We start from the raw sequence: 63,439 nt of genomic DNA on the forward strand, positions 1-63,439 counted from the left end.
AGATAGATAGATAGATAGATAGATAGATAGATAGATAGATAGATAGATAGATAGATAGATAGATAGATAGATAGATAGATAGATAGATATTTCAAATATATTTCTGGTTAAATCATCATCAATAAGTACAGTATAAATGGTGATCCTCTCAAAACTGATGGAATTAAGAACACAGACAAGTACTGACAGATTTTGAACCACCATCCGGAAAGCAACTGATTGGCAGCAGCTTCATTTTTCAGCATGAATATGATCTCAAACTCACTGCCAAAGCAGTAAAAGCATACCTGGATAGAAGAACATGCAATGGCCTCTCCAGACCCTGGACCTCAACAATATTGAAGCAGTGTGGGATCATCCTGACAGACTGCTGAACGAAAGGCAACCAGTTTACAAAAAACAGCTTTGGTTGGAAGCACTTGTTCTTGAACACAAGTTAGAGATTGCAAAAAAGCTTTCCTAAGAGATTTCAGGCTGTGTTGAAGAATAAAGGTCGCCAATTTGAACTGAACTGAGTTGCACAAACAAAATTTTCTGTTTTCTTGGCAAAATAAAGAAATGGAGGGTGGCTTAATACCTTTGCACACTATTTTATTTCTGTTAGTTTATTTTCATCATTGTTTTTCCTTAATCTAGTATAAGCTGTTCCAAAGAATATTAAAACAAATTTGTCATGCTGCAATACCAGTAGAGTAAACCACATATGTTACTCAGCTTTATTTAAATCAAATCGAAAAGTGACATCAACAATGGAATCAAAATAGCTAAATTCTTATCAAATCTCGTTCCTAACGGTGTCTCTTAAAAATAGCTTTTAATTTCCGTTAAATTGTTTTCTCAATTACATTTCAAAGGAAATGTTCTAATCTGGAAGGAGTATGACTTTCTCCCAGAGATACATCCTTCTTAGCTCCATATTTGAAGGAGGAAAAACTTGTTCCAAATCGCGTCTCCATTCGGGGTAACAGGCAGGGGGCGCTAAAGACTATCTCAGCTGTCACAAGAGACAAGAGTCACAACAGGTACAGGTCACTAACACAGAGAGCCAGACAGCCATTCATGCTCATATTCACACCTACGCCCAATTTAGAATCACTAACCTAACGTAGATGTCTCTGGAATGTGGGAGGAAGTCAGACTATTCAGAGAGAACACACGCGGGAAAAATGCAAACTCAACAATCAAACCTCTTCTTATTCTGATGTTCTTAACCGCTGCCTCACTGAGCTGCCTGTGTTTATGACCATTTATTTTTAAAACTACAGGGCTTTAAAGTATAATGGTTCAAATTAAAATATACCCCCAACAGTTTTATTGGTTTTAGTAGCCCTGGCTCATGTATTTGGTTGTTAGGAGGGTGATAAGTTCTGTTTCATCAAGCTGTTGCCTGGAAAGGAGCAGCGGCAAAGGTAAATTCATTAAAAATGTATTTGTCAATGAACAAATGGACTCCTTGAGTCCTTGAGTCCATTTGTTCATGCTTTACTAAGAAAACCTGCATTTTTGCTGAATATGAATTAAATCCTTGTACGAGATAGAGCTGCAAATTGATATCTTGCACAGTTTATATCGTGGCTTGTAGTAAACACTGTTTTGTCATTTTAGTTTTATGGGACTTCCTTTAAAGTTGGTCACAGGAGAGAAAAATATTTGCTGTGTGTGTTGAATGGATTGGAGGGTGCTTTACCTTAACTGATCCTGACCTAAATGCTGTTTTTTTTTTTTTCTTTAGCACAATCAGACCAAATCGCTGCCCTCAAGCCAGCAAAAAGCCCTTGCTGTTCATAACTTTCTTTCTGCTTGTATTTATTTTCCCTTAGTGTGCTGATCAGCAATACTTGCTTTCCCATTCATCCAGCTCAGTGGCAGTACAATCTTCTTTGGCTTTTGAACATATCTGCTGAAACAGTTGGAAGCTAAATGTTTTTCTCAAGTACACATTAAATGGTAGTTTCAAAGCAATAATTTTTGACTACTAGAGGGAAGAAAATACAACGAGGGCTGGGGATTCCTTTTATGAACTTTTTTATTCATGGAAAATGCATCAAATTACTGCCTGATAATATTTACTGGCTACATCAAACAGAAACAGAGCAACATGGACATCCCACAGGAGTCCGCTTTCTGTCTAACTTTCAAATATACTTCAAGTCTTTAAAAGCGTTTTAGCCCTAGTTTGGTCTACTGACTGCTGGGAGTGCTGAGAAAGCTATCTAAGTCCCCTGGGCTTGCAGGAGCTGTGACTTTTATCACAACACCCTCATTTACTGCAGCACCATTTCATTCTGGACAGATACTGCACAATGAGCAAGCTGGCTGGGAGTGGTTGTTCACATTCTTATATGGGAATCTAAATATAAACATCAGAATCAATAAGCTGAAAGCTAGAAGCTACAGCTGCAGAATGGACAGTGGCATCAGACACCTTTAACCTAAAGTGTCTAATTTATGAGTAATTAAGTAACTATCTTCTGGAAGAGGATGCTAAAGGGGTTAAATTCTAAATTTTGATTAATTAGCATGCTCAACTCTTGCACTTCTATAACCTCTGAGTCACTGATAAACACTCAGAGTTAACATAGCATGTCCATGTGTGTCTACAGCAGGTATTTATTCTCAACACACAGCCCATATGGCTACTAATTATAGTTTGGCACAAAAGAGTTCAGCGAGTCCACATTGGAGTCAGGCATGGATACCTTGCCACTGACCTTTCTGTAGATCTGAGAGGCATCAGCTGTGAATAGCACTAACAATACCCTCTGTGACATCACCTCTGTGATGTCGAGCACATTTTACAGATCATGGAGCAGGACTGTTGAGCTGAGATCACAGCTACTGAGAAAGGCTAAACTCATGCCTGATATAACTTCCTGTGGTCTTTTAGCCACGCCTGCTCCTTTTATGAACAATTAGAGATGTTTTATAAAGGTTTTTCATTGCTTCACCAAATTAAACCCATTAAATCTGCTCTCTCTCTCTCTCTCTCTCTCCTGCCTTGCACTGTGGTTGCTGTGTGTTGTTATTATTGTGGGACTGCTTTTCTCTCAAACTCCACCACCTGAAGGTGGGGGGAGATGCCACTGCCATGTTGACCATATGGCCGGCTTATTATGCACTGGCAAAGCATCTTAATGAGAGTCCACAAACTGACAGACACATTCTTTTGAGCTCACACTGCACGTACATATGGACAAAATGCACATGGACACACACAAATAGACGGACACATTAACATTCAAGTACATGGCTCCATAGCTGCACACATACAGGAAAAAAAAGCACACGAAGATGAAAGTGGCATGGAGAAACTATTGACCCACACAAACATCCATGGATAGAATCCATTTCTTTGCATACACACATGAAACTGAAAATCATTCAAGCATAAGCACAGGATAAACTCAAAGCCCTGTACTGACACCCAGTGGTAACAGTCAAACAGGGTTTCACATGAGCCCAGCAAGAAGAAAGAAGCTCCGTGTTGTTACGTGTTGCTAAAAATGGTGGACTTTAAACCATGTTCAGCCCAGAGATTAAAAACGTTTCCACTAATGTTGAACCCCAAACCATAAATCTGGACTTAGATCAAATTAGAAAATAATAACAGTGTAATTCAACATTCGAAAGTGTGATGCCTACTGAGCTTTAGGTGAAAACAACATAAGCATTATCAGTATTTTTGGCATTCACTGAGTCAATTACAAGTAAAGTAGTTTATTAATTATGAAGTATTAGAGCAGCTCTCACAAAAATACTGGCAACATGTGAGTTAGGTGTATTTAAAAGCTAGATACAACCACAATCATGACATTACCCACTGTTTTGTTTATGGCGCCACTTTCTACAGTAGCAACTGTAGCATTTCCACACTAGCCTCTTGCTATTCCTTCCTTCTGCTGTCCTGTGCCTTCGGTGGTGAGAGCAGCACCTAATTCTTGAAGCACATATCTGTAATATTTTTTCCTTGCTTTGTGGTATATCTGACTATTTGCTGTTGAAGTTGAAACCGCTTTTTGAGTTTCATCGTGTTCTTTTATTCACTTTGTCCGTAGTTTGAGTTGGAATGTTCTGTACTGTTTTCATCTGTGCACCTCAGGAAAAATAGTTCTCGCTGCAGTAACAGTCAACGGGGATTTAACCTTAAAATAATAAAAAAAATAGTAATAAACAGAAACACGGAGGCACCAACAGCTGCAGTTCCTCAAACAGCCACTTGTAGCTTGATCCACATCCAGCTCAGTTCGCAGATGCTCTCATTTTAAACGCAGGATACTGATAAGTAAATTGATAAGTAAATTTATATAGCTGATTCCTATTTCATAATTCCCATAGGGTAGTGACTTTTTTTAGATAACTCAGCTCTTTGGATTTTGAAGTTTTAGCCATCACTCACCTCAATAAACGTAGTCACTTAACTGGACACCTACACCTATTTCTGCTATTGGTGCCTTTTTGAGGCATTTTTATTGTGAGACAAAAAAGCATGCCCTGACTGATGATAAGGCCTGCTTTGACAGACAACCAGTCCAAAAAGTCTGTATTTATTGAGTGAAATTCTGATTTTTTATTTTTATTTTCATGCAGTTACATAGGACCCATTAGCAGGTTCTAATTATGAAAATTTCACACTCCAAAGCAAAGTGATTACATTTCAAAGTAGTTGTAGACATCTTTCATATACAGCCTTGGTGGTAGCAACATATGACTTTACTTTTTTTTTTTTTACTGGCAGATTTTCTGTCAGGTCATTTAAAAAATAGTAGATTGGCAACGATGGGATGAACCAACATAAATTATGTACATGATCTCTGCTTTCAGTAAAAGGATTGACAGCAGACCAAATATTCAGGTTTACCTCTAATAAGTACACAAAACTCATTCCAAAAATACTATAGCCGACATCTTGGAGTCATATCCCAGTGATGACATTTAGCTGTACTGAGAGGAATTACTTGTTCATCTCATGTAGATGAGACCCTCTAACATATTAGTAGTGCCCCTCTGTGAAGCATTGTTATCACCCAGGGTTAACTTTGGTCATTATCAGTGTAACAGTTACTTAAGGCACAAAGGGTGTGTACACAAACAGTGATCCAAAAGCAGCTGTACAAGAAGTATAAGCAGGCTAGAGTCCACATTTGTGCATACCACTTGAACCTTGTACCACTTTACCGCCCCTCATAAAGAAGTGGATAGATAACCAGAAATTTCTGATCAGTGACAAGCTTTGAGCCCTTTCCATCACCCGCACAAGCAGGAACAAATTCCTAGTTTGTTTAGCTTACTCATGATGAGTGATTACAGCAACCTTTGGTCGTGGTTAAATATCGTCTCCTGTGAAATCCACACAAACTTCCTGGTTTCCATAGCTTTCATAAACTATGATCATCAGAGCACATACATGCGGGGGTTGTGCCTTACTGTCTATATGGGTGTCACTTTCATAAACTGTGATAAGGCACAAAATAAATCAGATGTACAAAGGACAAACTCCCTGACAGACCAACGGAGCGAGGCAGCTGGGTCAGGCCAATTATTAGCATAGGCATTTCTAAATTGAATTTTACACCTGTGTGGAGTCTTGATTTGGCATTTCACATCATTTTATTGATGTTTTACTTCATTTTAAAACAGTAGCTGGTGTTTGATTTTGTATTTTATTTTTTATTTTGGGTTGACACTGAAGGCAGACTTTTTCAAGAGCTTCAGCAGGGTGGATAGTTGGACACTTAAGAAAAGATTTAATCATAGGGCAGTTATCAAGGTAAAGAATCTCTATGTTTTACATTTAAATATGTGTCGATTAAGTCAATGCCGATATTGTTTAAAGATTTTTTTTGTCTATGTCCTGAACATGGTTTAATTTAAAATGCGTGCTATAAAGCCAGTTTTTTAAACTATCTTTAAACGATCTATTTTAGGTTCCTGGTTGATGCAGTGGAGTAAACAAGAAGAATGGAGGATCTGAGAGAAAGAGGAAAGAAAAGAGAAGGAAGGCACAGGTAAAAAATCTTCAAGAGTGTGTGTTGCATCATAAAGGTTATGTGGTTTCATTTCTGCTTTAACTAATGGCACAGATGTGAAACTGAGCATAATATGTGACATGAGAGGAATTTAAATATGGAAATCACATTTATATGAGTGACAGGCCACGAGTCCACCAACCATGCTTTGATCTTAATTAACCTGCTTGATCAAATACATACAATGGAGGAAGAAAGCGGTCTTGCAGACACTTTCTTTCTAGGCAGTAGAAATCCATCTTCTCCTCTGGGTCTTTTATGCTTTGTGACCCATGCGGTGTTTAATAAAACTGGCTGTGTGCTGTGGAAGCATGATAACTTGCGGTGGGAGGAAAAAAAGAAGGAAAATATGAATAAAAAAAGAAACAATTTCACCTGATTAAATCAAAAGTAACATCTGTATTGATAGGGTGACATAAAAACAAGAACACAAATATTTTAGAAACATCTCAAAAACGTGTTTAAAATGAAAGATTGTATTGTTATTTATTAAGCCATAAAAACAAAATTCATGTTGTATTACCAAATAGCTCGCTGGACTTCTCTGAGAAGTCGGAAATTAATTCAGTATAACATTTAACCACTAAAACTAATTTTCTATTCAGGAATGGAAGGAAATGACTGTAATTTGGCCTTTTAATCAAAAAAATAATAATGTGCTTTAAAAATATCATTTTGATTGCAGAGCTTGAAGATAGTGGTGAATTAACCTTTACAGAAACATTAAAAATGTGTTTAGTAATTAGCAGTACTGTTAATTTAGGATATCTGTGGCATCTGTGGTCTAATAAATTTCTTTAGCGCTGTATCTTTGCATTTTCTCCTTCCCTTATTATCGAAATTTCGGAATCGTGTGTAACGTAAGCTTTTTGGTTTTAGTCTATGCTCACTGTAAAAACATTGCCTCTGATTTATTTCTACCACAGGAACTTACTGAAGTCAGACAGTTAGTGAATTTGTTTCCTAAATCAGGGTCAGCACATGTTATTCTTTAACTGACCAAGCTGCAGCAGGAACGTGTTTCATGTCATCACGGCGGCTTTAAAGTTGTTTCCTATTTGCTGCGCTGAGAATGAGACAGAAATACATTCAACACCACATGCCGCTTTGAACCAGGCAGCTATTCAATTTCCTGTCCCTGGATGCGCTATCCAGTTTTATTAACCTCTTCATCATTGTTAGGAGGTTAATTGTTGGTGAGATATGTGTTGGTAATGGATATTACATATATATATATATTATTTTTCACCATAAAGTATTGTGTTACCAGGTTTCCATTTGATATAATTCACAGCCAAGAAAACAGTTAATTTGTTCTGTGCACTGCTGTGCTTCGCTTTATTGCTGTAGCTGATATCATCTCTACTGTTACTGCCTGCTGTTAGGGCCTCCATTTCAAATGTTAAATACACGCTGAAGTTGTAATTAAATTCTCCATGTAGGTATATCTGACACAAAAATTATGACACTGTCTCTGAGTTTAGCTTTTTTACACCACCCTTGTTGTGATTATGAAGTTATAAAGAAAAATAAAACAATATTTTATCAGCAACTTTTGATTTGAAAGCCTCTAAACTTCCACTAAACTAAACTAAAGCTAGGAGTGGTGTCTATAAAGTTTTTAAATATTAACTACTTTTATATAAATCATTGCAGTTAATTGTTTCCCAATTTATTAAATGTTACGCAACTTTAGAGAGTAATATAACTTGACTAGAAGGTCACAGCAAAGTGAGCCAGTGCACCAGTTTCCAAACTCCTAACATATGGCAGCCAAACTGTGTGACAGTTTTAATTTTTTATGGGAAAAAAAAACCTTACTGAAATAAAAGATTTTTGAGCTTTAATGGGCCATGTAATCGAGTGCACTCTTAAACAGGGGTACGCCTTATGACAGTTATGACATTATGATGTGATGGAGCCAAGTTGAATCTGGGTGATTACAGTCTGCAGATAATCATACAGTGTGATAAGTAAATATTCTAATCTGAAGTTTGTTGTCATAGTGAGTCATTCTTGTAAAAACTTTTTGAGTCTGGGGAACTGAAGTCCTTTCCTGATTTTGCTGGTCTTTTCAGCACAAATTGCTCTTCATATAAATCTACCTCACTGACTGGATTACCAAGGCTTCGAGCTGCGTCTTTCCACTGTTACCATCTTGGTGTTTTTGGGGGTGTTTTTGTTTTTGACTAATAACCTGTGATCGACAAAGCTTTGGATAATGCTCCTTTTTTTATAGGGTTAGGGATAATTTATAAAAAGAACTTGAATCAAGTTCCTCCATAAACTCATAAGGAAATGATTTACTGACGTCACAGAGCAAAGGAGCTGAGAGCTATTTTTTTAAATACCTCTCCAGAAAGCTTTTTCGAATAGTTTTCACCATAGGGGGCCGCGGTGGCGTATCCTAGTGAGCTTTGGGTAGAAACATCTGAAAAGTTAAATTTCTTCCATCAATATCGTGTCTAATGAAGACTCACTAGTTTCATAAATACACAAAAAAATAAGTAGCTTGTCTGCTCGTCACTTGCCATTGGGGGAGAAGCTAAAGACAGCAGACTTTTGTTTTCTCGCTGCTTTTAAAAAGTTAGATTATCCAGTATATCGATATCAGATTTTTTTTACTTCCTAAAAACTGCCACTGTCATTTATCCTAAAAATCCAATAGTTATCTAGCGTCACATAATAATAATAATAATGATATAATAATAATAATAATAATAATAATAATAACAGCAATAGTGTAATATCATTAGTCCTTATATAACAACCTTCTACCAGCATCAATCCATTTTGTACTACACCTTGACTTAACAGTATTTCAGTTGCTATGGCAAAGCCAGAGATCACAGTGTAGCATAATCTCAAGGTAAAAAACCCACACCCTGATAATTATTCTGCACTCTGTATTAATCATCGGGGTGGCAGAGATGGTGACGTTTAATGTGCCAGGAAACACAGATATCGAGTGTAATTATGGCCAAAGGGTTGCTTGAGAATCTTTTAGCTTAGATGCCTGTTTGCGTGCCAGTCACATTCTAATCTGGAAGCACCAAAACCATACACTGTGCCTTTCATGCTAAAAGCTTTTGCTATATTTCACACTGACAAGTGACAATCACTGACAAAAATAAACACAGACCCCCCAAAAATGGGTAAAAAGAGAGAGAGATGCAGCGCACTGTTGAAAGAATACTGTTCAATAAAAACTGTACTCTGACCTTTGCGATGAACTGAGGGCTTTGGCACATTTGTAGATAACAGAGGATTCTTCATTTTGTGCTGTAACCAACACACAACAGACCATGATCACAATCAGCAATAGTTTGAGGTATAAAATGTAAAACTCTTCACTTAATTCCTTGTTACAGGCTCATCCATTGACTATGCACCCATGGTTTATCACATATTCATTTAAAAACGTCCCTGCAGTCAATTTGCACCTAATAAATGTAGTCATGACCATACAAATGTTAAAGTATCATGATAAGAAACAGTGCTGTGAAAACCTCGGCCCCCTTCCTGTTTTTCAGGAATCAGGAAGATAATTAAATACAATACAATACAACTTTATTTGTATGGCACATTTAAAAGACCAGCGGTACACCAAAGTGCTTTACAATAAAAACAGGAAAATTAAGACATTAAATAAAAGACTATTAACAAAGTACCACATATGTCATCAGGTTAAGGGCACTAATTATACAGCAATAGAAGGGAATATAAGAACAAAGTACTAAGAACAGATATAGCTAAAAGATAAAGTACATAAATAAGAAATTGAACCAAATATAAAATAGGGACACTAACTAGATGGAAAAGCTATGTTGAATAAATGAGTTTTTAAACGGGATTTAAAAGATAAAACGGAGTCTGACGCACAGAAAGCGATAGGAAGGTTGTGCCACAGATTCGGTGCAACCAGGGCAAAAGCACGGTCACCCCTAGATTTAAGCCTAGAGCTAGGCTGAGCCAGGAGTAATTGGGCTGAAGACCTGAGGGCGAGCCCAGGGACATATAGACTAAGAAGATCAACAAGATAACGAGGGGCTAAATTATTTATAATTTTAAAGTTGAGCAACAATATTAGTTAAAGTAATTAACTGTGATTAACCACATTTTTGGGAAACCTGAGTTCAGTTTGATTAGCCCTGCCAGGCAGCCTTGATTACTGACAGACCTGTGGAATCAAGAAGTCACATAAACAGAACCTGTGTGACAAAGTCTCTGACATCTATCGGTCTGGCAAGAGTTACAAAGCCATGGATTCCCATGAACCACAATAACAGTTATTATTCACAAAAGGAGAAAATTTGGAACAAGAGTGGCCACCAAAATTGCTTCAAGAGCACATGGACAACTCATGAATCCAGTACAACATTTAAAACAACAAACAGGCTCAGGGAGGGGCGGCCATCTGCTGCAACCGGATAGGGTGACCGAAGGAAGACAGGATAAAAGACATGCTGTGGAAGAGAGACAGGGATTAATAACAAGTATGATTCAATGCAGAGAGGTCTATTAACACATGTTGAGTGAGAAAGGTGACTGAAAAGGAAAAAGTTATCATGGGAATCCCCCAGCAGCCTACACTTATTGCAGCAAAACTAAGGGAGGATTCAGGATCACCTGATCCAGCCCTAATGGGTGAATCCTGCTCTCTACCAGAACTTTCTGACATAGAGTGTCTGGCCCTCAGTTTATGCCATGAAGCTCAAGTTCACTTGGGTTATGCAACAGGGCAAAGATCAGAAACCACACTACCAAGTCCATCACTGAGTAGCCCAAAGAAGGTCTTGGTGTGCCCTAGTCAAAATATGAACCTAAATCCTACTTAGATTTTTTGGCATGAATTTAAAAAGGCCATTAATGTTTTAAAAATGTAGGCTGAATTAATACAATTCGGCAGAGACAAATAGGACAAAATACCTCCATAGCAACGAAAGACTCAGTGCCAGTTGTTGCAAATGCTTGATTGCAGCACTTGCTGCCAACTGTTGCGTAACCAGTTGTTAGGTTTAGTGGACAATTACTTTTCTCAGATAGGGCTAAGTTGGTTTGGAGAACTTTTTCCCTTAATAAATGAAATGATAACCAGTGTTGGGTAAGTTACTTTAAAATAGTAACTCAGTTACATTACTAGTTACTTCTCTCAAAAGTAACTCAGTTACTTCAAGTTACTCGTTACTTTCAAAGTAACTAGTTACTAGGGAAAGTAACTTTGGTTTTACTCAGAATTCTCTTGTTAATGTGTTCTTCCATAACTTTGCCAGTCTTCTAGCTTGCTTACTTGCCACAGTGCACTGTGCCACCTACCAATAGAAAGGAAAAGATAATGTGCACATTTCCACGAGAGAAATCCCACGCCTGGACCGTCATTGACTGCTGCCATGATTCTAGCCTACGTCACAGAGTCATGTGCGCCTTTTACATCCAACACAAAAACTGCAGTCGTGGTGCTTTCGATTGTACTCAGAACTCAGAAATTCTGCCTTCTGAATAGGAAGATGTAGGTAACACCAGACTGCAGATGAGCTGCATACAGGGCTGGACTGGGACAGAAAATTGGCCCGGGCATTTTGACTAGAGACCGGCCCACCATTATAGGAAAAATCATAAAGCCTTTGAATGAAAATAAACACTGTTGTGACAGTGATGTTCACTGTTCTGATGGTATATATGCATCAATCTATCAATCGTTTGTTGTAAGATTCAGATAATTATTTTTTAAAAGCTAGACATTTTAAATGAGAATAAGAAAGAAAAGTATTTCTTTGTGCCCCCCTCTCCCTGTTAATGCCCTACCTGGCCCCCTGGCAACACTTTGCTAGATCCGCCCCTGCACAGTTACCAGCTGTCAGCTACATAAAAAAGGATCCTGGTGTTATTTGTCTCTCAGAAACAGTTCATAACTTCCCTTCAACTCATTCATGTCACCTAAAAGGTAAACCTGTTTCTCCATCACCTGTTCAGCTCTGATGATTCAGTAAGGACATCTCCTGGTTTCATCTTCATGTTTCCCTCTCACCAGATAACCAAACCATATCATGACCAGCAGCTTTTGACAGCTGTGGCTCCAGCAAACATCAGCTGATACTAGAAATTAATATTAAATAAATTCTAACAACAGCTGATCAAGCTTAAACGTGCTGCTGTTGTTTAGCGCGACATCCGCTGGTTTCCTCTTTCGGCGCAAAGTGAGCGATAAACAAACAAGAGAGCCGATCAGCTGATCATTGATCAGTTTCATGATTGAAGTAGAAACGGGAGAGGGAGGGGGGAGAATGAAGAAGAAGAGGCAGCTGTGCAGCAAAGACACAGAATAACTCCAGCTTTGTGCCTTTTTCATTGTAGCTGAATTACGGGACAAACTGTTCCTTTTCACCTCAATAAGAAACGCGTAATATTTTCTCTGAATACCAGACGGGACGGTTGGCAACTCTAATAACTTATGAACAAAATAAAGTTCAACATCATTAACATCATAGCACCACCCAGCTGTATAGAAACTCCGTCATGCTAGCTAGCACGCAGTACGGAAAAAGTCAGCATAACGAAAATAAACTCCACCTAAACTTGGTTCATATCTGACCCAGAGAGACTGCAGGTCATAACTTCTTACCTGAAGTTCAGTTCACACTGGACCGGCGGCCGCCTCGGGTCTTTTCCTTCATCCACCTGCTGCCTCCACCACTTGCTAATGTTACTGAATCTGTGGAAGCTCCGCGATAGCCACCACACAGAAGTAACGAGTAACGAGCCTATCTAAATCCCAGTAACGAGTAACGCGTTCCTGATTTTGGCATAATAACTAGTTACCGTGCTCGTTACCACAATAATAACGTAGTTACTGTAACGCGTTACTTAATAACGCGTTAGTCCCAACACTGATGATAACTAGGGCTGTTTGATATACCGATATATATCGGATGACGATATAAAAACATCTATTTTAAGCTATCGTTTGTTTCGTGGTGTCGTTACAGCAATATTTTTTCATCGTTTTGATGGCCACTGTAGTGGCTATATTATTTTCCATGAGTTCTCGCTTTCTCTTATATTTAATATAACCACACTACTGATGGTCAAGCGCCTGTTTTTACGTGTTGTCGATAGCAACAACGACGATAAAACCATCGCGTGGCTCCGCTGTCCGCTTATTTGTTTTCTACATAAACCTTTCACAATAAAGCTCAAGATCCTGTTGAGACTTTTCAAAATAAACTGAATCACGTGAAAGAGTGTGCAGAGAGTTTACGGATGAGAAGAAAAAAAAGAGCCGTCAGGTGCTAAAAAATAAATCTTACACTTCAACTTTCAAAGAAAATGGTGGCCATTACAACTTATGTCTAAAAATGTATAGTTTCATGCATTGGTTAAAACACTCGAATCCAGGTAAAGGACGCCCGGCTGGAAAAAGTTCACGCATGTCGAATTGCCCAAGATTCACAGAATTTACTGAAAATATTACATTTTTGTGATTTATATCGTTGTCAGGACAATAAATGTCTTATATCGGGATATGAGATTTTTGTCATATCACACAGCCCTAATGATAATTGATAAATAAACGAAATCATCGTTTAAAAACAGCATTTTTTATTTACTAGGGTTGTCTTTGTCTATGTTTTTTTTATGACGATCTGAAACTTTTGAGGATAAAGAAAATATGCACACACAAAAGACAAAAAAAAAATCAGGAAGGGCACTGCGCATATACCTGTAGTTTAATATCAGTAAACTGAGACAGCTCAGTGTTTTCTCTTTCACATAGATGAAACTAAAAGATATTTCTACTCTATTATTAATTCTCTGTCATCCTTCAACTGACTTTAATAGATTATTAGGTAACCATTGTTTTAGTACATTATTAAACAGTCGTTCTAGTTTTCTGTTTTTATAGTCAAACAATATCTATTTTCCAGGGATACATGGGATCCATTCCAGCTGAACCCCGCAGGAGCTGAGAAGGAACAAAAGAGAAGATGTTTCCAGCTGGCTCAACATCTAGTGGCTGTTTTGGTGGGGTTAGCTGTCTTGACCACTGCTGTTGTTGCAAAGGTAGGACCATTTGTGAGTTTATCTTTTTCTCTCTGTGAAGTTATTCATCTGGTTACCACTGAGGCTGAAGTCCAAGCTCTGGCTAAAAAATAGCTGACTTTGGACACAGCAAAATTGCCTCCAACTCCTCAGATTCTAGTATTTTCTTTCAAAGACAGACACTTAAAAATCTGCATCTATGGCTTTGTTGTTGTTTTAGTGTTTTTTGTTTTTTTCTTGAAAGTGCTTTGGATTATTTTGATTAATTTGATCACCACTGAACAGTAGTATTGCTTTCTTAAACTCTGAGTCTGTACTGTGTTCCATATATGGAAAATAAGACCACCATGTACTGTATTAGAGTCTGGCTGATATATTATATTAGAAATTTCCCAATTCATGTTGCATAGTTTATCCATCAGAGCGCACTCTGCAAATCAATTTATGTTTTGTATGTCTAAAAAAACTCTTTCAGGCATTTCAGCAAAGAACGCATCGTGTGAAAAGTACAAATCATGTGACAACAAGCTTATCTGTCTCTGCCTGCCTGATCATAAAGTAACACGAAGAAGATTCATGCTATTTATGAGAGGACAGAGTTTACAGTAATGAATGCCTTTGTACCCAGCACTCTCCTTACTGGGATTCCCCATCTAGTTCCTATTCCTGGAAATAGAATTTTCTTAACACACAATGATCATATATCCTTTCAGGGCTCCCTGCTGGTGTTGTCAACATTGTCCAGTCCAATGTCCCGGCGCACCCCAAAGGAAAAACAGTTCTACATGCTGATGATGATGTTCTGCCTAGTCTTCCCCAACGTCCTGGTCTTTTTGAAATCGCTGTGGCGATGTTCCTTCAAGAGCTTTGTACCACCCAAAATGAAGATCATGGCATTTGTATGTTTTTCTACATATTTTTAGTTTATGTACCTATAACTAGACAGCAGAAAAATGTAAAATTTCAAATCGTTACAGACAAACTTAGTAATAATGTTTTTTTTGTTAATCTTTGGCACAAAGTAGGTCCCATTTGGAGCAGTTAATTAATCATGAGTTTATCTTCTAATAGTATTTTCAACAAAATGCTATAAAGAGAATTTTGTCTTATTCTTATTTATGTTGTTCTTGTTTGTGTATTTATTGCCATTTCTTTAAGAATTATACAGACGATAACAGAAAGGTTTATTTAGGTCAAAAGACAGAAAAGAAAAAAAAGTAAAATGTACATTTGATGGTAATGATACAAATTAATGGTTAATATAAAGTATTTTTAATGGCTTCTATTTCCATGTCCAAAACCAATAGAAACACTGCATAAGTGAGGACATCTTTCTGGTTTTGTGTCTTTTCCAGATTTGCCTCATTGAGGTCCTGGTCTCTCTCGGTACTTCAGTCCTCGTGCTGGTGGTTATGCCTCAGTTTGACGTCCTGACTAATCTCTTCATCAGTGGAGGAGTCTGCATTGTGTCTGCAATTATGCAGATAATATTCAGACTACAGCGAGATAACTGGAAAATTGTGTTCCCAATCTGCTCCCTCATACTCACCTCTATTGGTAACTCCTTTTAAATTAGCTTCTATGTGCAAGCTTGTTTCCCTGGCTTTCTTTTTAGCTTTGTCCCCTGAACATTCATAGATTCAGTGTGGTGAAAACACAAAAAACCGAGAGCCGCTCTACAAAAATTAAATATAATATAATCCTTAACTACATGTTATGATAATTAGCTCACAGCAGGTATAGTAGGAGGTTTAACAGCCATGTTGGCAAACCTTACCTGCTCACAAATTAGGGGTAGGGAGTGAATGAAGCAGAAAGCAGTAAAGTCGACAGTTATTTTCTTAGTTCTGTACGTCACTCATTTTTCTCTGTTTCTCCCAATTGTTTGAACACTTCTCAATCAAGGTTTGTGTTTTCAGGCTTTGACTGAACTGATCTGCTACTAATTGTCTGTCAGCTCTTTTAAACTATCGTTCCATTGTTGTCTTGTTTATCCAATTCTGACACAGTAATTCTGTCGCCTTCATTACAACAACTGCCTCATATAAATGATGTAAAACGTCTTAACTGCCAAAACAACAACTCTTAAACCAACAACAGTCAAGTTTTGATGCTTAAGATTCAAATCTAGCACCAAGCTTGCAAGCTCCAAGTTCCATGATTGATTTAAAAAATATGTATGGTGTATAAAAAATGTATAAATATTGGCAAACTTATATTAAACTTTGCCAAAGTTTCAAGTATTCGGAAAAAAGAGAGAGAAGGTACCTCAGAATGAGATAAATAGGGATTATTTTGTAATGCAGAGTCCAAGAATAATATTATGGAGCTGAAAATGTGAGTGATAGGTGTGTTTTTAGGACATTTGGATAGACAGTGGATACCGCGTATTCCATATACACTGTATCTACTGATATAAGAGAAAGTTTAGATATGCATTTATTAACTGACTAACTTGACCAACAGGTTACTGCATGCTGGGAATTGACTACTATGTCCGTGTAACGTCATATGTGGACAGACAGGGTTCTGACTGCTATATCTACGTGGCACTTGGAATTTTCTCTTCCCTCCTTGTCTCGTTGTGCTGGTGGGAAAATTCACTACAAGCAACCAACCGCATGCAGGTACGCTGTTTTTCTATAGTGGAGCTTCAGCTAGCTTGCATTCTTCCAAGTCTGTATGTTTATGATAAGGAAACTTTTCTTTTTTTTTACACGATCACTGAGGATCTTTTTTCCTCTCTTACCCCACAGGATACGTTGTCACAACTGGATGGTTTCAGAGACTTTGTGTTTGTCATCAGCAGCATTCTGAGGATATTAGTGATAGGTAATTATTTGCCATCAATGTCTGTATTGACGCAATGAATGGAGAGGAGAGAAAAAAAAACGTGCTGGCAAAATTACACCCACTCTGCAATGGACGCGTGATGAAAAATCTAATTTCCCACATTCGCACTGGAGAACAAACAGATTTCTGTGATGTCAGGGGTGCAGATGGATTGCAGAGGATGTTCTCCAGCTGTGATGAATTCTTCAGTTGTTGTTTTCAGTATTAGTAAATCTAGGTTTTCTATTCTGCACAATAAACCACTATTAATATGTTTTCTTTTATTTTTATTTATTTAAAATCCAATGTATTTCTTAACTTATAAAATTATTATTGCAAATGTTCTGATACATGGGCTGATTTTTATAAAGTGTTTTTTCTACTGTAACTAAGCACTGCAAGCTTCTGACCCAGTTACACCCAAATCAGGGGTCAGGGTTCAGTATCTTGCCTACGGATAGTTAAACGCAAGCTTCCGATTGGTAGATGACCCAATCGACAGAACAGTACAGATTTATGTTATCTGTACCGTATCTCTGTACACGTTGCAGATTAAATTGTTTCTTCTATCACTGCAGGAATTTAAAACGTTACCACTCTTATTATTTACAGTATTTTTTTAAATCAATGTATTTCTATACCATAACAATATTTACTTGACCACAAACAAAGAACAGTCATAAAAAATAGTTTCATTGTGAACTAAATAATTTGAGTGAAAGAGGGGTGCATTTTTAAATGTGGCATGTAAAATTGTTTTTGTCTTTTCTAGGGGCCGTATACCTGATCTACCACAAGCTAATTGCGAAAACCATCATGTGGGACAATTTTATCCTGCGTGACGGAGAACTCCTGAAAACAGGACTAGTGTTGTTTTTCTTACAAGTAAGTAGAAGGAAGAGAGCATGCAACATGTATTAAAATTACTGTAGGAAGACTAGATGCCATAAATGTAGAATCTGATTTATCACTGCATGTAGCAGACAAAACTGTGTCTGATGGTGATTTAGCAAAAAGCACTTTTTCCCCATTATTGCATTTGATCATTTTCTTTTTATGGCTCTCAGCAGGTTTAGTCTAGATTAATTACTTAATAAGACAAAACTTACTTAAACCAATCAAATCTCATTCACACAGACTCTTTAGCAGCCGCAGGTTTAATCCGTCAGGGGTCTCTGTATCCACTACTTACTTGCCCGAGGCATGATAATGATCACATGTTCCAATTATGATCTGAGTTTTGAAGTGTAAAGCACTTTTTTGCACTTCTTTCTTACTTTTCCACAAAGAATTGGTTCAGAAACATATTTTAATGGTGGTAGGATGGTCTAACGTGTAAATTAAGTACATTACAATCTTAATTTTGTCCTTATGACTGTAAATTAGGCTTAACAAATATTGCCCTCATCTTCTGTCTCAGGCCTTCTGCTCAGCAGCCTGCCACTGGTTTGGAGTGGTGGCCTGTAAGATTCATTCTGTCAGGATGAGTTTTGCCCTTCCTCTATGTTGCACTGGACCTGCAATGCTACTGCTGGGAATAGTGCTGTTTTTTACACTGGGATGGAAACTGGATAATGGGACAAAAGCAGAAAGCATCATAGGTGAGTTTTTCCTTTTTCTTTATTCTTTTTTTTAGGTCAAGACAAATTGAACTACCTTCATAAAAAATTCACTTGCAATAAGTTTTGCATTCAGTTTTGAATTGTTTAATGAGTAGCTTCAGCACAGGGGAGTTTCCACTTAAGTAGCTCAATATTTTCATCATGAAAATACACTTTGAAAAAATACACCATGACTCCTCTGATGCACTGTATCATTTATATGTATAAATTGTTATAATTATAAATAAATTAGTTATTTAAACTACATGTAATAAAGCTAAAAAAAAAAAAAATGTTTGTTTTATTGCAGAATTTTGTGACAAGTTGCTCTATCTGAACTCCAAAAACACGTCTGCGGTCTTACTCGAGCTTACTAAGAGCATGTGTCGGACTTCACTAAACAGGTGTGTTTGTATGCTGAGAAATGTGTTAATGAAACGTAGCATGTGAGTTTTTCAAGTCACTAATTCTTCTTACACTTCAAGCAGCCTGGTCATTTATAATTTTTTTTTAATGCGAATAAAATGGAAGTATTTATTGTCCAACCTCATCTGCCATGTCCTATAGCAATATATTAAGTACAGTATCTTCTGTATTTCTTATCTTTGCACACTTCACTCAAAATATTTATTTACCATTTGATTGACAGCCACTACTTTCAATGGCCTTTTGCCATGCTGGCACTGGAGGGAGTGTGCATGTGGTCAGGCCTCGTCACATGTACCTACTACGTATGGAAGATCAAGGTATCAGAAAAAAACACAGCGCATATGCACACACTTTCACTCAATTGGCTATGAGAAGATGTATGCTTTAAATGAATTCAGTCATTTCTTTATTTGGAAGCTTTAGTTAAACTCCCAGAAAAGTTTAAGATCTGATTTTTTTTTAAATGACATACACTTAAATAGCTTTGTGGTTCACCTTCCATTAGGTCCAGCGTATAGAAAGAACATCTCAGCTCTTTGTTCGTCGATTGTATGAATCTGCTTTCATTGACCTGTCTCTGCTACTCAACACCAAGATGAAGGTTCCAAAAGCCAAAACCCAAGAAAGGTCAGTGTGATCTGAGAATAGCTTCCCTGTTGAACATTATTTCAGTGTGGTCATAAATTAACCTAAAAAAAACAAAAAACAATCATAATGGGTGATAACTTTTCAAATGCAGTAGAGGCACAGACATTTCTTCAACAGGAAATGCAGTATGCAATTATGCAGTGAATAATTTATTTGAAGTATAGGTAGAAAAAAATGCATTTGAAGTTGAGTTCATGCAAACTGTGTCGCTAGCAGAGCACGTCTCAGTGTAAAGACATACACACAGACATGACCCAAAAACAATTGATGTTCATCTACGACCTCAACAAAATTGGAAACTCGCTTATTTGCATCCCCAAATTCACTGCAGCTGCACATGTGGCACATTTTATGAAGCCATTTCCACAATGGGTGTGTAACATTAATGAGCCTCCATAGCAGATGCTTCTAAGATGTGCGTGTTCACAGCATGAAATGTTTAAAAATTCTGCTACAACTTCTCCTCTCCTTAACAGCCATGATGAAATGCAGAAGTGTGTGATCTATCTGTGCGCCACCATGTGGCATGAGACCTACGACGAGATGCTGAAGATTCTCACCTCCATGTTCAGGTTAGAGCCAGTACCTCTGAAGACATCAGGGGCCAGACAAATAAATAAGTGTAGGCACAAAAACATGCATGTGCATACCCCAGTCACTATGATGAGAATTTCTTATCACATTTCTCATCATTATATAATTTTTTTTATCTGCACATACAGACATAAAGTAGATCAGGCTGCATACAAATCCACAGTGCCTGAGATTTAACAACAAGCATGCTTAAGCACGGCTTTATAATTCTGATGAAAATAACGAGTTTGAGTTTAAAGCATCTAGCCCCAGGTGTACTAGTATCACATACACAGCGTGGGTTTAATTTCTCTTTTACCTATCTTTAAAGAGCAATATAACAGCGTATTAAAAGATGGGTTTGATTTACCTCCACCTGCTTAATTTCGCACCAGGCAGGTGTCAGTACACAGGTGAAATTTTTAAACAGAGAGGCATTTAGAGCCTCTCAGTCTGAGGTAAAGTGGTTCTTAAAAATGTAAATAAAAGGTCAAATTCATTAGCTTATGACCTAATATATTCAAAGGCCTAAAATGCCAAGTGTTTGGGCTGCTTAACATTTAAAAAATGCATTTTCCTGTCATTCTTGTTATTTCCTGCTGTGCACTGACTGTTCACACTTAAAAATAAGACCTAAATGAAAAGGCTTTTGCTGTGTTATACAGTCATCTGTTATTGTTTCAGGCTGGACCGTTATCGAGGGGATCCAAAGGAAGATCACAAGGACTGTTTTGACTTTGAGTGTCACATTTTAATGGACGATGCCTTCATGACTGACGATGACACAAACAAGAGGCTGGTTAATAGTTATGTTAATGACTTGATCCATGTTGTCATTGAAGTTTACAGGTGAGATTACCCCACAGTTAAATATATGTGTATACATCTGCATGTCTCTCTTTATCCATCTTTCAAACTGATCACCTACACATCCTTCCGTTCAGGGTCTTCACCAACAAAGAGCCTGACGATGTGTCGATCATTGAGACTCCCTACGGTGGCAGGTTGATGTTTGTTCTGCCAGAAGGGAACATGCTCTATGTTCACCTAAAAGACAAACTACTCATCAGGAACAAAAAAAGATGGTCCCAGGTACAGATTAGCTGTGAAAGTTTCTATCTCTATATCCCTATTTATGTGTATGTGATTGTGAAATACACTAAAAACCAAGTTCTCTCACTCAAACATGCAGACTTGTTTTCTTTTTTCATGTATTGGAATTGTATGAGCTTGAATGGACCCATCATGTGTACGGTCTGATTCTACTATTCTATAACCTCACACAGTGGGACGGGTTCTTCAACACTCATTATTATTACTCAAATGTGTCAAAAATATATGTTTTACTCAAAAAACTATTTACTATTGAATATGGGATAGAAAAGCAGCAACTCCAAAACTAGATATTTTATATATATATATATATATATTATATATATCTTAGGCATGAAAATAAATGGCTGAAATCATTTCAGTGCTGTTCAGTATTTCAAAATAAGAAACTGTGTTGCTCTATTGTGCTGCATGCAATTATTAATAATGATTTGGACTGTAGTAAATATACTGAGATACTGGAAGTGCTGTTAATTAAATCTGTGTTCAACTCTAATTGTAAATGTATGAAAATGCTTAGTTAAAATTTAAAACATGCTTGCTAGTATTGCTGGTATAATCATTCTGTATTTTCTACCTGTGTGATAAAAGTTTAATTAATTTGACAAATCACCTCTGTCAAGTCATCTAGACTATTAAACAGTGAGTCTCCAAAAGGCTGTTCTTGGATTTTAACATTCAATACTGCTGCTTTTTTCTTTTTTCTTAGATAATGTACATGTATTACCTGCTTGGCTGGAAAGGCTACATTGTGAAGAACCCTTCAAAGATCCCAGTAAGACTTTTCAGCTGTTCGAGTCAACTTATTTTGGCATTGTGTATAATTTCTTATAATTTTTCAATGACCTATCTTTTTTTTTTTTTTTAGCAATTGAATAACTTTTCCAGAGCCAGTTTGGTCTCTCTGGATAGTGAGACTTTCGTGTTGCCTCAGTATGACAACGACAACAAACGCAAGTTCATCTCAGACGACAACACGTATATTCTTGCTCTTGACGGAGACACTGACTTCCACCCTAAAGCTGTGATTCTGCTTGTAGACAGGTGAGCAGCAGAACAGTCAACTTCTTAAAATCTGTCATGGCTCAGTATTTACATCATTTTCCTCCATAAAGCACTGATGCTATTGTAGACAACAAATACAAATACAACAAATACTCATTTTATGAGCTATTTAGTCATCCAGTTAGAAAGTGTCGATTTTAGTTATTGTTGCTTGTCAAACATGTCAATTTATAAAACATATTTGTGTTCACAGGTTGAGGATGTATGACAATGTAGGTGCAGCATGTGGTAGAATCCATCCTACTGGCATGGGTGAGTGGGCATTTCATATGTATTGCCACTGATGTATCATTAAATGTATTTCATTTAAAAAATAAACATTTAAAGAAAGCCTTTTGATAAACTGGAAATCGTGTATATTTCATAGTTCCACTCTAGTTCTTGACATTCCCTACATCAGCATTTAGTGGGATTTTTGCTTCTGCAGTGTTCTTTTAAGCTCTGTATATATGATGGACTAACTTAGAAACAACGTACTACATGTACTTTTTTCCAAATGCCTATTATTCTTCAACCTCCTTTGCTTCATCTCTCCTCTCATCTGCCTCTCTGCCATCCCAGGTCCCATGGTGTGGTACCAGAAATTTGAGTATGCAGTAGGTCACTGGCTCCAGAAGACAGCAGAGCATGTGTTTGGTTCTGTGCTGTGCAGTCCGGGATGCTTCAGTCTGTTCAGAGGGTCGGCCCTGATGGATGACCATGTTTTAAAAAGATACTCAACAACTGCACAAAGAGCTCAAGAATATGTGCAGTATGATCAAGGTTGGTAAACGCAACCAAAAGGATCAGTAGACTTTTTTACCTCGCCTAGTTTGTACTCTTAGTGTTTTGACATTTAAACTCTTGGTGTCTCGTGTGTGCTCTTCTAGGGGAGGATCGATGGCTGTGTACTTTGCTATTGCAACAAGGCTGGCGAGTCGAGTATAATGCTGCTTCAGATGCATACACCAACTCACCACAGGAATTTGAAGAGTTTTACAACCAGAGGAGACGATGGGGACCTTCAACATTGGCTAATACACTGGACCTTCTCCACAGGCTAGTGTTACATGTTATTAATAATAGCAGGGTTTCATTCTATAGCCATCCTGCTTTTTACTTAAAACATTAAAAAAAAAAAGAGAAAATTTTTCATTCTTAGTTTGATGTTTTCCTGGTCATGTTTGTAGGCTATAAATCCTACAAACACTTCTACTGCCATACTAACTCTTTTGTGGTTGTGAATCTTAGTGGTCCAGAGACAGTGAAGAGAAACGAGTCCATCTCAGGGATTTACGTCTTCTACCAGATGTTCACTGTTGGATCTTCTATCCTGGGACCTGCCTCTGTGACTCTCATGATAGCAAGTAGGTTTAAGTCTAGTTAATGACTCTAACACATTTATCACCATTATTCATGCCATTAAGTTGCAGTTTATCTCTTATCCTTTCAGCTTTCAAACACTTTTTTAGGTTTTGAAATATATAAAAAGTTCCGTTAGGGAAGTAAATCCTACAGATTCTCTCAGAAACCCGTGACTGTCTTTAAATTATGCTACTCTGCAACAAGGAAACAGAACTAAAGTAATTGAGCAAACACAACTACAATAGATATGGCATAGTGGTTTCATTTTAAGACCGCTCCCATAAAGTAAGCTGTATAATAACTTGTTTAAAGATTTGACTGAACCAAATTCAGATGCCTTACTTGTTCCTTATGGTGTCAATAAACTTAGTTTTATCACCGGCAAATGGAAACGCACAAGACTTGTTAAAATCCTTCTGATCCAGTTCACTGCATGTCACACATTAACATCTTTACTGTATGGTATAATCTTTGTTGCATGTCATTTTATGCAAATTCTTTATACCGCACTTACCAGAACTGGCGTTTACAAAGTTCCTTATTAGGGTTCACATTGTGTAGTATGGTAGACCACACTGATTTCATTGTTTCAATCCATTATTTAGCACGTGAAATATTATTATTCTATCATTTGTTTAAACTTGTCTGGGAAATGTTGCCATAATTAACTTATGTATTTATTTATTCTGAATTATGGCTTGGTGGCCTGTTTGAGGTCCTAATGACCTCTGACCATTGCCTACTAAATTCAAGTCTGGGCAGATGTTTGTGCTATATTTTTTTAATAGAAAATTGCCACATTTGTACTATTCCAAATGCGAATACCTTTATGCATCCACAAAAACAGTAAAAAGGACAAGAAAAAAAAGGATGAAACATTAATTATGTAAAGTGAGTTTAAAAATTTGAGTTCTCGTGGTTTGTAAAGATGTATCCTGGAAGCAAAACCTGGAACAAATATTTCTAATCTGAACTTTAATGCAGTCATTAATGCAGGTAACTACAGTGTGAACCACCAGTTTTCATTAAACACTTGGCTTAACTGAAGGCAGACTTAGTAATAACTTGTAATGGTAACTACAGGGAAATTCACTTTGCCAAGCCCATCTGCATTAATAATTTTTGTGCATTAATAACTTTACATCAGTCATTTATTTCTCCTTCTCTCCTCCCCCTCCATCTTTTCCTTCCAGGTGCTTTCCAGTTTGTCTTCAGACTCACTGGTACACTCTCCATCGTCGTCGCGTGCGTTCCCCCCGTGTTCTACATCCTCATTTGCTTTTTAACCAAGTCGAATACCCAAATAACCATTGCCGGCATCATGAGTGTTCTGTATGCATTCCTTATGACTGCGTCCTTCTTTTCCATCATTGGTGGGTAGAATCGTTTTTTGACTGTATGTTGTTGCAGTCTCATATCTTTCAAATAAATGTCCATTAAATGTGCAAATGCCTTTTTCTCTTTTAGGTGACATGGTGATTCAGCAAACCTTCTTGACCCCCACTGGATTGTTTTTGATTTCAATGGCAATCATGTACTTGATAACAGCTTTACTCCACCCTGAGGAGTTTTGTATGTTCATTATTATTGTTCTAAGCATTATTTCACATTTTTTGTGTGATGTTGCTTCATGTCATGTGACATTTTTTGGCTTTGTTTCCTTTTCTTTCTTGCAGTCTTGATTATCTATGGTCTGATGTATTTCATCTGCATCCCCAGTGGATATCTCCTTTTGACCATCTACTCGCTGGTTAACATGAACAATGTGTCCTGGGGCACAAGGGAAACCAACAAGTAATGCATTACTTTAGACCACTGTTTGTTTAATTAATTATCATGAAATAGCAATAATATGATAGGGATCAAAATAAGAATGGAAAATTATAACAAATTCAAATCTCAAACAGAAATGTTGCATTTCCCCAAAACGCAACATTACTGTGTAAAGTTCATAAGATCTGAACAGTCGGTGGAGGAGCTGCTGTGCTTACAGCCAGAGCTCTGGACCTAAAATGACCATATCAAGAATATCGCCTGTCTTTGACATCATAGGGATCGAAGAGTAGAAAAAAGCCTGAGCCTTTAGAGAAGTCTTAGCCTGAAAGTGTGTATATATAGTCGTGCAGAACTTTTAGCTGACCAAATCCATTAGTTCATCCACTTCCTGTTCCATATTTGACACTCATCCATGAAACAAAAACAAATAAGACAGCAGGAAATTGATTTTTTTTTTTTAATCTTGTCATATCAATCACTCTTTGTGACCATACATCCTCATATCTGTCTGTCCATTAGGGGAGGTGTAGAGCAGAAGAAACTACACAATCTTCTCTGTGACAAAACCTGTAGATGCTGCTGCTGGGACATGAAGATACAGGTATGGTTACAGTTCCCGACATACCTGACAGCAGGTGATGGATGAATGGATTAATGAACTCTGTTGCTTTACAGGTAACCCAGGAAACAGAGCGTCTGATATTTCAGCAGCTCGCGGGTCAGATTATACAGCACATCCCAGCCAATCCAATCACCCAAAACGAAACACCTCTACACCCAGCCTTAATGCTGGAGCCTCACACCAAACAACACGCCAAGAAAGAAGAAGCCAAGGAAGAGATTGCAAGACCTCTAGTTGATGATTTGAGGAAGAAGGCAGCAAAGAGCAGTGACCTGGGTTCCAGTAGCAGGTAGCGTTCTGTTGTTGTTGTCGTGGTTGTTTCTTCTCCTTTATTTGGTCAGTCATTTCTAATGTTGTTCGCTCACAGGCTGATCTGGCCCTATATAAATCAAATTGAATTTAATTAATTATTTTACCAGAAATCCAATATACTACTGGCCTTGAAAATAACACAGTTCCATTCAAGTCTCATACTGAACACAGCTGTTTATAAGGACAAAATGAGATGTGCGCTGGAATTAAGAAGCCCACAATAAGTGCATGTGTGCTGTGTGCAGTGACGATGGTGCTGAAAACAGGAGCATGAGTTCATCTGATGAAGAAGACAGTGATCATGATGATGACTATATGATTCGTGAGGCAGAGATTCCCGCCGCTGGTGAGAAGCACTCTAAATGCATTTAGGTCCTGAGTGCACCACACTGTAATTTCCAGCTATACATGTAGCTGTGGATCATTATATACTATACATTATGTAGCATATGAAACAGAGTAATGATGCTATCTGTGTGTGTGTGTGTTTTCATGTGTATGCAGACTGGGTGCACCCAGTGAAGGAAGAATTTCTGAAAAAGCTGACATACTTCAACATGAAGAGAAATCTACAAGAACAAATACGGTAAATAATAAACATCATCCAAGTATTTGCATGTTTTTGTTGTTCACTTGCAGGCATTTTTACAAGAATAATTAACATTTACACTAAAACTACGTTTGTGTAAGATGCTGTACAATTACCCCGGTGGCAAAGCTGCAGTTGTGTAGTTAAACTGCTTTTGTTCTCCTCAGATATGCACTCCGTAACAAAGATTACGATGAAGTGTGCGAAGACTTGGTGCTGATGTTAACAGACACACTCAACGTAGAGCTCAATTCAGTGGGGCCTGAAGACGTTCTGTCAGACTATCAGCTGGAGGAGTTACAACTTGCGCTAAACAGACAGGTGATGACAACTTTGGTGTAAATAAAATAATAACATGTTGCTTTTAAAACAAAATGAAATTAATTTGAGGGGAAACCTGATTTCCAGAGTTTCTATTCTTCTGAAAACTTCTGAAAACTGCTGCTGCAGAAAATACATAACTGACCTGACTTCTCTCTGTGTCTCAGGCACGGCAAACCCTTAAGACCAATCGAATGGAGAAGTTGGAAAAGAGAGTAAAGCTAGCCATTGAGAAAACACTCGCTGCCCCACAAGTGCAAAAGCTAGAAGAGGTAAGATGTTTATTCAGCTGTCGGGTCTGTCAGATAGAGGTAGATACAAAAAGTTGTATTTAAAATGAGTATTTAAACACAGTATTACTACTTCACAATGCACGGTAGATGTAAATCTTTCTAAATTTTGCCGTTCGTTTTCAGTAATTAAGGTATAGTGAACAAAGCAACCGCCCTGAAATGTTATTCATTAGCAGATTTCTGATCTTCTAAGGAAAATAAAATTTATATTTGCTAAATGGAGTTATTGAGTTATATTGAACTGTGTGCATTTTTGTGTGTTTAGAATGAGAACGACTTCTGGAACAAGCTAATCGAGCGCTACCTGAAACCAATCAGTCACTCTAAAGAACATCAGGAGGAAGTCAACAGAGAACTAAAGTCACTGAGAAACAAGGTCAGCACTCTGATGATGACAATGATAACAAACGAATGATCCCAAATCATTATGAAAAAATACTCTGATGCGTCAGGTTGCAGGTCGGGAGTGAAACCTTTAAAAACAATTATCCACTTGAAATGTGGCAAAACGAAATCAAAGATTAAATTCTCTTACCTCTCCACAGGCCGTCTTCCTGTATTTCATCATAAACGTGCTCTGGGTGGTAGCTACCTTCTTCTTGCAGGCCATTGGAAATGATGTCATCAGCATCAGGATCCCAAAGTATTATCCCAATGGAACTAAAAGTGATGAATTCCTCAAGGTTGGGACCCACAACAGACACTCCTAAATTCATGTGCTGCAGTTACAGAAGGATTGTGATTCTTTTTAAATAATTGTTTGAACTCCTGTAACATCTGATGTAATTAGTAATCCATTCTATTGCTCTTTTTCTGACAGGTGGAGCCTCTCACTTTGATGTTTCTGTTGTCTTTTGCTATTCTTCTCATTGTGCAGTTTCTGGCCATGTTATATCACAGGTAAAAACATCATTTCACATTTAACTTTTGTTTTTTTCCTCACAGGTTGTACTTTTTGACTAATTTAGTGACCTTGAAAATGAAGCAGGACAATCCAGCAGGCTTGATTGAGAAGCAGAGAAATTTAATCAAAGTTATTAATCTGGCACTGAATAACCCCCCCCCCGCAATCATGAGCAGGGAGTCTTTGAGTTCTGTCTTTATGGAGAGTTATAATGGCTTTGTCCTTGTCACTGTTATCCATCGATTTCTTCATTTTCATTTTCCCACATTTTCCCCTCATGTTTCATCCTTGTGCCTTTTTGTTTTCAGAGTCTACACCCTGATCCATGTGGTGTCCTATCGCAGCTCAGAGAAAAACTACAAAGAGAAAGACGAAGTAAGTAATTACACTCAAAAGCATACAAATAATCATGAGGCTTGATTATGTTCGACCACTACGTCACATGGGCCCCACACATACCGGCAGTAAGGCAAGAAAATCAAACTGCAGCCGACTTAACATGATTAAAACAACAAAATAAATGAAAGAATAACTGCACAAATCCAAACTTCACAAACGCTAAAAACATAATAGCAGCTACATCAGGCTGTCAGACATGACAACAAACATTAAAATGTCTTCCTTTCTTTTTTTAAATACAAACTAAAGTATTCAAATTAAGCCTGGAGCTTCACATAGTGCAGACCAACACAGCTGACGTTTAAACAGGTTTCACATACAGTACGGTTTAATCACAATATAGCAATTAAGTATTCGTTTTAATCGTTCTGTACATTTCAGTCGATTTACGATGAAATGAAATGTTTTCATCTTGCTAGGAACAGTTCAAAACTTACCAGGGCCACAATAATTAATTAATACTTGAATGAAAATAACTAACTAGTTTCCATATGATTTTCAACAAACAGACACATTTAAAAATAACATAACAACATAAAAATTGAGAGCTTTTGGGTTTTACTTGCTTTTTGTTAGTTCAGTTACTTTTGTGTCCCTGCAGGGAAAAGAAGCTATTAAACCATGATGAATTCTTTATAGACTGCAAAATATTTAAAATAGTTATTAATTATTAATAAAATGGTTCGCATTTATAGAAGCATATGGCATTCGTAGACACACAAACATGTTGTCTTATGACTTTGTTTCTTAATTAAGTGACAAAAAATGTATTTATGTAAACCAGATTCATAAATTATTAAAAAAGGTGAAAGTGGGTAATAATCAGTACTATACGAGAGAAACTGGATGTAACTGTAATGCACGTTTTTAATAATGCACCATTGTGAAAAATGTTATTAATACTTGTAGAACAAACATATATGAAAGAAGTATAAACTAAACTAAATAATATAAACTTGTAAGCAATGTGTAATTTGTGTAATATTCACAACTATTACTGAATTTTTTTAAATACTAAAGAAATCTTAAAAATCTGATGATCGTACATGATGCTGAGTTCTGACGAGTGCCCATTTCTGTTAAATTGTCTTTTTGGCATAAAGCTTTCCTTACAACCGTTACCTCTTAATAGCCAATTTGGGACACAAAACTTTTCTAAAACAGTAAACATGAGGGGGTATTTGCAGCGCGCAGTGTGGATCATTAAAGGCATTTACTGGAGACGGAATTGAAACGTCTGGGGAGAATAACATCAGCAGATGTGGTTGAAGCAATCAGACCTTTAACTTAAGTAAAAGTAGCAATACAAGAAAGTATTAGTCCTATCAGCTACTGACACAGTCACGTTCAAGGCTAACAGTTATGCCACAGACGACGAATTTAGCGCCTCAAACCATTCCAAGATTCCACCAGTGTGGTCTCAATGAAACCTGTCAACTGTCCATAACACTAATCCAGACACGGCATCTTCTCAAAGATTAAAACATAGAGACTCCTGTATTTTGGAAAATGCTGATTGACCTTTTTCCCTGTCATCCAGGACGACACTGGTGATGACCACTTCATTATGGAGAACCCCGCACACAATGAAATTTTCCTGACAACTGAAGACCTGTAGTCAGAAACAAGAAGATGTAGCTGCAGAGACGCAACAACAAGCCGAAAGTGGCATCATTAGCAAGCTTTTTCCCACCTCAGGGCTGTTTCCTCCACTGTGGTTCATTTTCCTCAGGTTTCACTGTGCATTAAACACGGTACATTCTGGTCATGATCATAGCACACACTGTCACACAGTCCTTGTAGACATCCCATGTCTTTAGCTTTCCATCACAGGAAATAATTTACTTTTTATCTATTATGTAGCAGCTGTTTTGCCTCCCGGTATAATCCAGCAGGGGAGGCCAAATGGCACAGGGGAAATCAGTCAGAACAGATCCAATAAACTTTGTTTGTCATTGCACAATGAATTATTAACATGTGAGAATGGGACCTAACACAATAATATCAAAGGATGGAGTGATTTTAATGATTGGCTGTTTAATTTTAATATAACTGCTTGTAAGATTGCTGTTTTTGCTATCAGAACTATAGTTGAATCCATCAGGTTTACTGATTTTGCATCTCACTATAAAACAGATTTTTAAAAAAAAAGCTCTTTGAATAAGATGCATTTTAAGTTTACTGAAAAATCTGTGTAAATCCTGTTATTGTTCTTCTTCAACTATTGCATCCAAATCAATAAAACTACAGTACTGGGCTAGATGTAGAGAGGAGTATAATATTTTCATCTGTCTGGGTATTTATGAAAAGTGTGTATCTCAATCCTTGGTCAATATTAAAATATTGACAGGTACTTGAATGTGCAGGAAACAGTGCCAGTAATGCAATATTTGCACATAGACTGTTGTTAAGAAATTCTTTTAGTTTATTTTATATTGTGGTGTAATTAAACTGTGTTGCCCTTCCAATATTGTGTCAGTATATTGTGATTATGTTTGCCAAGTACAGCGATGCGCTAGACAAAGTGGACAAAATTGGTACAAGTAAATTAAAAAAAATATTGTGGGCAATAATATGCTCGTATTGAAAAAAATTAAATAACGATCAAACAAAATGTCAAGCTGTCTGTCAACGATATAACCTTACAACTTCTGATCTAACGATCCAATACAGTAAAATGAGTATTTATGTACTGTGACTCAACTTTGTTATTTTATAGCAATGTTTGGCTCATTTAAATAATTAAACGTACATCATGCAGATTTCAGATTGTCTGTTTTTTGGTGTAATGCAGAGTTATAGTGTTGCTCTGGTTGTGTACTGGGTAAATCAGTGGACTAACCCTGCAACGTTTAGTTCTGTGTACTTGTTTCTTCTCAGTGTGGTGTGAAAGTCTCACTGCACATAAAATACAGCAGAAACAAAACTGTTAATAATCCACCCGTGCACTTAGTATTATATTTATTTACCACATGCTTCATTAGGCCGACCTTGCTAGCACTGGGCTGGACCTCTCGGCATAGATTCAACAAGTTGCTGGAAATGTTCCTCAAAGATTATGGTCCACATAGCTGCGCATCCATGATGTAAATGCACCTTTTTATAGATTCAAAGGTGCTCTATTGGATTGAGATCTGATGACTGGAGGCCATCTTGAGATTATTTGAGCTTTGTGTGGTGCATTTTCCTGCTGCTGTGGTCACAAAGGAACAGAGGTAGGTTGCAGCATTCAAATATTGCTCACTTGGCGGTCCAACGCATGCCAAAAAAAACATCGCCTAGACCATTACACTACCACCCATAGCCTGAACTGTTTATACAAACTAAGATGGATCCATGTTTTCAAACAGTTTACGCTAAATGATGCATCAGAAATCAAGAATCATCAGTCTTTCAAGCTTTTGTTGCCCAGTTTTGGTTATTCTGTGCGAATTCTGGCCATTGTGATAGGAGTGGCTATCAGAGTGGTTATTACAGTCACTGCTGCCTTCCTATCAACTCTGGGCAGTTTGGGACCATTTCTCTCTGACCTAGCATCAACAAGGCATTTTCAATCGTAGAACTCACTGGATATTTTACTCTTTTTCAGACCATTCTCTGCAAATCACAGAGATGATTGTGTGGAAAAGACACCAGTAGATTAGCAGTTTCTGAAATACTCAAACCAGCTTGTTTAGCATCAAAAACCAGACCACATTCAAACTTAATTGAATCTCCATTCTCATGCCCAGTTTAAACTTCAACGGGTCATCTTGAAAATTTCTACATGCCTAAATGCACTGAGATGCCTTCTTACCACTAGTTAATTAGATACTTTACTATTGAAGTGCTCAGTGAGTGTAGTTTATTGCCAGTCTGATTCTGACAGAAGATGAATGCCTTAAACTATTTCATAAGCATGTTACGTACTTATTTTACCCCTTTGGAAGGAATAAACACAACATGACTTGACCTTTTTAATGAATAAGTCATTTCATTCAAATGAATGGAAGCAGTAGACAAAAGTTATTAAATAGAGGCGATTGCAAAGCAATCATCCAACATGTTTTTGGGGAGAGAGGTTTCAGCTGAGGGTAAGGCAGCAATCTGACACTGAGCACATTTGTAAAGGTCAACACCATCACTGTTCTCTGCGGGTGCAGAGTAGAACCATCTCAAACGTGACAGTGCAACATACTGAACAGGTTTGATAGCACACTCGTACATCAAATGTGACGTGAACAATATTGTGCATCTTCCATTTTGGACAAAAGCCTCAAGTGTGACTGCTGCCAATGTTCCCCAAACACCCATAAAAATGAACAGTTTACCTAAAACCCAATGGATGACATTTTCCAACTTTAGGTCATGTTATTGAATATTGCCAACATTTCAATATAAGTTTTAACCAGTAATTATATTTGGTGCTTGTTTATTTAGTTGCAATGTCATTCCAAAAGTTTCAGCTAAAGTGCCACCTTAAAGAAACACACATCAGGCATCGCAAAAATGGCTGCCAGTCTTAGTTTTGTATATATGGTACACAGATTTTCATTTTAAACCATTTTTAGATAACTATCTGTAAATTAAAGTAACAGCTCACCCCCGCCCAAAAAAAAAAAAAAATCTCCTCTGTCCTGCAGAGTTATGTATCCATCTGGAATATTTTGGTGGGTTTTGCCCAACTCTGGAGATGTGTGGTGTAAAGATGTCCGTCTTTTCTTGAATATAACGGGACTAAAAGGCACGTGCGCTGTCCTAAATGGGTTTTTAAAAAAATCAGAACTAAAAAACAAAAAACAAAACACTACCTACATTAAACAGCAGCCCAGATTAAATGAAATTTAGTCACATTATATTAAAAAGAAGGCAAACATTTCTGCTACACATGCCTCCAAACCTGTGCAGATGAGCCAAAAATAAAAAATCTAGATGGATGACATGCACAACAGACCAGAGGAAATAAATATCGAGCTTTACGGTAAACTGCACCTTTAGTATTACTCTTCCGATAGCACGTTTTGTTTAAATTATGTCTCAAACTCTGTAATTCAATGAATTCTATATGAAATTACACAATTAAACTTGTTTAATGATGGAGAATGTTGACCAGCCAGCCAATAAGAACCACTGCCAGCCCAGCTGAGTGACAGTCTGTCCTATCAGTCCACACATTAGTACTTTAGTAATCAAACGCTTGGTTGAATGTGCGTTTGTGTCCCCCTCTGTTGTTGCCGTAGCCGCCGCCGCCGCTGCCGTTCCGGAACCCGTTGCCACGGCCACCGTTTCCACCGAAACTCCTTCCCCTGCCGCCTCTGAACCCTCCTCTGTCACCACGGTTACCACTGCCAAAGCCTCTGTCACCACGGTTACTGAACTGCTTCTCCTCCAGCTCTGGCAGCTCTGTGGCCACAGTGAGCTGCCAACGGCGACCGTCCTGCCATGTTTCCTAATGGAAGAACAAGTTTGGAGACAAAGGATTTCAAACAGGACTGCCAGTCTGTTGAAATGTATATTTTCACTTTTTTTCACATTTACAAGAAGTCAACTACATATGTTGAACAGATGTTGGGGTTATTGTTGTTCCCACCTGAATCTCCTTGACTTTATCAGCTGGGACGTCAAAACAAACTCCCTGTTAGAAAAACAATAAGCATGAGATGGCGAGTTTTTCAATGTCTGTGTCAAACAGACATGGTCACATATGTTCACTCATACTAACAGATGTCTCTCTGTTTACATGCTGTGGATAATTAGCTTTGTGCTTATTGTGCGACCAGAGAGACTCAATTCCCATACAACAGGACAATACATATAAAATAAAAAAAAAAGACATTTTACTCACTACTTCTCTTAATTTGCATTTTCATTTACCAGCGAGTTTCCAATTCACACTTCCATTTGCTATCATTCATGTGGCACGCTGGGGTGTGGGTTTTTCACTATTTTGCAAGAATGTACAATTTATAAGAAAGTAGAACACTCGCTGAGCCCAGTCCTTTGTAACTGTACACACGCAGACATCCATCAACATACAACCTCTCCCCCTCTCACACAGATACCCATTATTTTACAAAGGTCTAGCATCTATGTATACACTAGCCACAGCTCACATATCTACATATTGAGTGTGTATACATACTGTTCTGCCTTTGAGGAAGGTCATTCTGTGAATGTGGTTCTCAATCTCCTCTCCTAGCTGCTCTTTGATGGTTCTCCAGGCGTAACCCAGATTATGCATCTCCTGGGAACACACCAACTGCATTGTGCTGAAACCCTGCAAAAAAACAAAAACAAAATAGAAACAACACATTAGGCAGAATTACAGTTATACATCACCTAAAGGCACAGCGCATTTCTAACTAGATGGAGGACAAGCACTATACTTAGTGGGTGGGCAGGGGCAACATGTTAGGCCTGCATGAGAACGCCCACGGGCTTTAAAACAAAGGGCAGACACAAATCTATCGTCTAGGAAAGCTGTATGCGAGGGTGAACGGTGCCTAGTACGACATAATAGCGAGTTCTGTACGCATGCATAAATAACTTACAGCATCAGAGTTGAGCAGTGACCTCTGCTCTAGACTTGTGGCTCCAGAAATGTGGGCCAGGGCAGCAGCCAGTGCATCAACTGCTCCTCTCTCCTCAATCAGCTTCTCAGCTGATGCTCTGAAGTACCCGATAGCCGCGACTGGAACAGAATCCAGAAACCTGGACACAGTATAGGAAAAGTCAACAATCAAACTCTCGCAGTCAGGAAAGATTTTTCACATTCAGCAGTGTCATGATTAAGGCAGAGGCTTCGTGGGACCACCAAGCTGCCAAAGTACTAAAGCATCGCCCTTGATTATTAATAACACCTTGTGGCTGACTGAATACAAGCTTTCAAATAGTAAACAATTAAAACTATTTCATACTCCTGTAACAAAATATAATTGCTTGCCCTTGGCTCTCACTCCCCTTAATTACCTACCTGACAGCATCCTTGCTTGATGACTTAATAATATCGTTGGCAGTGGGAACGCCAACTCGCCTGAATGTGATGCCCTGAAATAAGAGCAAATAAAAAATGGTTAGTTTAACAGTCACATAGGAAGGCCTCATTGTCACAGATTGTGTAAAAAGCGCCTTTATTTAGCCGGTGCCTCTTAAACACCCTCCTCTACCTTTCTGTTCTTTTCCCTTTGGATCTTATCCATTTCCTTCTCACACGTAAAGAGAAAAGACTGAGTAGGACTGATTGTGTTCTTTTTTCTGATTTTTTTACAGCTTCTTTTTTTAAAAAACAAAAACAAAAGGGTAAGCCCGTCACTCCTGTTTGCCCAAGTGAGCATTTCAAAAGATACCTACTGCTTTGTTTTCTACGTAGCGCAACTGGTCCTCTTCTTTTCTTTGATAGAAGCAGATGCAGACTCCAGTCCTGCCTGCACGCCCTGTACGTCCTGAACGATGGATGTATGACTCCACATCCTGAGAATAAACACAAAAAAACTTCAGACAAAGTAAAGATTTGAGGCTTCATCATTTTACAACATTTCTCCCTTGAAGGCATGGAATATGTCAGGTCTGTTTGTTTGTTAGCAGTGTAGCATCTGCTGTTTCCAAGATATCCTGTTCAGATTTTATGTGATGTTAGGTACCAATAACAGCTGGAGCAGAATTTATTTTAGTGAAAATCTGGTCAAAGTCATACCAAATGTGAAAAATCTACAAAACTGTTATTTTTATTGAGTCGTCAAATTATATAAACTATATACAAATAGAAATGGGTTTGGAGGACACGAGTACCTAGATCAACCTTGACAAAAATTAATTTGAATTAGTTATTAAAGTTTCACAAAAAAGGAAGAAAAAAAAAAAAAAAAATCACACTACATATCTCTGTGTGTGTATAGCAATCATATATATCTTAAACAGCTTATAGGACCCAAAGATTTTTGCCAATTCTACTCCATGTGTACAGATCCATAATAAAGAATATGAACAACGGAGAAGAACAAAATACACCACTTTAGTATGAAATGCTTCAAGGTCATAGGTCAGACATCAGCGTGTCGTTATAAAAATCAGGCTGACTTCGGCAAGTTGTAATAAAACATTATAAAAACACCAAAGTGTTAGCAGCACCTTTGCCGTTCTGGGGCAGATGCGCTCTCCCAGTGATCTTGTTGTGTATAATCGTGTGAAAGTGTGCAGGTAACATCCATGCACCGCGACTTAATCACTCATTTTCATCCATCATCTTCACAAGTATAAAATCAACACTCTTACAATATTTAAACAAATAAATAAATATAAAAGGCATAATTAAGGAATTCTTATAGATAACTGGAAACTCTTCTCACCTTGGGTGGAGAACACTGGACCACCAGGTCAACTTCAGGGATATCTAATCCACGGGCTGCAACATTAGTGGCAACCAGAACCTCAAAGGCGCCGTTCCTAAATCCCTTCAGCGTCATCTCTCTCTGCTTCTGGGGGATATCACCATGAAGAGACTGGGTGCTCTTAAAAGAAAAGAAAAAGAAAAAAAAGAAAAGAAAATTACTGAGGATTTTACCAATTTAATGTGCAACACATCAGTCTGTTAAATGTGCACCATGCAAGTATGTGCATCTACCTGTTTGATGGATGCATTCATGGAAAGCTCATTGGCCTCTTTCTTTGTCTCACAGAAGACAATGGTTCTCCCATGGCTGCCACTGTACACCTGAATCACGTCGCCTATCACTGCCGCACGCTGTGACCAGTGACATGTTATGGCTAGATGCTACAGTAGAAAAAGAAACAGAGACAAATGATTCACCAGGGCGGGGGAAAGCGGGGCGTGAGAGGAGAGAGATTTTCATTAATCCAACTGGCAGGCTAAAAACTTGTACTTTATTACAACTTCACTGAAGTGGATGATGATAAATACAGCAATTTTTACTGCAAATGAACTTGCTGGGTTTTCCTGGTGGAGATGTACGCGAGCTCATTTTACAGTCCGTTACTTTAACTGGCCCTGCATGCAAGCATCTCTAAGCAATGTAAACCAAAGACCCAAGACTGCTGTAACGCTTGTTAAATTGCACCAGTCTCAGCCTCTATGTCTCCCTCCCACACAAACACACTTACTTCCACAGTTGTCGCAGCTTTCTGAGTTTTCTTGCCAATCAGGTCAATATGTTTGCAGTTGGGTCTCATGTATTTCTTTGCCACTTCATACACCCAAGGTGGGCAGGTAGCCGAAAACAAGAGAGTCTGTGGGTTGGTGTCGGCGTCTAAACAGGAGAGATGTGCACAACATTAAAATTTACATATATAACCAAACTAAAACAATTACTACTTCAGTAAAAAGTCGTGTAAAAAGGAAAGGACTCTATGCAGTCCTGTGAGAAACTAAGTAAACCCTTGCACCCTAGCAGATAAGAGGCTAAATAGCAGCAAGGTGCTGCTAATCAGATTCACACTGGATTAACTGATCATCAGGAAGTGTGAGCACCTCTACAAAGGCAGACGTTTTGGCAGTTTGATAAACAAACTAAAACACTATCAGCCCATTTTGGCCTATATACATATTTCAACATACAAACCCAGATATTGAACTTTACCTTTCTTATATGATGAACCCAAAATCTCTTCGACCTGTTCTGCAAAGCCCATGTCCAACATTTGGTCCACTTCATCCAGAACAACATGTTTGACTTTGGTGAGGTTGAGTTTATTGTTCTGGATGTGGTCCTTGATGCGACCGGGGGTTCCAACTAATATATCAATACCATTACGGATAGCATCAACTGGAAAGAAAAGGTTAATAAAAAGTGTTTTATTTCATAACAATATATAAAGCAAGCTGAAAACAGCAAACAGAAACTGCATTTAGATGTCAGAATTTAAAAATATTCTGACATCTACTTAAGAATCTATTTCTAGAAAAAACAGCAGTGAAGGAATGGTCTCAGTTACCCTGATTATCATCGACATTTTACAGTCACTGAAACTGAAGTCATGATTGAAGCAATCCCAGTTATTAAGTTAATTTGCAAATCCCATGAATCATACACTACAAAAAAAAAAAAAAAGCCCATGCGCTGTTCCAGTATACAGTCCTGCCACCTTGTGTCTGCCCTGAATTACTGCAGTCAAAAGGTTAAAAGTAGTGTATTTGAGGCATTCAAGCAACAAAGGTGGATTGAACCACAATTTTTGCTAAATTAAAATGTGTAATACATGTATAACATCCCTCTTTTCTAACTGGAACATCCAAAACTATTTGACTTAAAGAAAACTGTGTTGTTGTATGTGACATACTCTGTGGGTTGTAGGAGCTGCCTCCATAGAAACAGGCGATAGATACGCGCTTAGCGATGTCTTTGAAGTCTTTAGCAACCTGGATAGCCAACTCTCTGGTCGGAGTCAACACCAGAACCTATAGTTTAAAAAAATAAATAAAAAAAATTTTTAAAAAAAAAAACTCAGTCACACAGAATCACAACGTCCATAAATATTCACTACCTCTGCTGTGTATGGGCGTGTACCTTGGGAGGACGGCCTCTGGCCATGTCCACTGAATCCTTCTGGAGCTTCTCCACCAAAGGGATAGCAAAGGAGAAAGTCTTTCCTGTTCCTGTTCGGGCTTGGGCAATTACGTCCTCTCCATCATAGACATGATTAAATGTCTTTACCTGAATGTCAAACAAATAAGAGACTCCTCGGGCTAAAAAGGGACAGTAATAGTGTGGAACACAGAGAAAGAAAGAGAATCAATGGTAATTAGTTATTAGTTAATTATTTAGCAAACCTCGAAGCACTTCAACAACTCCTATGCCCATGTTAGATTAGCCCTAGAAAGCTTGTAGAAGTCTATAAATATTCAAATAAATTCTGTAATTCCTCATTACATAAAAAGCTGAAGTCAGACTTAACAACATGACTACCCAAAACTATGACGCACCAAGCATGTCAAGAACTGTGCATGTGCCAGTGACCTTCTAATTCTGAGGCACTGTATAAAAATAAATAGAATTAAAAATAAATTAATGAAAATAGGGTAGAAAGTTCTGACATTACCTTTCAGTTTGTCAATAGTGACTTTAGAGATCCTAAAGTTGGAGAATGCACCTTCCTTCTGCTCTGGTGTCTCTTCCTAAACAAGAAAACAGAGTCAGTTTTGTTTTTAAAACCTGTAACTGAAGCCAGAAGATGTGCTGGGAAAAGCAAAAGACATTCTCTCTGCAGATCTTACCGTTTCTTTTTCGCTGTCACTGGCCGAATCTTCGCTTGACTGGGATGGTGTCTGAACCGGGGTGTTTGGGGTGGAATGTCCATTGGTTGCTGCCTCTGCAGTTGCCTTCTTTTGCTTCTTCTTGATTTTCTAATCCCATGAAAAGAAGTGGATCAAATATTACAGAGAGATCACTTTATAGGCAAAATTATTATATTCCCCTAATATAAACAGGATGTATTAATATGCCCATAAACTGTCCATTAGTTCCAAAATTAGACCTTTGGCTAAGGACAATCAACACTGACCTCTGTGTCTGTCTGTTCTTCAGTGCTCTTCTTAGTCTTCTTCTTTGATGTTTCAACACCATTGCTGTTGCCATTCATATCAGTGGCCTCATCGAGGTCTTCGTTCACTTGGTCTGCCGCAAGCTTGTCTTTTTTCTTTTTCTTTTTGGGTGCAGGAGGCTCACAATCTGGATCCTCCTGCTCTTCCAGCTGCTGCTGCTGCTTCTTCAGCTTCTTGCCCTCTTTGGTCTTGTTCTATTTTTTTTTAAATTTCATTTTAAGACACAAAACAGTAAGAAATTCAGGAACCCCAAGGACTCTGTAGCTACTCAAAGTTTAAAAGTGTTCAGTTCCTCCACACATTGTTGGCTAATGTTGTGCTTTTTGTCCTACTATCAGCAAAAACGTCATTTAGATATTGCAGTGGTTAATGTGCATTTGCTGTATCACACAACCTTTCTGCTGGCAAAATATTCAAAGACTACAGTTATTTGGGTGGTTTTTGGCATTAAAGTGGTCTGAAGCTACTTCCATCTGCTCTCTTATTCAGTAGGGTCCACCTCAGTGGGCAGCTCTGCATGTCTGGCTGATTTTTACGCTGGATGCTCTTCCTGACAACACCAAAATAACTAATGTCTCCTCCCTGCATCGTAACAGGAATATTTTGCTTAATGTAAACCACTGGACTATGAAGCCACTTATAAAAATGAGTGACGTTGAAAACACATTAAACAAAAGACAAAACACTTCTATATGGATATCTGCGTGGTGACTGACCCCAAATATTGACATTTTATTGAATAAATTAATGACTTAATGAAAAAAAAAAAGGAATACTACTTTAATAACCAGACATGAGCCCGCTGCTAATAAGACGGCTCCTCTCCTGCACTGCCACCCGCAGATATCATTAGCCGAACAAACTTATAATAAATCATTTCGACCAAAGAACCAGCCAAACTGTGTTTCCCAGTTTAAACGGTTGATTTATTAATCCTGACCTGAGGTCACACTAGGAAACACTAATCAGCCATCCACCTTGTAAGTCTGACAAAACTTAATTCTAGGCGGCCATACAAACTTTAGCGAATTTAGTGTATTTAGCATGCCAAAGTGATATTCGGCAGTACCTATAGTTTTAAGTAAAGTGTTGTTTACTGTTTTACGTAGTATTTGTTTGGGTTTTTTTTTTTAGAACGTCTGGCTATAAAGTAAACAAAACTTAGTTCGTGTTTACAGCGCGGATGTATACTCAAATGTAAACAGTTTCGTCAGACCACACGATCAACTCTCAGACACATGGGCATGCCACGTGATCTTCTCTTAGCTAGGGTTAAATGGCTAACACTCGCATTGTGTGCTAACATTAACTTAGCTCACCATCGGACCACGTTGCTGCTCTTCCGCTTCATTACAAAATTTAAGTTTAAAACAGCACAGGACATGAGCGCAAAAATACGTCACTGCTAAGTTCGCTACACACTGTTATCTTATCTCTCTCAGTTTTCCTAACAGTTAAGTAGAGTTAGCTGTCTGGTTAGCTAGTTAGCATGTTCAGCCACATGCTGCCAAAACATGGAAGAGCCGAGCCGCGAGTAAAACCATTTTTCTTTCTTTCCAGGTCGAGACGACCTGCTTTGCTCACCTTTAGGGTTTTAGTTTCCACGACAGTGTCTACTTCTTCGTCCATTGCTTGATCCTCAGTTTCAAAAATGATCTTTGATGGCATTTCTCTTCCCTGTTGGAAACCCTCAGCGTAGACACAGGTAAAACCCACGGGCACGCGGACGGAAAGGAACGCGCAGGGCGGCGCAACGACGCGTGTTCGCGATCCGGGTACAGAAATAGACCTCATAGACACTATATCCAGTCTCCGGATAAGCAAAAGACAAGAAATATTAGTAACAATTTTCTTACGAACGTGAAATAATTACAGCAAAATCACAACGAATTATAACAATGAAAACAAAATCAAATGTTAGGTAAAAAATATTTTCGGATCTCAAGAGGGAAAACAAATCTTAGAATCAAATAACTGAAATGGTGAAAAAGTAGCCAAACAGCCCTAACAGTATTTAATTGAATTTAATCACAACCACATCAACATACTTCATATAGAGTCTGTAGTAGTTTCACATTGTACACTGTCTATTAAGCCTATCAGTATTTTTATTCATCTTTAGGCATGAAAAGATGAATAAAAATACTGATTGAGGTTGTCATAATTCATGCATGATGGGGTTAAATAACAATAATTGCAATGAAACACGTCATACATCTATAGTAATATTAAATAACCAGTGGGTGGCAGGGTATGGAGTTACACATCAGTGTCCAATGTAGTGGTTTATGTGCAAGCATACCATCAACACTGACACAAATGCAAGAAAACATCCTTAGAATAGCTGTCCACTGTAGTGACCACTATGCGTGAAAGGGTTAATGGCTGATAACAAGTAAACAGGTTAAAGGACTTGTCACATAATGATCCAATGCAGCTCATTTTGTTTTACTACAACATTCATGTATGTTCTGTAAAGCCAATCCCTCGTTTTGTCGCCTCTACAAACAATATTTATTATAAATTTGGGTTTGGAAAGTGAAGTCTTATTTTTTGCAAATGCTGAATTTATTTAACAGCAAGCAGGAGGTGACAGCCCTGGTTGCAAAAGCCAAGACGGTTTTTATAAAGTAATAAAGTAATAACTTCTACCTTCGGCTATAACTTCAGTTTAACTATCCGGTTGTTCAGTGATGACGCGACGAATCCTACTTTCGGGTCTAAAGTAGTCTGCGTTTAATATGGCTTTTGTGTTGTTAACATGTTTAATGTTATGTATTTTCTTCTATTTGATCTCAAAAAGCTCCTAAAACAGTCAGTGATCACTGTTGACCTCCCTCGGCTTTTATTACCGCTAATCATTTATTTAAGCTCAGTTTTTAAAACCTTAGGATGTAACTACAGCCCAGCCCATGCAGCAGTATATGAATGACTAACCTCGTATTGTGGATGGATTATCTCAGTTGTTCTCCTGGCTGAAGTTTGGTCCTTTTACAGCATCCTGCCATGCGATTACATTTGTTCCTGACCACCGAGAACACTCACGTTAACTTTTATCGAGTGGAAAAAAAGTTAGCTTGTTTATATTATGCTAACATAGCTGTGTCGCTAGCGGTCACGTAGCACATCATTATATACCAGCTAGCCCAACTTCAGTAACCCTACAAACGTCACTGCTGTTTAGTTTTCTGTCTTCATTTATGCTGGAAGTGATAGCAGAGCTGTACGTTTTAATTTGTTTCCAAAACCCCGCAGCCAGGACATGCTATATTGTATTTAGATAGAAGCTAGCGAGCTAACTCCCTGCTAACTTCTAACTCCGTTAAATGTCATAAATTCCGTTTTCATGGATGCCTGGATGTTAAACTCAATTGTTACACCTCGTAGAGCAGAACGCTGATCATTTTATTAAAGATGAAAGACTTTAGACAGTTTTTCAACTCTCAGTAATGCCATAGTGATCGTTTGATATATGGACCTGCAGCGGAGTTTAGACCCAGACACGGCTAGTGACGTCAGACTGAACAACCGGATAGAGATTGAAAATGTGACGTCACTCAGGGGTAAAACCGCAAAGAATTCTGGGAACTCGTGGCAAGAGGTACTAGCGCACGCAGGCTTTCAATTGAAATCAGTTATACAGCGATAAAAAGAAACACAAAAAATGGCAAGAAGCTGTTGTATTATTAACTGCAATAGCCGGTCGCATGACAGCCACGGGAAGCCGACGGGTAAAGAGATCGGTTGTTATCGGATTACGTCGTTGAAGAGAAATTGTTCGAGCCATGTTTCCGAAGTAACAAAGAGGCGACGGATGGCCTGGATTGCAGCCATTCAAAGATCAAATATAACGTCCCAGAACACTCCAGCTCACAGGTTAGTCTGCTCCAAGCATTTACACGAAGGTCAGTCTGCTGTTGTAGTTAATGCGTCATTTTTCTTAACATAATTGGTGATATAGGTTACAAGCAAGTCTGGCGCTGAACAGAAATTGTTGCGCTATGCTCCTTTATTTATTGTGCATAAATAGTGAATTGTCCTGACACAATATTGCGTTTCGCTTCTGTTATTATGGTACATTGACAAAAACATATACTTTTATTCACAGGATAAAACAGTTGTTTTGTATCACTAATTGTCCAGTACGATTACAGCATACAGTATTATTGTCACTGCTACATTTCTGTGATGCGTACCAGAAATTATTTCCACTACTAATTAATTACCGTTGAGCTCAAAGGTCCTATTAATAAACGGTTAACGAATGTGTATTTATGAAGACGATTTGTGAGACTGGTAAACTTATGATACGTACGATGGTCTTTACTTTCTACACGGTGCATTTCAAGGTCCTGTACCCATCCGTCGGTAAACTGTACCTGGGCTTGTTGCAGTGACCTGAAGTTACTAAACTTGAGTGTATGCACTCACTCCAAGAACCGTATAATTATAAATATGAGCGTGGTGAAAGTTGGGCAGCACGCTAACGTATTTTGTCCCTCTGTGTGCTCGTAAGGGTCTAACACTTTCACTGGTTTGATTTTTTTCCTCGTATCTTTTCTTTGACTTTTCATTAAGTCTGTCTTTGTACGGACCGGCATTGTTCTCCTTCGTTTTGTACATACCTTTTTGGGGGCAAAGAAAAAGCAAGAATTTATTGGAACCGAAGAATGAACGTTTTGCGGTGCTGCAAATGCTTGCATTTGATGCGGTACTTGGATTGTTTTGCCACGAGTTCACGGCATGCAATGCGCGAAAGTCACGTGGTCTGTCAATCTCTATAGTTAAAGTCTTCTTAAGTGGAGCATGTGCAAGTTATGATCCTGTTTAGGGTAAAACAGACAATAAAACAGGGTGTTTTAGGACATGACAACTTTGTCATTGAGAGATTGCTACTCCTGGGCAAAGAAAATAATGAAAATGAAAATAATTATAAATTGAAGGAAAGATGTGAAGGAGAATTAATAATTAGGCTCCTTAGGAAAAGAAAACTGTGGCGCTCAAAAATGCACACTACCCGCACATATGGGCCTGCTGTGTTCAAAGACCAGTTTTGTGAAGAGGAACTACAAAAATCAAATCCTCAAGATCATTATTCAGCTCCACTGTTTTGAAGAGCTAAATAAATATGGATATCTCAGTGGAAAATAAAACTTCTTTGCTGAGGTTGACATAAAAAAAAGACAAAAACTTGGTTGTTACAACAGTGAAGCAAGTATAAGTCATTTTTTGTCTTCAACTTTCAGTTTATTTAAATATAGCCATCTTTTTGATCAGTATTATGGTACAGACTGTTTCACACAGAGTAATCACCTTATTCCAAGCAGATTTTAAGATGCTAGTATACTGTTCACAGATTGCATGTTTGTCTAACAAATGTTTACATTTTCAAAAGATATATTTTAACATTTTGTACAGCTTTTTTTATCCCTACTGGGAGAATATCCTGTGTCTTGGTATGCAGGGTTAACCCACTGTGTGTTCTTGCACTGGAAGGAGAAACCGGAGTAATCATGTGGAGATTATATAAACAGAAGGACCTTCCGTGGTTCTGAAGCAGAAAAAGCAGCAGTAATTTACATTTTGATTTGCATTGCTTGCCAGTCATTTGTCACTTTGCTTTGTATGAACAATTACAATAGAGAGAAGAGGCCATTTTTGAAGATTAATTGTGACCTCTTACAAGTGTGATGAATAAAATGGTGAAAGACAAGCACTTATTTGTCAATTCTTTATCAGAGAAATTTTCACTACACCAGTATCGTGTTGCCAGAAACTACAGGATCCAGTCAAGAGTCCACTGGCAGAGATACCCAGTTTTACAGAGGCAGTTTTTAATGTTCTAGAAAATCAGATGCAGAAGGCCTTTATATATCCTCTCTTGGTCTCACAGTGTGCTCAGTTAAATATTTAAATTGACTTCTGGACCATCAGTTTTAAGAGATGCACTCTGAAAAAAAGAATAAAACTGCAGTAGTTTTCTTCTCTGTGCATTTTATTCCTATGGCTTTGTTCGTCTTATTTCATGCAGCTTCTTTATGACAATACCAACAAACTGAGGTCCCGCTTAACTTAGTTTAGTCTATGTTAACCTGTGCTTTTAAAGGTGAGAAGAGGTGCAGTTCGATCTGACAGTACCCTAAAAAATAACCACAGACTTGACATGTTTCCTAGCAGAGCTAGAGCCAACAGTTTGATCGGGTTTGGTTTTCTTCTCATTTTGGGGGGAGTTAAGTATTTCCAACTGTGCTGCTCTATTTCACTACAACTCATTATTAAGGGAATGAGCATAAACAAACAAAAACCCATATAATTTATGTCTCTTGAGCCCAATAATGCCAAAAGTAGGGCTTCAGTGGACTGCAGCACTTGCAAGAAAATATTGTTCTCTTTGGTAACTCCTTAAACGCAAGACAAGTGCTCCTAAAGAAGAATTTAATGAACACAAACATGTAAAAAATAAAGATCATCATGTTATCATATCTATAGCACACTTAAACACCGTGTGTCTTCATAGGACCCTTTATATCTACCCAGGAAATACCATCTCATTCTTCAGGTAAGTGAAGTGAGAATTGTGCAGCACAGAGCTATAATTTAATAAAACAAACACCCAGCAGGCAATGTAATATTTTAAAATGAAGCTGCACACTGAAATGTATTCATTACTACTGTCACTGCCGAATCATCCCATGAATTTGATCAATTCTTAGAAACTGTTTAACAATTTGCTGTTATATATTTTATCAGTGACATCTTGTCACATATTAAAAAATACTGTTTCCTTTTTGAGCTTTTGCAGCTCATATAATGATAACCCCAAGCCAGATGTGAAGCAGCTCAGCAAGAAGAAAGATATAAAGCATCGCTCAGACAATTGCAGATGGAAGATTGGAGACCTCATAATGCAAAGTAGATGAGAATCCAGAGTGTTAATAGCTGGTTGACGTACACTTGACATCCATTGTGTTGCTGTAAAGAAAATCTACCGGTACATAAAGTGCTGTACCATTGTTAAATCAGGCAGTTAAATGTCTCATAAATGTATAATATGGCAAAAAAACAAAAACTGGTGCACCTCTGCTGCTGGTTTACCTTATTACAGGTTTGCACTCCACACAGTAACTACACTCTCATGCATCTGAACACGCTGGATTCAGCTTTGCCAGTTAAACACCCTGCTACCACACTACCCCTGCATGTGTACATGGCTGGAACTTAATCTTTGCTGGGAAGGGCTTTAAACTCCCAAATCCCTGCACAGGAATTGACAGCTGCAGTGACTGATAAAAACTTCAATCCATACGTGATAAACAGACAGCACAGTTTTAAAGCCATGATAATTTTAGAAACAGAGAACTTCTTTTGACACAGCAGCCTCACAAGATAATAATGGAAATGTTTCCCCTAATGCAGTTACAGTTGTGTTTTTAAACTCAGGTTTAATGAACAGGTGTGTAATCACTCTCTGAGATGTATAAAAAACTTTACATTATGTAAATGTTTAAATATTAGTTATTGTACATTCTATACAGGCTTTTCTGTGATTTATGTAATTTCACACTGTGTTTGACATGTTTTCAGATCCCTAATGAGGCAGATTATGTTTTATGATGGACAGTCTCTTCCATAACTGTTTTGAAGCTGAGTCACTCAGTCGGCTGTCTGCTGTTCTTCATCGTGGCCACTACAAGGTTTGAATTTCTTTTCCTGCATCATATGTACCTCAGGTTTATGGAAGTTGTCATTTATATTGTTTTGTTCATGGTTTCACCTTCTATACTATGTATGATTTACCGTATCATTGTTTACCCCGATGTTCTAAAGATAATCCAAGGCTATGCTTTAATGTATAGCAAAGGCCTTTAAACATTTTTATGCTTCAGTGATAGTCATGGAAAGAAACAATATGCTTTTGGGTAGTCTGTCTGTCCAACCACTGACCATGAGAATAACCACATACTTATTATGAAAAAACTTTACACGAGCGTCCAGTAACAATGCATCATGAAGTGATGACATTTCATATCCAATTTCTTGAGTCTGACACAGTTATAAACCACAATATGTCTGGTAAACTCAACTTAACCCAGACCTTCCCAAAGTGTGGGGCCCGCCCCCTAGGGGGGGCGCAGAGCCATTGCAGGGGGGGCGTGGTATGAAAATGTGGGGGGCTAAACGCTTGGACATTGCTAGCACGGGCAAAGCAGGACATGAAGCATTGCTGAATATGTTTCCAAACCAACTTCATTCTAAGCCAAAGACTAGAAAATATGGTGAAGAATATCTTCCCTTTGGTTTCACCTGCACAAGTGCTGAGGTAGGTCTCCCCTGCTTAATTGGTTTTCCCTTTGTCGGGAGCAGCGCTGGGCTGTTCAAATCAGGGACAAACAGTATCCCACATTCTTGATTTTTAGTTCACAAACACTTGTTGTAATGACTAACTACTCCTGACATTTTGGAGATGTTAGCTCTTTATACAGTAAAGTTACAGCAGGATACAAATAATATCAGGCTGATCCTACCACAATTTGTCCCCCGGTTCAAATCACAACAAATAGTGTCCCACAGTTGTTTATGTTTTTAAACCCATTTTGCACAGAGCAGCATTTTTTGAAAAATGCATTGATAGCAATGTTGAATATTATTACACATGAAAAAAACCCAACTACAGTAAAATAATCACATCGTGACGCCTCTGCCTTTCTAAATGGAGGGACAGTAACTGCGTGTATATGTAAGCGTGTAAAACCTGAAGATAGTCAGATTAACAGTAACAGTATTTTGTCTCTGCCATTCTGCAATTAATCTCATGTAAACAATAACGTGTGCACAGCGTGACGTGAAAAAAGGCACATACCTTTGACATTGCGAGGAACTCTGTATTCCTCGTCCACACATAAACGAAAAAAAGGAGTTTTAAAAAAATCTCAGTTTTCGGTGATTCGAAACGCCGTTTACATGTGGACAAAACAGCTGCGTTTTCGAAAATACCCGTGTAGGTGTGGACATAGCCTAAAAGAGTTAGTAGTTTATTTTATTACTACCTATAATTTATTGCAGATTACTTGCATTTGCTTAATTGTTTATTAAATGTTTGAGGTGTGAAAGAAACCGCAATGGAGCAAAATATGGGTGTGTGTGGTTGGAGGATGTGTTTGTGCGTGCGCGCGTGCACACGTCGGAAGGGGGGGGGGGGCGCACATTTTTAGCAAAAATTTTGGGAACCACTGACTTAACCTGAGGCATACTTCATACTTCCCAGTTCAAGGTCTACTAGTGATGAGATTTCCGGATCTTTTTAGAGAACCGGCTCTTTCGGTTCGGCTCACTAAAAAGAGCCGCCTCTTTCGGCTCCGAACCGGCTCTTCAGGTTGTTTTGTTGCTTTAATTAATTTATTATTAACAATAATATAAAATTATGCACAAAAGGAATTACTAATGTAAAAAAAAAGTGGTTTTATTTATATATGTTTATATATAAATATATACAGTGGCCCCTAGAGACAAAACATGTATAAACTCTAAAAAGCACATACAAACTCCAAAACACATTTCTAGCATGAACTGAACTTCCAAACAGAGCTACCTAGATCACTTAAATTACACAATTGAAAGCATGAAAGCATATGTGTATTGTTTGTGTATTTATACACAAGCATTCATATATAGTCAAAAAATAATAATAAAAAAAAAAGTTCATTTACCTGTTATTACCACACACCAAATCCGGTCGTTGGTACTTGCTGGCTTGTGTAGCCACTAGGTAACAAAAGCTCAACACTGCCCTTAGCATCCTGGAGCACTTCTGTTGTCTTTTGTACGTGTTTTGAGTTTTTATGTGCTTCTGAGTTTTTACGTGTTTTGGAGTTTTTACGTGTTTTGGAGATTTTACATGTTTTGGAGTTTGTACGTGTTTTTACGTGTTTTGGAGTTTGTACGTGCTTCAGGGTTTGTACGTGCTTCAGGGTTTGTACGTGATTTGAAGTTTGTATGTGCTTTGTCTGTAGGGGCCACCGTAAATATACTTTTATTTATTCACTCCACATAAAATGTAATAAATAAATCATATAATACAAAAATCAACTATTCACATTTCAACTTTTAACTATTTAAATTTTCAGCTTTTTCCTTTTATAAATTTAAAGTGAAACACACAAAACACTGCAAACCACAACACAATTAAATATAAATTATAATGTGAAAACAAAAAGAACATGCATATTCTCTGTCATATGAACCTGCATGACTAACTTTCTGAATCCTTTATCATCTGCAACTGAAAATAGTTGTGGATGATTACTATACCTTTCTAATGTGACGTTGTTGTCCCTGGCTCTCTTTCTCTCTCTCCCTCCTGCTCTGTTCCTGTGCTACTGAGTGTAACTACCGCCTCTCCCCCCTCTTCCCAGCGTAAAGCACAAGGCTCCCATGCTGAGTGAAGCGGAAAAAAAGTGCGAGAGAGAGGGTGAGAGAAAGGGGGGAAAAAAACCCCCCAAAAAAACAAAAAAAAACCCCACGGCTCTAAGCCATTTCATTCGCGACTGACCCATCACTAAGGTCTACATCTCTCCTGGTGAAGGAAACTGTTATTGCATTGCAGCTGTCTGGGGTGAATACTTGAGGGCATGTACATTCTTCTCAAGTACCAAAACCCATTTTTTATTTGAATTAGACCTTTAAAGGACAAAAAGATTTGCCTTTTAAGAACTGAAGCCAGGTGGCACCTCTTAACAGTGGGTAAATGGTTTAACAAAAGTGACTTCAAATTTAATTCAAACATTCTGAAATCAGAATTCATTACCGAGTTAATTATTTATTTTTTTTTATCTATTTTTTTTTATTATTTATGGGGGGATTTCTTCATGGTACAAGTACACAGAATCCGATTTTTCATGGCAAACTCTCTAACCTTTACTTTCTTGCTTTAAGATCATGATGTTCACATACTGCCCCCTGGTGTTGTTTGAGTGCACCAACCTAATCATGAATCTAGACAACAGATAGTGTCCCCTGACTCATCACAGCAGGAAAAGCACGAGTCAGTCTCTCAGTAAGCCACGACAATGATCCAGCATGTACAACAGCAGGACCACCCCCCCCCCCCCCACACACACACACACACAGTGGGATGCTGGCATTACTAACATACCATGAGTCAAATTGTTTTAATTCTATACACTGTGCACATCAAATAATGAGTTCATTGACCAAACTGGAGCTCATGTTTGATGTGTGATTGACAATGCCATTTCTGCTTTGTACAAAGGTGCCCCTGAAAATGAATAACAAATTAATTATGATTACATTAAAAACAGGAAAGGGAAAAGTATCAGAGTATGTGTGCAGCATGTGCAATATTTGCATGTGTGCTTTTTACATTAATGTACGTGTAACAAAAATACTGCAAAAGATTAGTTTATGTCTGGATTCAGACTCATAAATCTTGACAGATAGAGCAGATTTGAGGTTTTAATGAGAGAAAAATATTTTAATGTGAATTGTGATTTTTTTTTTATGATTGTAAATTCAAGTAAAGATAAAAACTGTTATTTAAATTCAAATGGAAATCAGCGGATGTGTTTCCGTTAGGATATTTTAAAAACAACACCTGTGCATTTTTTGTCATCCTGGACCAATTTTAACACACCAGCACTATGTGCTATGAAGGTTTTCAAAACACTGCCTGATTACGGCTGCTGCTGCTGCTCATTTTTCTGTGCTCAAAACTAAATTGCTAAAACTAAACTAAAGATGAAAACCGGGTTTGGTGGACAAGTGCAACATCTTGTTCCATATGTATTCGGTTTAATGTCAAGAAAATGCACTTAATTAATAAAAGAAAAATTATATAATTCAAGATCATAACACAACCATATGTCTACAGCAGACATATAATACACATTTAGGCTTGTCCCAAACTTTGGCTGCATTCACAATGAAGGAGGTGACCAATTTTTTTTTTTTACATATTTGACTGGGGTGTATGGGGTAAATACAAGCATGAATATTGCAATTTTTTTTCTTTTTTTAAATTCTGATTAGGGTTACTTTCATATGCATCTAAATCAGATACAGGTTAGATCTTCTACAACGTGACTCCAGTGTGAACTTCTACATCATTCAAAATAAACCAATCCCTCTTGAGGAGGTGTGTGTCTGAACTGAGAGCGTTGGTTCTAGAGTCCCGTGGAGATACTGACAGATGTAGTTTCAAAATCAGTTAAAGGTGAGCCTTAGCCATTTCGGAAGAATTCTGTTTGTGAATTCTGCCTTTCACATTATACTACTTCTGGTTACTTTACATTCACCCAAATCTCCACAGAGAAGAGGAAGCTGTTTTATCATGAAACTCCTAACTAAGAAGATGTCGTTATTTTTCTTTTTTTATTAGAAATAGCTGGCTTCTACTGCATATCACCTTGAAACAGTACTAAATAAAAATGTAAACGCTAAACTCAGTTACCTCATAAACTGATGTCGCCAAAAGCGTGCGCGCCCCCCCGGAGGTTATACTTATTTTTTGTTACTGAAAAAGTTGAAGCATCTAAAGTATATCTGTCTCTGATATCCTCTCTGACTTACACATGTTTACACCAACATCTTTGCTAACTATATTTTGGTAGTCTAAAGTTCTAGAGGTCAGATGCCGTCTTCCAGCAATTCCTAAAGTGTCAGCCAACCTTTACACGGGACTAAAGAAAGGCACATTCACCACTTTTTTAGTTACTTCGCCTTACCTGGAGTAATAGTTCTGACCTGATCTTATAATTTTTATTTATTTATTTATTTGCCATAGTGGGCGTTGGTTTTAACAGGAGTGCCGGTCTCCAGTGATTGGTTGTTATGCTGGGCAGCACCCAGCCGTCTGAGGTCGAGCCACGTATTTACGTCAGCGTCGTAAAACGTAATGTTATTGGTTGGAAATTTGACCGTCCTCTGAGCGGATCTCCCAGTCGCCCTTCAGCCGACAGAAAGAAATATAAAGATCGCTCTTCTCGCCCAAGACAGACACCAGCCTAACGTGAAACCATGGCAGGGACGATTGCACGGAAAGCTATTGAACACTTGAAGAGCAAGGAGTTCAGGGACTACTTGATGAGGTCTGTGTCAGAAGCCGGAACATTTCTCTGTTAGCACGGCAGCTAAGCTAGTCATGCAGAGTTAGCTAACGTTCACCTGCCCTAACTAAAGTTATAACAAAATTTTAATGAACATTTTAAACAGTTTGTTTTTCTTTTGATATCTCTCTTCATGCATAGATTTCTACTTCGTTTTAAGTTGGTTTGTTTTCAAGAGCGACCATGTCTCCCGTATTTTCTCCACATTATCAGCTTGATTGTTAACTTATAAGGAAGCCACTAAAACAAACAGGTAACCTAGAAAGTGGGCCGAACCCTGACGGTGAAACAACGTTAGCTTCTTAAGATGGTGGTGAACTGCTTTAAAAGTCTGAATCTGCATCAAAAGCTGGCGGAGAAATCTGCTCCTGCTACTTGTCAAGATATTGGTAAATGTGTAAGTGTGTTTACATGCCACATATTAGCCACAGGTCTGAAATTTGGAGTAAAGGCCAAATTTTTGCATCTTTGGTCAGCATTGTTTGCGTTTGTCACAAATATACACAGTTGTTATCACTGTTATCTGAAGAGCTTCGCCTGTTTTAACACTTTAAAACCATCGATGGGCAAGCGTTATGACGTCTGGTGTATACTTGTGCAATATCTGTACTTTTAAATCAAAACTACTGTGTGTTTGCAGTCTGCACAAACGAGTTTTACTGCTTACTTTTGTTAAGGACTTGCAGCTGCCACCGAATTATGCGGGTGTTAAAATGCTACCTCGTTCATTATATCCTTACTAAGAAATGCAAAATTATATTGACATTTGCTACCTACTTGAAGTTGTAATGATGTGTGAAAAACATCGTGTCTTTGTGACTTATCTTTATTTGTTTTCTTTTTTTATGTGGAACTGAAAAAAAATAAAACAAACGCCAAACAGCACAGTAAGTTACCATCTTTTCTGTTAGTATATCCTTTTCTGTGACAGGCTGTAGTTTTAACTGTACCTTACTATTTATTGATCTTGTATGTCATATACAGTGTTAACTTAAAAAATATGACACTGAGTTTTTAGATCCTTATCTTACGGTTATGTCTGGCTTTAAGTGCACAAGCTTGACTGATTCACATATAGTTAAAACAATGAGTCTGTGCTACCTTGTGCAGCAGAAGGTGTGGGTTTTTTTTTTTGTTTGTTTGTGGGTTTTTTTGCATTTTCTGTCCATTTGTTAAATTAAAATGAATTTTACGCTTGAAGGAGTTAAAGCCCACTTTAGAAAAAGTGGTTGAAGAAAAAAATATTTATGCTAGTTTTGATTATTTCTCCTGCTTGTGGTGTTCGAAAAGTCTTGTTTAATAGATTAAGGCTTATTTTTTCTTTTCCCTTTTTCTACTTTTATCCTTTTGATGTAATTTATTAGTAACTGTATCTTCTCTACATTGACATGACTGTTGTGACTTTTTGCAGCATTTCTGGGGTCCTGTAGCAAACTGGGGTCTTCCTATCGCTGCCATCACAGATATGAAGAAGAGCCCTGAAATTATCAGTGGCAGAATGACCTTTGGTAAGATGGTCACAGATACATCCAGTATACATGCAACATTCTAATAATTTTCTAGTTAGTATTGATATATTTTGTGAGTGGTTCTTTTATCTCAAGGCTACTAAGAAGGCTTTGAGAGAAGCCGTGATGTCTGCACTGGTCTATTGATTTATTTTAAGATTTTCTTTCATCTGCTTTCCTGTTAAGATGCCGAAGAGTCTTATATAAAGACTTAACGTTAGAGCTGTAGTAGGTATATAAGAAAATATGGTTCTATTAAATGTATGGTTTCTCTCCTCAGCTCTGTGCTGTTATTCGCTGCTGTTCATGAGGTTTGCCTACAAAGTGCAACCCCGCAACTGGCTACTGTTCGCTTGCCATTTGACCAATGAGTCAGCCCAACTGATCCAGGGTAGCCGTCTCATCAAATACAAGTAAGAAACTTTTCTGTTCTGGGGTTGGTTTCTTTTAAAGTACATTCTAATTTTCAATCACCTGTTCATAGAAGATCATAACTCTGCAAGATATGAGGACTGTGTTTTTGGCAAAGTCTGTGCACATGATGTCACATATCAGGACTCTGATTCAAGAGCCCTGGTTCAAATTCTGACTGAGGGTACAACTTTTGTTTACTTTGGCTATTTTCCCATTGTGACCTTTGACCCAGATCAGTATTTCATCATTTAACTGCAGTGCTTTAGATTTTAGCAAACAAAAAACCCCAACAACATTAGATATGGTAATAGAAACATTAATGCCTTACGTTTCTGTATTTCAGCATGGAGAAGAAGATGGGCTCTTAGTCCCTGATGCAGATGGACTCCAGAGTGGCACTGTGCTGCTTCAACACTCACCTAAACCTTGAAATCTTGTCTCTGAACTTATCTAATTAGTAAACTGCTGCACTTCCGTTCTTTTTAGTAAAAAAACAAACTTGACGTTATCATGATTTGTATCTTAAGTTTCAGCCACTTTATTAAAAACAGGGATTAAAAACTGATGCTTTGCTCTATAAATTAAGGTCAATTGGTGTGAATAATTATTATAATTTTTATTTTTTTATTTTTTTGGCAACATTCAATATGACGCACCAAAATATAATGTGGAAGAATGTACACAAGGCTAAGCAGCCTGACAGTAAGATGTCTTGCACCCAAGATCTACTTGCTTTGGCACACTTTTAAACAAGACAAACGATTATTTGTCTAATATTGGCAAACTTGAGGTCACGCTTTTGAAATGTGTGGGGGGGTTTTGTGGGTTTTTTTTTTTTTTTTTTTTGGTTAAATTCAGAACACACAGGGGTTAAGCTGTTTGTCTTTTGAGTTGGAAGTTATTCTGTAAATTGTATATATGAGTATATCTGTGGGAAACTTGTCAAACTAGCTTCCCACAACTGTCAAAATACATTCAAACAAATGTTTCAATTCAATTTTATTTATATAGCGCCAAATCACAACATAAGTCGCCTCAAGGCGCTTCATAGATATGTTTAAAACAAAATAGTTACATCTTTTCATGTGGTGAAACTGTCCACGTTATAAAGCAGTATATTCATGGTACAAACTCAGACTGGCTAGGTTATCATCTGGCATGACCAGACAAGAGGAGCTGCTGCTTCTGCTGGTGCTTTTCAAACATGCACTGTGTGTTTTTATGTGTCATTCCCATTAATTTATTGTCACTGAATAATTCACATTATTTTCCCTGATTAATATTTGGATTCTATAAGTTTGTTAAAATAAACTGACTATGACAAAATTGATTTATTTTCTGAGTTTTATTTGTTTTACTTTGACTTTGAACTTTTTGTTTGTCTCAGTCATGTCCTCTGTCACTCTTGGTGATCCAGTGACATTTAATTGCATCAGATATTTCTGCTATGGAAAAGTCAAGAAGTCACCTCTCTGTATTTACACTCAGCATTGCCACTGTTGAATAAACAGAAGACACTTTTTTTCCCGCAAAGATAGAAAGTACAAATCAGAATAACTACGTGAATTCTTTATGACTTTTTGTTCACATGTACACCCAGGGCTTTCAGTGAAAACAGTTGATATATACTATATTAAGCAATAACATTTTGTCCATATTTAATGCTGAACAAATAGCTTGTTTGCACTATAATAACCAGTGGTTGAAGAGGCACTCTGATCTTTTAGTTCCATTTTTATTGGTACCAAATTAAAACATACCCCTCAAGGCAATTTATATTATATGATAAAGACTCTACAATAATGTGGAGAAAATCTCAGCAATCAAATGAACCATTATGAGCAAGCACTTGTTGACAATGGGAAGGAAACCTTTCCTTTTAACATTAAGAAACCGCCTGCATAAATAGGTGAAAGCAGTCCTACATCAGGAACGGATCTAGACTGGTGGCATGTGCCACCCTAAAATGATCCCTTGCCATCCTAGTTTTGCATATGACAGTGCTGTTTATTAAAATAAGACAGCATTAACACTTCGAGCCCGTTTATTGTTTATTGATCTTTTGTATGTATTATGCTTGATGTGTGTTATTCTTGTTGGCCATAAACAGGAGTGCAAAGTTGTGTTTCACCTCATGTGAATGTGCTAATGTGACAGCAAAATCCATGTTTCTTTTAAAATGATTAAAGTGAAGTGACCTTTTGATTTGACCATAACTGTAATTAAAATCTAAAGCTGCAATAGAACTCCGAAATGTAGGCAAGCAATGCTTTTAATGGAGTAAAACCGGAACAACTCAAAGGAAGGAAACTCACATGGCCAGAGAGAGCAACCTCCGGTAGATGGCAGCAACGCAACAAGAAGCACGCAGCTGCGCCAGAACGCCGAAGAGGACCAACATGGCGTCCTTCAACAGCAACGAATGGAGAGCTATCTGCGACAAATTCACGAACGCCCAAAATCTCACAGAAATAGAGTCACGAAACGACCCAGAAAATGACCCCTTCCGCTCTAAATACAAAGCCAGGGAGCTTCTCAGAGAAATATACTGCTCGCTGAAGAATTTTGAAGCGGGCGAAGGTGAAGAGGAGGGCGGCGGAGAGAGCGGCGACCAACGGCCGACAGAGCAGCCGGTGGACGGGCAGAGAGAGGACCTGTTCGGCCAGGGCTTCAGCGGTGATTCACCAGCCGGGTTGCGGGCCGCAAAACTCGGAGCTGTGGAATACTACCTGGGCGTCAACCATGTGGACACGGAGGAGCTTCCAGCCGGGCAGGAGCACCTAATGAACTGCATGAAGCTGCTGGAGAGATGCAGAGTGTCGTCCTCGAATGTGTCCCTGTTTATCCACGTTAGGGTAACGTTGATCGTTTCTTTCTTACAATAATACAAAGCTGCTATTTAAAACGCATAAATAAATAAAAATGACACTACATACAGAAGTTAGGGTATGATCACTGATAAGAATATGTATTAACCCTGTGACATGTGATTATAATGCTATGGATGATTTTTGAAAACACTCCATCAGAGTGTTTGTGAAGCGTTATAAAGCACTGAGTCACACCGCTATAGTAGGAGCATCAGACGATGCATGATCATTTGATGCTCATGTCTTGTCTCCTTGTGTTTTCAGAACCAGCTGGGTATCCTCTGGGCAGGCCGGGATGAGACAGAGACTGCACAGGGCTTCCTCGAAACTGCAGAATCCATCTATCAACGTTACATGAAGGAGGCAAGGCTGATTTCCTGAATAAAAGTTTATTTTTGAAAAAATGAGGACTGAATGAAATATTAGTTTTCAGGAAGGTAATGCTGCCCCCACAGTATGGCTGCAATCACAATAGGTAAATCCTCTTCATCATTTAATTCCTTCTTTTTTTCAGGATGGTAGTCCTCCCACTGACATGACAGAGTACTTTGCTGCTGAGGAGAGCCTGCTGACTCACCAGGAAAGGATTAAGAGGTAACTTCCACAGCAGATTTCCAGGTTATTGCTATTTCCTTGCTTTTATTTAGTCCCTTTGTCTCTCTCTGCTTTCCTTGTGTATAGGTTTGAGTTGGCCTACACCCATACCATGTACTACCTTGCTCAAGTTTATAAAAACCTGGGTGAGTATGAGATTGTTTAAGGATAATACACACACACAAAAAATTACACTGATGAAACAACAAGAAAATGCATCTGACCCATAATTTGCTATGTAAATTACTTGTAATAACTATAGTAACTATAGTTTTGTCCCTCAGGTCAAACTGAGCGTGCCGCTACCTACTGCCACACAACCCTGCAGAGACAGCTACAGTTAAATCAGTTTACTCCAATGGAGTGGGCTCTAAATGCTGCTACACTATCCCAGTATTACATCACTAAGGTAAGCATATAGCCAGTTTAAAGTTGTTTATAGACATTTGATCTGCAACCTAAGATATTCTGCATGTTATATAAAATGCTTTTTCTTTTAAAAGTGCTGCATGCAGTATTCACAACCACTAGATGTCACATAAGAGTTACTTAGAATGTCACAGATGATGGCAACGAGTAAAAAGGGAGGTTTAACAAGATGGTAGTGAGACCTGCTGTGTTTGGAGCTGATGGCAGTGTCGAGTGGAAGATGCTCAGATTTTCATCAGCAGTATGGACATGATTAGAAATTAATATAATATAGGTTTGAGTTAGAGAGGCAAGATTGAGATGCTTTGGACACGTGCAGGACATCTTAATTTATTCATTTATAAATGGTGTAGATGAAAATCAAATTTTTTAGCGTCCTGGTTTGGACGCCGCCATCGTGTTTATAAAGTGCAGGGTGGGAAGTCACGCTTGTCTCTTAAGAGTTCTGTGGAAGGCTAACAGGAACTCACATACTATAGCGTACACACACAGCCAGACCAGAAGCTTGTAGTAAGAAGAAAGATTGTGTCTTATCCAGCTAATTTCAGCACTAACCCTGAGTTTTCTGCACTACAAAGGTGTTTCACTTCTTACCGGAGTAACTTGTCATGCTAGCTTATACTGTAACGTCGTCTGGAGCAGGCTAAGTTCCACATTAGAGATCAACAGCTCTAAAATCATCGTCTACTGATCAGTCAGTTCTCCAGAACATAGCGTCACAATTCCTAAAATTCCTTGGATCTCTGCAGGCAGAGTAGGTTTGGTCTAAAGTTTTTCATCACCATCCAAAGTCATTGTGTTTCTGATTCAGTAATAAATATAGATTCTTACATGCAGATTTACTGTATGTATTATTTTCTTTTGACGGGGAACAGTTTTAAAACTGTTGCATTGTTGTGTAAGCATTACTGTCTGATCCTAAAGCAGCACCCCTACACTGCCCTTGGTGACATCATATCAAGTCTATGTTTCATTTCTGTTTTTATATTTAGTCTTTATTCTCAAACCCTTAAACAGTATTGAGTCTGCAGCTGAGAGAATAATGTCCAGTTTAAGCTATCCCTTACTAGGACCACTGAAAGTTCAAACTGCGTCTCACAGAAATATGCATATGTTAATTTATTGATTTAGAAAATGTATAAATGTTGTTATACTTGATTCTAATCTGCTGCTAAGTCTCTTTTACACGGACTGAATTGCAGAGTACCTATTTGATCTGCCGAAAAAACTAAGCACATCGGCTTAATTAGGCTATAGGTCAGTAAACTTTAAGTTTCCGAGCTATAATGTGCAGCTGTCACCTAAGAAATAAACAGCACTATGAAGCCACTTGGCAACTAAAAAACAAAATGATTATTTTACTGCTCTGTGCGCTAACGATTAACTGTTAACAAATTGCTGCAACATTCATCTTTTGTTGTTTTTGCAAAAGTGTTGGATTTTACTGCCACAGTTTTTAGATTTTATTTGTTCTTTATAGCTTCTTAATCACCATTTGATAACATCTCCGGAGTAAGCAGCAGTCATAGGGACTTTTGTGGAACAAAAGTCATGTGACCTGTGAAATGTCCCTTTTAGATTAGTTCGTTGGTTAGAAAACCAAATGCAGGAGACACTGCATTCATTTTGTGGGTTGATAACTAGCCTTGTTTTTTAGCTCTTATCCTTATCGCCTGGAAAGTAAATTCAGATAACAGAAAAATACCCTGAATATGTTGAAATACTTCGTTATACAGGGCCCAGTTAGCCAAAAATATTGACTTGATAAGCTATCCTCTTATCTATTCTCCACTCTTTACACAGCATGGTAAAATTAAGCAGCATTAGTGGCTCGCTGGTTCATATTGCGTCCACACAGCGAGCAAGTCTCCGTGTGGTGTTTCCATTATCTCCTGGTGCTTTTTCAAGGAGCTCCGATTTCTCCTGCAGACATAAAACACACCAGGTTAATGCTGCCTACCTCCACCCCGGACACCAAACGACATTCCTCATTTCAATAGCTTCACTTTCTATTTGAATAAAGATGAGTCAGTCTTCATATTTTGTAGTTGTTTGCTACTATAGAAATATCCAAGATTAAGCCTTAAAAGAAATAAATCTTGAAAGGTTTATTCTGTTCAAAGAGAATAAACCTTTACCTTGCTTTTTTTTTTTTTTTTTTTTTAAATGTTCTCCAGCTCTTATGTATTTTCTTATGGTTCAGATGTACAGAAGCATATTTTTAATGTCTGGTTTAATTGCCATGCCTGTCACAGTAGTTTGTTTTAGATGAAGTGATGAGAAATGGGTGTGTAGTTATCTGTGCTTTTGTGTTTTCTAGGGCCGCTACATGGAAGGCAGACACTGCCTCTCAGCAGCTACTGTTATTTCTGATTTGGCAGGCGAGGTTCCTTCTGAGGCTGCAGCACAAGAGAGTAATTATCTATACCAACTTAATTTGAAATACTTATTATTGCTCATTTGCTTTTGTACCCATCATCAGCTACACTGAGTCAAACAGGAGAAAATGCAACTGTGTCCCAAAGCGGACAACTTAAAATTCTTGTCCTCGGCACGGTCCGTGCGAACCCCTCATGCCATCCTTACATCATTCAGACATATTTGCTCTTGGTTCTCTATCTCGTGGCATATCTCAACTTCTTTTTCATCTTTTTCTCTTCTGGTCTGACCCAGATGAGGCAGAGAGTGAACGCAGGGAACATCTTAGACAGAAGAGAGCAGAGATCGCAAGATGTTGGATAAAATACTGTTTGAACCTCCTGCAGGATGCCAAGAAGCAGCTAGAGGTACTGCATAGATGTGTGTGGCTTTATTGTGTTTGTTGTGACACTAACCACAAAAACTTTATCAGCAGAATGTCATGTCTCAGTTAAAACATTTTTTAAGCACTGTCACGTCAAGTTGACCGTTCTTGGTCTTAGAGTATTTTGTCATGTGGAACATCTGTTTTTCTGTGTGTTTATCTCTTTCTGCATCTTTAATCTGCACTGGTGTTTTGTTTTTATCTTAAAATGCAGTCTGTTTGCATGTGTTTGTGCATATTCAGGACAACATCGGTGAGCTGGATACCGATCGTCAGGAGGAACTGAAGAGAGCTAGACGACGTGAGGAGGAAGAAGAAGAAAAGGGCAGGAAGAGTGCTCTGCTGTTTGGCTCTGAAGACACCTTTGACTCTATTGCTAGCATTGAAGAGAAGGTCTGAATCTTGTGCCAGATAATTCTTCTGCTGATACTAAAACTGTAAATATTGTAGGTATTATTGTTAAGAAGAATAATGCTACTGGTTCTGCATGATGCTGCAGGCCTTGTAGACAGTGTGTTTACAGAGTCTCACTCATTTTTTTTTTTTTTTTACAGAGGGGAGAGTTAAAAAATCTGACTATTAAGGAAGAATGAAGCATAGCCTTTTGCAAATTAATAATCGAGCTAATGCAGAAGGAGCAATCAAATTAATTAGCTTTCTTATTTGCAGGTGATGTGTTTGTTCCCCTTGGACTTCACTGAGGCCAGATCTGTATTCTTGGTAGGACAGAATCATGTCACACAGGTACGTGTACACACACACACACACACACACACACACACACACACACACACACACACACACAGAGTGGTGAAAAGATCATATAAGCAAACGCACACACCCAACAAGGTTGCACAATAATTCACTATAATCCCATACAAGATGTACAGATAATCATATAACTCTGTTACATAAGAAAATGCAGCGTACAAACGCACACATTTGTTTGTTTTTGGCAAGCATTTATAAGCCCAAACAGCACTGCAAGATACTACTGCATATGTCAAGGGTGTTAAACATAAGGCACAGGGGTCAGAATTGACCCTCTAAATACAGCCCACTGGACGGCTTTGGAAAATCTGAAGAATGGCATAGCGGTGTTTTCATAAATTTTACAGCTTTCTGTGGTAAAGACCATTAATACCAAACCAAAGTAACTAAGTAATAAATAAACAATGAAATGATAAAAAGTACCTGTTTTTTCACTGTTTATGATTGAAGAGTGTGTGTTTGTGTGTGTGTGTGTATGTATATATATATATATATATATATATATATAT

At 38.0% G+C, this 63,439-nt stretch overlaps 4 protein-coding genes across 5 annotated transcripts in view; 3 read left to right on the forward strand and 1 right to left on the reverse strand.

Moving 5' to 3' along the window:
- Nucleotides 1-5,416: 5,416 nt before the first annotated feature.
- chs1 (chitin synthase 1) lies at nucleotides 5,417-31,667 on the forward strand. 2 transcript variants are annotated; one of them, XM_014340389.2, is made up of 36 exons: nucleotides 5,417-5,526; nucleotides 5,690-5,767; nucleotides 5,925-6,005; nucleotides 13,952-14,087; nucleotides 14,780-14,965; nucleotides 15,422-15,623; nucleotides 16,533-16,693; nucleotides 16,823-16,898; nucleotides 17,671-17,783; nucleotides 18,319-18,499; nucleotides 18,810-18,903; nucleotides 19,149-19,245; nucleotides 19,434-19,555; nucleotides 20,053-20,148; nucleotides 20,834-20,998; nucleotides 21,094-21,241; nucleotides 21,972-22,037; nucleotides 22,131-22,306; nucleotides 22,521-22,579; nucleotides 22,889-23,089; nucleotides 23,197-23,365; nucleotides 23,558-23,673; nucleotides 24,865-25,044; nucleotides 25,139-25,243; nucleotides 25,348-25,465; nucleotides 25,967-26,048; nucleotides 26,123-26,358; nucleotides 26,627-26,727; nucleotides 26,886-26,967; nucleotides 27,138-27,291; nucleotides 27,459-27,563; nucleotides 27,850-27,960; nucleotides 28,130-28,267; nucleotides 28,405-28,484; nucleotides 28,797-28,863; nucleotides 30,428-31,667. In XM_014340389.2, exons 3-36 carry the CDS (start codon nucleotides 5,959-5,961, stop codon nucleotides 30,503-30,505), a joined length of 4,248 nt encoding a protein of 1,415 aa, XP_014195875.1. In that variant the 5' UTR covers nucleotides 5,417-5,526; nucleotides 5,690-5,767; nucleotides 5,925-5,958; the 3' UTR covers nucleotides 30,506-31,667. The 2 variants fall into 2 exon arrangements, with proteins under 2 accessions (XP_014195875.1, XP_014195873.1); XM_014340387.2 differs by having other exon boundaries at nucleotides 5,417-5,767.
- Nucleotides 31,668-32,830: 1,163 nt separating this feature from the next.
- Nucleotides 32,831-42,229, reverse strand: ddx21 (DEAD (Asp-Glu-Ala-Asp) box helicase 21). The gene is made up of 16 exons (XM_005915117.2): nucleotides 42,005-42,229; nucleotides 40,381-40,614; nucleotides 40,094-40,222; nucleotides 39,919-39,994; nucleotides 39,387-39,565; nucleotides 39,160-39,277; nucleotides 38,460-38,645; nucleotides 37,984-38,129; nucleotides 37,487-37,636; nucleotides 37,212-37,373; nucleotides 36,217-36,336; nucleotides 35,840-35,913; nucleotides 35,418-35,577; nucleotides 35,009-35,143; nucleotides 34,457-34,501; nucleotides 32,831-34,315 (listed from the first exon to the last, which is right to left on the reverse strand). Exons 1-16 carry the CDS (start codon nucleotides 42,212-42,214, stop codon nucleotides 34,049-34,051), a joined length of 2,391 nt encoding a protein of 796 aa, XP_005915179.1. The 5' UTR covers nucleotides 42,215-42,229; the 3' UTR covers nucleotides 32,831-34,048.
- Nucleotides 42,230-53,328: 11,099 nt separating this feature from the next.
- mpc1 (mitochondrial pyruvate carrier 1) lies at nucleotides 53,329-56,793 on the forward strand. Its single transcript, XM_005915115.3, has 5 exons — nucleotides 53,329-53,523; nucleotides 54,425-54,428; nucleotides 54,953-55,049; nucleotides 55,330-55,462; nucleotides 55,807-56,793. Exons 1-5 carry the CDS (start codon nucleotides 53,453-53,455, stop codon nucleotides 55,829-55,831), a joined length of 330 nt encoding a protein of 109 aa, XP_005915177.1. The 5' UTR covers nucleotides 53,329-53,452; the 3' UTR covers nucleotides 55,832-56,793.
- Nucleotides 56,794-57,789: 996 nt separating this feature from the next.
- The window catches only part of kifbp (kinesin family binding protein), an 8,632-nt gene continuing 2,982 nt past the window's right edge, over nucleotides 57,790-63,439 (forward strand). The window contains exons 1-9 of the mRNA XM_005915113.3: nucleotides 57,790-58,318; nucleotides 58,598-58,696; nucleotides 58,848-58,927; nucleotides 59,015-59,073; nucleotides 59,212-59,336; nucleotides 61,677-61,770; nucleotides 62,030-62,142; nucleotides 62,403-62,552; nucleotides 62,829-62,903. Of these exons, the coding sequence (XP_005915175.1) occupies nucleotides 57,806-58,318; nucleotides 58,598-58,696; nucleotides 58,848-58,927; nucleotides 59,015-59,073; nucleotides 59,212-59,336; nucleotides 61,677-61,770; nucleotides 62,030-62,142; nucleotides 62,403-62,552; nucleotides 62,829-62,903 (1,308 nt within the window). The 5' untranslated portion in view covers nucleotides 57,790-57,805. The remainder of the gene's footprint in view (nucleotides 58,319-58,597; nucleotides 58,697-58,847; nucleotides 58,928-59,014; nucleotides 59,074-59,211; nucleotides 59,337-61,676; nucleotides 61,771-62,029; nucleotides 62,143-62,402; nucleotides 62,553-62,828; nucleotides 62,904-63,439) is intronic.

This window comes from Haplochromis burtoni, unplaced genomic scaffold, assembly GCF_018398535.1.
Source record: "Haplochromis burtoni strain Fernald_Lab_line unplaced genomic scaffold, NCSU_Asbu1 Contig_11, whole genome shotgun sequence".
NCBI classification, from domain to species: Eukaryota; Metazoa; Chordata; class Actinopteri; order Cichliformes; family Cichlidae; genus Haplochromis; species Haplochromis burtoni.

Bases quoted from the DNA above. Each gene is read 5' to 3' on its own strand.
- chs1 (XM_014340387.2), top strand. From the start codon at position 5,959: ATGGAGGATCTGAGAGAAAGAGGAAAGAAAAGAGAAGGAAGGCACAG. The intron at 16,694-16,822 runs GTACGCTGTTTT...CTTACCCCACAG, and splicing joins AAGCAACCAACCGCATGCAG to GATACGTTGTCACAACTGGA. The intron at 20,149-20,833 runs GTTAGAGCCAGT...TTATTGTTTCAG, and splicing joins ATTCTCACCTCCATGTTCAG to GCTGGACCGTTATCGAGGGG.
- ddx21 (XM_005915117.2), bottom strand. From the start codon at position 42,214: ATGAGGTCTATTTCTGTACCCGGATCGCGAACACGCGTCGTTGCGCCG. The intron at 36,337-37,211 runs GTGAGAAGAGTT...GTTTATTCTCAG, and splicing joins TCCAGTGTTCTCCACCCAAG to GATGTGGAGTCATACATCCA. The intron at 34,502-35,008 runs GTATGTATACAC...TTTTTCTAACAG, and splicing joins CCTTCCTCAAAGGCAGAACA to GGAGTTTGTTTTGACGTCCC.
- mpc1 (XM_005915115.3), top strand. From the start codon at position 53,453: ATGGCAGGGACGATTGCACGGAAAGCTATTGAACACTTGAAGAGCAAG. The intron at 55,050-55,329 runs GTAAGATGGTCA...TTCTCTCCTCAG, and splicing joins CAGTGGCAGAATGACCTTTG to CTCTGTGCTGTTATTCGCTG. The intron at 55,463-55,806 runs GTAAGAAACTTT...TCTGTATTTCAG, and splicing joins AGCCGTCTCATCAAATACAA to CATGGAGAAGAAGATGGGCT.